The following is a 72,089-nucleotide window of genomic DNA, read 5'->3' as shown; positions in this document are numbered from 1 at the left end:
ATTATATACATAACAAAAAAGTGTGAAACAACTGAAAATATGTCATATTCTAGGTTCTTCAAAGTAGCCACCTTTTGCTTTGATTACTGCTTTGTAACTCTTGGCGTTCTCTTGATGAGCTTCAAGAGGTAGTCACCTGAAATGGTCTTCCAACAATCTTGAAGGAGTTCCCCGAGAGATGCTTAGCACTTGTTGGCCCTTTTGCCTTCTGTCTGCGGTCCAGCTCACCCCTAAACCATCTCGATTGGGTTCAGGTCCGGTGACTGTGGAGGCCAGGTCATCTGGCGCAGCACCCCATCACTCTCCTTCTTGGTCAAATAGCCCTTGATGCCTTCAGGGTGACTCTACAATTTTCATAGTCATGAAAATAAAGAAAACTCCAACACCATTTTGTAACACCATGTTGTCCCAACCATACATGACACGACAAGATAAAAAGTATATTTTCCATGTAGTTTTTGTCCTAATTATATTTTAGATTTTTTTTTTTTTTTCTGCGACGTCGCAGCAGGAACAGCATACAAAATATGACATAATCTCAGGTAATGATTACCATATTTTTCAAACTATAAATCGCACCTAAGTATAAGTCGCATCAGTCCAAAAATACATCATGACTAGGAAAAAAACATATAGCGCTGGACTATACAATAAGTCGCATTTATTTAGAACCAAGAACCAAGAGAAAACATTACCATCTACAGCCACAAGAGGGCGCTCCATGCTGCTCAGTGCATGCTACAGGAGCATCTTATTGGTTCATGTCAAATAAATTTTGATAAATAAGTCGCACCTGACTATAAGTCGCAGGACCAGCCAAACTATGAAAAAAAGTGTGACTTATAGTCCGGAAAATACGGTATGTGCTTTATTCAGTGTTAAGTGTCTATTTTTTGAGAAATTCGAAGTGTGCTACACACAGGTGAGTGGGCCTGTACAAACCACCTTTAGTAACACACTATCCTCTATGCACAGTAGACACTTTTCACACACACAGCAGTGTGTACATAATCCCAAAAAGACTCATTGTATGCCCAGAAGGCTCGCAAGGAGATCGCAGACTACTTGTCGGCCGGCAAAGCTCATCACTTATTAAGATGAGCATGCAAGGATCAGAGTCGAGTGTAATGTGTGTTTGTTTACATGCTCATGCTCTACAAATCATCTTGTACTGTTCCCCAGCAAGCTGCTTGACTTAGGATGTTTTTCTTTGCACATGTACAGTACTATGTGAAGCATTCGTATATTATTTCTTTGTATTATTATTATTTATTTATTTTTAGTTTATGTATAGGCAAGGTAATAGACTATATTTATAGTCAAAATCTGTCAGTAGGTTAGTTGTGTTGGTGCAGTATTTATGAGAAGCATTCAATAGTTTGTATTTTTTGTTTATCTATAGATAAACATTTATTTATAGTATATTAGTCAAAATCTGTTAGCAGGTTAGTTGTGCATAGGTTTATAATGTTTTACGTAATTGTTGTATGTCTGTATTTGTGTAGCAGCATGGCCCTGGGACGCACAACATTTCGTTCCACTGTATGTCCACACAAGTAGAGGAACAACAATAAAGCTCAACTGGACTTGAACTAATGTGAGTTTGAATATCATTTTGCGTGATCTTTATAGCCATAGTGAAAGCAACAATAGATATTTTACCTCAGATCTTGAAAATAAATTAGGCTAAGGCAAACTTACGTTAAAACTGTAAACTCAATGCGAACCAATATCTATGACAAAGATGGTTTCACTCACTCAACTCACTCAAAACTGATCAGTCCATTCACATTTGAATCATCTGTTTTCAGTGTCCTCTTTTCTTTACTTAACACTCGCAATGTTTTTGCTGTCACATCGTATCTAAACTGGACGCAACAAGGCATTGCAAATTATTTCAACTATATGTCAGAACTTCATAAATATAACATGTCAGCAGTTTTCTGTCGTGGATTTGCCGCGCTGTGCTGCACCGCATCCAGTGTAGACAGCATCACTTATTATAATAAGTTGTACTGTATTTTGTTGCATCGCTTGCATCCAGTGCAGACACAATGTAAGTTAATGTCACTTTCTGATGCTGTGTTTGAATTTTCATGCCACATTATTTGAATGTGGCATGATAATTGAGAAGCCCTGGTATACAGTTTTTACCAGTATAGTATAGGGCTGCCCTCAAAGGATTTGGTCAATAAGTAGTTGTACATTTGAAACATTAATCGACTAATCGCACTTTTGTTAATAAATGATGCCATTATAATGAGCCATTAACATTTTAATAATTTGATAAATTAGTGCTTTCTTTGTTCTTGGTTTAAGAAATGAACTTGGCGACACTTACTTTTCATCTCCGCAGTAGTGATTCACCTTGTAAAGATATACACTGATTTTTGCTCTCAGGTTCACAGACTAAGACGGTAGAAGGCACATCCTGTTTGCTTTCATTATTTTACAAAAGCGTGTGTTGTTGTATTTGTGAGTGCACACAAATAAACGTTGAGTCTTTACTACTCTTAACTGAATGCCCAAAAATGATGGTGTAGCCTATTTTAAGAGCAAGTAAGCACACCAACGCCTCCTTCTGTCCTGCAGTAATCACATAAAAGCGCACATGTCTCTAGAATAAAATTTGATTGAGCAGCCATGTAAAGTTGCTACAAAAAAACTTGTCCAAAACATAGTTCACACCATTGGTAGTTTGCTATTCATACACCATAGTTATGGATAATACAATTAATATTCCATTGTATTCATTGCCAAGTTACTTCAAAAGAATACCATATTTATACAATCATGGGACTGTCCAAAAGCTATTTTATTTCACTTCAAGAGAATATGCTTTTATCCAAAGTTACTTGCAAATAAGGAGTTATGAGGGTATATATATATATATATATATATATATATATATATATATATATATATATAGCAAAAAGTGTTAATTTCCACCCGCAGTCCCTTGATAGATGTTACATTTACAAAAGTTCATAAAATATATACAGTATTATACATGTAAACATTACTTCATAAAATAAAATAAAATAAAAATAAATAAATAAAAAAAGTGCTACAAACCAGTGGTTTCTTTCTCTCTTCACCATGTAAAGAGTTTCATTATATGTTTGAGTAAACTGTGTGGAGTAGAATCGGGAGTGGCTTTTGACAGATGGCATATGGAGTGTTTGTATGTATATAGGAGGAGGAGACAGGCTTGTTTTAAAATAGACCATAGCCCTGAGCGGGATTACATTAACCAGATCAGATCAGTACTTCCATGTGAAAGCAGCGGATGTCACTGTGCCAGGACCCCACTGCCCTCTGCAGCTTATAAACACACATGTGTGCACACACAAACACACTCTTTACAGAATTACAGTAAAGATTCTGCAGAGTATTGTTTTCAAACATCAAGTTACATACAACAAGCCATGAGCTAAGGAGGAAGAACCGAACATACTACTATACTAATTGCTATAAACTATATCTATACTGTGCACAACAATAATAGATATTTTTCTAGTTAACTTTTTTTTTTAATATTCATTATATATTTAATAGATTGGCAGAAAGGTGAAGCATACAACCAGAGCAAAATGCATGGGCTAATTTCCTACAATACAATGCACATGTACAGTACATTTCCATTAATTTTGGCAAAAGAAAAGATAAGTTCACCCAAAAATAAAAATTCTGTCATTATTACTTACCATTATGTCATTCCAAGCCTGCATGATATCCAAAACTGCATTATATCCATACAATGGTAACCAGAACTGTTTATTTACCAACATTCTTCAAAATATCTTTGTGTGTGTGTGTGTGTGCGTGTGTGTGTGTGTGTGTGTGTGTGTGTGTCTGTGTGTGTGTGTGCGTGTGTGTGTGTGTGCGTGCGTGTGTGTGCGTGTGTGTGTGTGTGTGTGTGTGTGTGTGTGTGTGTGTGTTTTCTGCATAAGAAAGAAAGTTAATTTGGAAGAAAATCAGGCTGAGTAAATGATGACATGAATCAAAGGATAAAAAAATTTTGAACTAAAAACGTAATGTTCCGCCTACTGTTGACTATTTGTCTAAGTACCTGTTTGTTGTTTAAATATCTGAACTCATCCCTGTTTTTCTCTATTTTTCTTTCGCACTCGCTCTTCTGAATACATTCTGTCTAAAACAGCGTGACCTCCATTTCCCCGTCTGGCTTGCGGGGTTTGCACAGCCCTCTGCCATATTGCTTTTAAACGAGTTCTGATAAACAAACAATTACAAGAGAGGATGACTTATCTGCCTCAATGGCTTCACTATGGGGAAGCATTTAATTTAAGATTTCACAGTCCCCTAGAAGAGAGGACAGGGGCCAAACAAAACATTCATTCACTTTCCCAAACCCTCTAGGAACACACAGACTCGACAAGATGTATATACAAACAGAAACGTCATGCACATTCAAACTGAGGGGCAATGTGCAGTTTGTTCAGTTTTTAAGTTACACAATAATAATAATAATAATAAAACACTATAGGCTACAGGCTAGAAAAATCCATGAATACTTGACAAGCAGCAGAAGAAAATTATTCTACAAAGCAAACAGAAGAAAATGATAATACAAAATATTCTGCACTCCCTCCGAACCTCAGTCTTTTGTATTTATGACATTTAATAGTTCTTCTAAGTTGTAACTGCAGTGAGCATTAATCTTTGTCACACGATTTATAGGTTATGGTAGCTTGACCACATAGTAAATTAAAATATAGGTCAATTTGTGGCCTCCTTTATCCATTAAGTTTTAATGGCCATAACAATAATACTACATTAATGGATGAGCATGCAGACGGGAATACGAGGCCTGACAAGTGGACCCGATCAATAGATTTCAGGGTGAGTGGTGAGGCATGGTCAAGCCGAAATTGAGTCTGAATGCTCAGGGGCTGCTGTGCAGTAATCACACTGCTGGGGGCCCGATACTCCAATGGACTCCACTGGAATGGGCTTCGTAAAGACAGGATGGGTAGGTGGAAGGAATCTGTTTAACTGCAGCTGGACCTCCAGAAATGCGTCATGAAGAGTAGGGTTAGCAAAAATATGTTCACAGATTCCATCACATTTTGAATGAATGCTCAAAAACTCATCATCAGACTGATCAGTAATTTAATCTACAGACAAAAATATAACCCTTTACAATAAGTTTTAATTTGTTAATGTTTGCATTAGGTAACTAAAATGTTTGTTTTTTTCTAATCTACGTTTATACACACACACACACGCACTCACCGGCCACTTTATTAGGTACACCTGTTCAATTGTTTGGTAACACAAATTGCTAATCAGCCAATCACATGGCAGCAGTTCAAAAAGAGCATCAGAGATCACAGGAGAATGGACAGATTGGTTAGAGATGATAGAAAGGCAACAGTAACTCAAATAACCACTCGTTACAACCAAGGTATGCAGAATACCATCTCTGAATGCCAGAGATGTATAGTAACTAAGTAGAACTACTTCACTACTGTACTTAAGTACTAAAAGGCGGTATCTGTACTTTACTAGAGTATTATTTTTTTCTCCTACTTCCACTTTTACTTCGGTACATATTTTCGCTGAGCTTAATACTTTTACTCCGATATTTTTTTTATGTGCTGCATCGTTACTCGTTACAATTATAATAATGTTACGAACCATTCCATTACAAACCACTGCCAGAACTGTAGATGGTATGGCAGGTTTGATGAAGCTGGCACATCATTGAGCGAATCAAGCGATTAAGAAGACTGCGCGTGCTGACTGAACTGCTGTGAAGAGAGAAATGGTCGGTTTGCTTCACGCTAAATCACACATGCGCAGTATCATCAGCTCCTCGGTTCACGAATCGCACGCGTCTGACAGAAACGGTTCTTGACTCGTGAACGAGTCATTATCTGGCTCGGCTCGGTGTTCATCTTCAGTTCTCTCTTCACAGCAGTTCAGTCAGTGTACTGTTTGAGTCAATGAATTACTCCGGGATATTGGTTTGTTTTAACTCAGAGGGAGTGTCAGACACATTAAACAAGTTAACAGCTTAATTCATCTGTGGATTAATGCGTATTGGAGACGCGAACTGTTTAAAACGATTCAGTTTGATTTGGTGGACTGTTTCAAAAAGATCTGGTTACATCGAATGATTCGTTCGCGAACCAGATATCACAAACTGCTTTGTTTTTAACTGTTTTACAACATACACGGAAGAGAAGACAATGCTGAATAAAGTCGTAGTTTTTGCTATTTTTGGACCAAAATGTATTTTCGATGCTTCAAAAAATTCAAAATGACCCTCTGATGTCTTACCGGTTTGAAACAACATGAGGGTAAGTTATTAATGACATCATTTTGCAAATTGGGCTAACTAACCCTAGTAAACGTTTTTTGTTTACAAGAAGTTACAGTCAAAGGAATTGTGATTGTCCTTTAGGTTAATCATTTGAAATAGTAAAAACAATATGTTCAAACTTTTGACTACTATCTTTAATAGCTACATAACACAATGCTTCTACTTTTACTTTCAGTACTTGAGTAGTAAATTTTAAAATAGACTACTTGCAATACTTAAGTACAAAAAATGTTGAATACTTTAGTACTTCTACTTAAGTGTGGTGCTTAAAGAGCACTTCAACTTCTACTCAAGTCACTTTTTTGATAGAGCACTTGTACTTTTACTCAAGTATGGGTCTCTAGTACTTTATACATCTCTGCTGAATGCACAATAAGTCGAACCCTTAAGAAGATTGTCTACAGCAGCAGAAAACCACACTGGGTGCCACTCCTGTCAGCTAAGAACAGGAAACAGAGGCTACAATTCGTACAGGCTCACCAAAATTGGACAATAGAAGATTGGAAAAATATTGCCTGGTCTGATGAGTCTCAATTTCATTCAGATGGTAGGGTCAGAATTTGGTGTAAAGAACATGAAAGCATGGATCCATCTTGCCTCAGTCGTTCAAAGCATGGATCCATCTTGCCTCAGTCATTCAGCCTGGTGGTGGTGGTGTAATGGTGTGGGGGATATTTTCTTGGCACACTTTGGGCCCCTTTGTACCAATTGAGCATTGTTTAAACACCACAGCCTACCTGAGTACTATTGCTGACCATGTCCATCCCTTTATGACTACATTGTACCCATCTTCACCATGTCACAAAGCTCAAATCATATCATGTTTCTTGAACACAACAATGAGTTCACTTTACTCAAATGGCCTCCACAGTCACCATATCTCAGTGCAACAGAGTGTGATGCTATCATGTCAGTATGGACCAGAAAATTTCTGAGGAATGTTTCCAACACCTTGTTGAATCTATGTCACAAAGAATTAAGGCAGCTCTGAAGGCAAAAGGGGGTCCAACCCAGCACCAGCGAGGTCTATAAAAAGGGTCTATCAAAGTCTAATAAAGTGGCCAGTGAGTGTATATATAAAGTATATGTATACCTGGGTACACTTTTTAGCGAGACACAATATACAGTACGTACCAATAAGTACATATCACTGCAGTTTCCGAAATAAATGAACACTAGAGACACTTGTTATTCCTTTTCACACAAATTTACAATGCTTTGATTAATAAAGCATAATTTCCACACAGTTACTTGAAGAATATCATGTTATGACTTCAAAACAATTTAAGTATGCTGAGAGATTTGAAAACTGATGCTTTTGAATGTTAGCTTTGCACATGTCCATCTTCATATCTATGGGTTTTCATAGGCAGTAGACTTAGTCCGTTACCTTCGGTTGGGTTTGGTGTAGGGTACATTTTCAACACGATAGAGTATTAACTCTTAGCGACAGATCCAACAATGCAACATACATGCTTTTAGAGGTTGACAAAAAAAGGTGTGATGGGGGGTTATAATCCATCAGTGTCTTGAGTTGAGTTCTCAGAGAATACATAAACCAATACAAAAACTTGTAACATGAAGTTGAAAAACAAATTAATAAAAAAGGGTCAAATGCATACATGTAAGTATTACAACTATGCAGCATTCAGTAATTGCTTGTGTTTTACTATATATTATTTCATGCAGTATTTTAATTGTACATATTTACAGTATAAAACATTATCCAAATATTTTGTACTGAACAAAGACAAGAGAAGAAAATGCAAGGGATGCAGAGGTCAGAAATGGTTGCATTAAGCAATGAAGAGAAAGTGCTTAAAACCTCCATCTCTGTTGTCAGCTACTACTACTAGTTCATACAAGTTAATGTAAGCTATTGTATTAAATAAAAAAAAAATAGCAGACGCTTTTATCCAAAGTGATTACAGTGCATTCAGGCTAACATTTTTACCTAACCTGTGTTTCCTGGGAATCAAAGTCACTACCTTTTGTGGTGCTAACACAATGCTCTACCACTGAGCCACAGGAACACTAATTAATTAATATTACATTACTATCAATATTACATTAATATTAGTTATTACATCGACTTTTGTGACATACTTTATTGTAATGTGTTTGTAAACAATCGTGCTGAGTGAAAAACTTTTTTCAAATTACATTTTATTAAAATGTATTCAATTCATATAAAACATTTGCAAATTATTTTATTATGACTAATATGACTACTTTTCAGCGTAACCTACACTCACTCTCAACCTCCCTAGCTATCTGTTATGGTTTCATATTCACTGCCTTCCTTTGAACAGTTATCATCTCTTGATGTCAACAGTGCTATTGACACTTTCTGCTCCACTCTAATGTATTGTTTAGACCCCTTCTCCGCTTGATTCTACTGGTTTTTTTCCCTCAACATTTAAACAGTCTCATGTAACCCTACTTCTTAAGAAACCCACTCTAATCCAACTCTTATACAGAACTACAGACCATTTTCCCTTCTACCTTTTATTGCAAAAACACTTGAACGAGTTATGTTTAACCAAGCCTCTGTCTTTCTCACCCAGAATAACCTCCTGGACAGCAACCAATATGGTTTCAGAAGTCCACATTTAACTGAGACTGCCTTGCTCTCTGTTGTTGAAGCCCTAATACTGGCAAGAGCGGCTTCCAAATTTTCTATAAGTATTTTGCTGGACCTGTCCGCTGCTTTTAATATGGTGAACCACCAGATTCCTATTGGAAAATGGCATCTCAGGATCCGCTCATCAGTGGCTGAGTCTTACCTATTAGATAGGTCCTTTAAGGTATCTTGCAGAGGTAAGGTGTCCGAGTCACAACATCTAGCTACTGGGTACTACAAATTAAGATATTTTTGATGAAATCGGAGAGCTACCTGACCTTCCATAGACTGAAATGTTCCCAGGGCCAGAAACGTAGTAAATATATATATTGGTAAAACAGTCCATGTGACATCAATGGCTCAATTTCAGTTTTGCAATGCTATGAGAATATTTTTTTTTTTTTTGGACAAAGAAAACAAAAATAAAATAATTTACTCAACCATTCTTCTCCTCCGAGTTATGTCTTCCTCCATTTTAGAATGTATAACAATGCATATGCATGATTTCCCCTAGGCATAAACAATGATTATTACACAATTTATGTTCATGCACGCTTTTCCCCCGGAACATTTTAGTCTGTGGAGGGTCAGGTAGCTCTCCGATTTCATCAAAAATATCTTAATTTGTGTTCCAAAGATGAACTAAGGTCTTATGGGTTTAGAACGACATGAGAGTGAGTAATTAAAGGCATAATTTTCATTTTGGGGTGAACTAAGCCTTTAAATTCAGAGTCAAGGAAGCCACAACCCCTCTGTGCTCTTCTTAAAATCTTCTTTAATCTTATACTATAGTTTTTTTTTTTTTTTTTTTCAGGAGTATTACTGTCACAGTAACGCCAGGCTCCTCAACCACTCAGCACACTCAATCACCAGAATACTGCAACAATCTGCAAGTTCACAGCACTATAAGAGCACAAACTTCCCTCTGCCACATTGATGTCTGGTCTCTCTTGAGGATTAACGACTCAACTCTGTGAACTCTTATATTCTGTGATCTCTATTCCAAGCTCCACGATCTTCCTCATCTCCACTTTTATCTACAACATCAGCAAACAATCTCCTTACCTGCTTCACTTAACTGAAATCAGCTCCTGGAAACATCATCTCCATTTGATATCTCTGTGTGTGTGTTCGCATCTACCTGGTTAAACGAGACTACAATGGTAATTTTTGTTGTCTCCACCATTAAAGACTTTATATTTGCCATAACTCACCTGCTATAATTCATTTTATCATCTCTGTCAATAATTATGCATGTTTGGTTCTAAACTGTCAGTCTCTTGAGTATGGTATTCCATTACAATAACACTGAGAACAACCACATAAAATAAAATGAAGTATATATATATATATATATATATATATATATATATATATATATATATATATATATATATATATGTTATAATGTTAAGTTATAATTATTATTATTTATTTATTTTTTATTTTTTTTTTTGCTTTTCCAATCAGATGGCTTCTTGGCTTCTATAGCTCCAGTGACCTCACAAGATAATAACGTGTCAGGCACAGAATTTAGGTCATATCTAGATGGTAAACTTTGTTACAAGCTGGACGTATGTTCAATAATTGTGTTAAGCATCTTGGACTTGCTTGATAAAACCCAAAATTATCATATGCATATAAACAACAAAACAATTTTACATGAGACAAATGGCACAGCAGGATGACATCTTGCATCAATGGAAATGTCATTTTTATGTCACAACACTAAACACAAAGGATTCATATTGCTCAGATGGTTCGGAAAAATCTTCATGCTTATGCACACACATGCCCTTATATAGAGTAACATCTCTGCCCCCGGCCTGTCCTTTTGTCCTGCTATTTTATTGTCCCGGATCCCCCTTGCGTCTGGTTACCCCGAAGCATCTGCTGAGGCTGAGCCTATTATCCCATGCTGTGTCACACGAACAGAGCTCAATTAGGAACCGTACTCTCTACAGCAACACCAGCACCTGCCACACACGTCCATCACTTTGAAGGCTCTGTAGCCAAAGCCCTCTTCAAATACACTGCACTAAAAATAGCATTGGTGGGTTTTACTGTGCCTGTAATGGTAGAAAGCTTGTAGCATTAATTGTTAAACACTGTATTTGTGAATGTGTACACCTCCAGAAGGCCGAAAGCCACTTAAGACAGAGTTTTGATACTCGATATGATGAATGAATACGCCAGTAGTTACTGACGAAAAAAGTATGTGTAAGTTTGACATGCGGTGGATATTTTCTTGGGACGCCTATACACTATACACCATGTTTTATATGTATATATATATATATATATATATATATATATATATATGAAATATATGAAAAGAGACTATTCCTCAAGACTATAAATTGGGACAAAAATCTGGGAAAATTCATGTAGTGTATTTCAACTTTTAGTGAAAACTGCTCCTCTGTTGAGTTCACATGGAATGGTGGATGCATACATTTAAACTAAAAATCTAATGCAAATAGTCAAACAGACCCTAAAAAGTGGGCCCACTAATGTCCTCCACGGAACAGCCTACTTATAAGCCATAAAGAGGACCCACTTATAAAATATTTGTTAAGGTGTTTTTAGTGATGGTCCTTGTTTACAACATATCCTAACTAGACATGCTGCTGCAACACATGATAAAAGGTATATTTTCCATACTAACCAGCCATGACAGCAATACTCAACAATAATCAGTGGATTCTGTTTTAGAAAAAAATATACATATTATTATTAAGAACATACAACTTGACAATGATAATTTCAGGTACCAATAATATGATTTATTAAATGTAAAAATTGTCTAAAGTTTGAATTAAGACTTAAAAGTTTGAATATCCATGTACATGACCATAGTTGAAGCCACAATGAAAAATGTATCTCAGATCTTAAAAATAAACTGTGAACTGTAAACAAACAAGCATATTTCATGACAGATTGTTTTATTTACTTAGTATGTATTTCTAAAAATGTTAAAATGTAATATTTATGAATGTTTATGAATTAGACTATGTAGCTCATCCATTTCATTGCGAGTGCAGTGTGCTTACAGAAAGACTCTACTCACACACTCTTCTGATGTGGACAGACAAATTACTTGTCACTGGAACCATATAGCATAGCATCTGGTTAGGACACAGTTTCAGAGTAGCACTTACTATGCTAAAAGAAGATGGAAAATTGGAAATCTTTTTTTTTTTTTTTTTTTTTTTTGCTTATGCCAATCATGACATCTCACCATGGAGTTGACTCCATGAAGCAATACAAATCTAGAAACCACATTTATATTGGGTTTGTAAGTAAACTGATTTGCTACTTCAAAGTATCTCCAGATCCGATTTTCACAAAAAAAAAAAAAAAAAAAAAAAAAAAAAAAAAATAGACATATAAGCATATTATTTATCACATTAAAATGTGGATGCCACTTATGAATGCAAAATAAAATATGAACACTGTCATAAACCTGTCATAAACACAGACACCTTCAGGTACAAAACCTTTTATAAAGAAAGAGAAAAAGAAATGTTCCCGCATGCATTGCACTACCATTCATTCATCTTGTAATAAATCATCATCTTCATCTTGTCTTGTCAAAGTGCATTTACTTGCGAGGTCAAAATTTTTGCAGTAAGATGCAGTACATATAGGCCCTCAATGTTGACCTCTGACCTTCAGCTACTTCCACATGTCAGGGTGCTATGAATAGTGCCATTAAAGTGTAAACGGGCTGCCCTGGGCTTCAGTGAAACCACTGACCTCATTAACTGGCACCATCAAATATCTATTTAAGCTTGTTTCACTGGGCCTTTTCAGATGCAACATTAACAATGAAATACAAGGACATACTCAACAGATTTTGAGTATGTCAAAATTTTACGGTTATTTCAGTGGTTGAGTGGTCAGGTTGTAAAAGGCATGAAAAAGGTAAAGTGACATCAAAGAGCTTCAAGCATCCACATCAAAGAGTAAAAGACTTTAAAGCATCAAGGATTGTGTCATGTCTTTATAACACTATTTAACATAACAGTTTACAAAGAGTACATGAATACAAAACACAATATTGTGGTGAATTGTAGTAAATTAAATTAAATAAAACTTGGATTTTAGAATCTAGTTTTTAAATGTATTAGAATAGTTATAGAAAAACTAAACTATTTATTTAAACATTTTAGTTGTGATTGTAAAGACAGGCATCCTTACTGCTATTGCCCAAATGCCCATACTTATTGGGTTGATGGGTGGGCGGGTTGGTATGTTGGTGGGTGGGTTTGTTGGTTGATTGGTGGGTTTGTTGGTTGGTTGGTTGGTTGTTTACATCATATATTTAGCATATATTTAAAATTGGCCACAAATTTTCGTTTGAACCTCAGATGTAACTTTTGACACTGTGCATCCAATATGCATTCTTAATATATAGTATGTGAAAAACAGTATGTAAACAGAGTAGTAAATCTGAATTCACACTTTTTCCTAAAAGAACAGATTACTTGATACTTCCGGCAAGACTCTTAATGTGCATTCATTGGACACCTTGGCTGAGTTTTCAACGTTGTTACGGGAAAGGATGAAGCTGATTGGTTAGTTCTTGTCACATGACCCGCGGTGCGCTTGCAGCATTCTGAAAAGTTGAGATGTTTTTAACTCAATGCGGTGCGGACCCCCTGGAAAAAACCATAGACAGTAAAAGAAATGGACACAGCGACCCCATTGGAACTCAATTGAGACAAATGAAGCCCGGTTTTAGCGTTTTTTAGCACTTCCGTTTCTGACGCGCAGACTCAAACGAAGCTTGACGTTTAAAGTTATTCGCTGTCAAAGTGACGCCAAAATGAATGGGAGTCAATGGGAATGCTAACGCAAGTGAAGTTCTGCTAAAAGATGGCAGCCCCCACCCGACTTCAACTTCCGGTCGAGTTCCTTGCCCCTTGGAGAAAACGGGCGCGTCTCACCGTGTGCGCGTCGCTTCCATTATGAGCGCACATGCCGCACGCCTACATTGGAAATAACAAAAGACGCGACATGTGAACCGCCCCTTAATATTCCATGAGGCCAAGGGGGAGGATTTGTGAATTGCAGTGAAGTGACAACTGATGCTGGTAGGTCACAAGACAAAAATAAATGATGAATGTATTATGTCTGGATTACATTCATCCCACATGCAGTTTTGCTAATATGCAGAAAGGAAAAGTTCTATGTAATTATTTGTTTACTGGTCAATGATAAAGTGACTATTAGCTAAATATGTAAAGGATATGCAGATGAGAAATTGAAATCTTCTATAACCCTGATCATTAATTTTTCAAAAAATGCTGCTGCTACCAAAGTCAGCAGAAGTTAAATAAAGAAAATGATAAAACAAATAAATAAAGGTACAATTTTTGAGTTCATGGTGAGCCTGTGCCTCTGGAAGGATTAAAGGCCAAAACACCCATGCCAAGCATTACTCATATCCTACTATACATTTAAAAAAATAATAATAATAAATAAAATAAAATAATAATTATATTTTCAATTTACTTCTATTTTTATTAGAAATTTCACAACATCATGTTGGCCACATCAGCATGACTAAAAGAGTTCTGTAGACTGTATTACTTAATATTGTAACATTATTAGAGTCATGAATCCATGTAATAGCTGAATCCACTATCTGGTGCTGACCATCAGATTGTGTTTTTAACCATCATAAGCATAGACCCTTATGAAATAGCAATTTTCTCATCACTGGCAACACTACCCTTAATCTGCTCACAAACTTCTTGGCTTAAGAACTGCAGCTTATTAACCTCACACAAAACAGGAATGCATTTAAATATTGATTGTCACACACACATTCTGCTCAACCACAACGCACAAGTATTATGTGTGTGTGCGTGTGTATTATTATGAATATTTTAGGAGCACATTTAATACGGTGAAGCCACACAGCCTCAGAGAGGGATTTGAGCCCACTCATCAGCTAATGACCCTGGGCACTTCCAGCAAACCTCTTCATATTTTAAAGAAAGTCGATAACGCAAGCAGCCCAGTCAGCAGCATTAAGATTCATACAGACGCCGCGGGACCTGAAAAAAATTAATAACACGCGTGCCTAACAATCCATCCTGTGATTTAGAGCAGGACTGAACCCCTCTGCTCAAGATGCAACGTGGTAATGAAAACACATCCAATATGAATTCTGAACACGCACACTTTCGCACTTTACTTTCACACATGGAGAAAAACAAACAACATAGTCTCTTTTCTAAACTATGCTAGTCAGTTGAAAAAAGGTTTTGAATTAGTCTGTCTGTGATTTGTTTAAAGTTAAATAAATTACCTTTTTATTTAAAAAAGGTATGTTGAGGGATTCCTGGCTTGCTCACCATTTTGTTGTGCAAATATTTGCACTGATTTAATTGCTTATCCTGCAACGTCAGTTGATAAAAACAAGCAAATAATTTAAAATTTGACACATTGGAAGAGATACTCAACCCATATCTACCACATTTCATATTAATGAGGACATCACTAAATCCATTTAACAAGAAAATTTTTCTTTCTTCCTAACTTATCTCCTATTCAAAGTTTGCCCTCAGCCACATGCAGTCACAGCATCATCTATACACCAAAGCTGGGCCGCCCTCCCAGAGAGGCTAGATAACATATGGTGCTATCTCTCAACACAGAGTAGTGTGACAGTCTCACACAAAGAGAGAGAGAGACAGAAGTGTCTGGCTGTGAGAGGTAAGGGAAGGGGAAATAAGAAACTGCTGTAAAAGGAAGTGTGGCTTTGGTGATTTATTCATTCAACTCATGGCCACATCCCAGCACTCGACTTCATCCTGATAGAAGTTAATGCATCTTTAGTCTCACAGAGCAAGACTTTTGACCATTGACATAAAGTCTGTTCCATACTTCAAATTGTTCAAAAAAACAAAAAACACAGCCATTTACACCAAGGATGGTAACTATTTTGATAATGATAACTATAAAGTTTTAATAACAGCTCTAATTAAATGAGACCAGGGAAGTCCATACTACAACTACAGTGATAACAACAAAGAGGAACAACATAATTGGAAGCATCTTCAGAATTTTTTTTATTTTTATATTTTTTATCTGAAATCAAATCTCTCGCAATGATTTTCCAAAGATTTGATTCCATGAACTTTACTTTGTAAAATCCATTGGATATTGTAGATCATTATTAAAAGTACTTACTATAGCATTCTTGGAACTTGTAAACATGACTTTAATTCCAGGCAGACTAATTAAACCTGTGATTTGCAGAATCTGGATAAAGCTAGCCAAACAAACTGAGCTTTTTTTTTTGAGAATTTTTTTTTTTTGTCCGTAGTATACATTAATCTTTCTTACAAGTTCCTGCTCTTGTTGTGAACATTGCATTATATCATAATAAAAAGGCATTCATTTACCCATATAATTTGTCAAGAACTCAGGAAACGCTTGTTTTTTGACCACATGTTATTTGACTAGATGAGAATTAAATCACCATTTATCATGTCGATGACACATGAAGAGATATTAGCCAAATCTACAAACCAGTGATTGTGCATGACAAATTGTCATCTATTTTCATGCACAAGCTTGGCATGTGGTCCCAGGATCAGAACCGCCTGTGCTTTACCATTCTCCAAAAGCTAATGAAGTACGGACATCTGATTATCTGATGTGATGTGTAAAAACAGCCCCCAAAACACTATCCGTACAATATATTAAAACAAACCTCCAGCAGCTTTTTGATGTGACCTGCAGAACAAGTGCAGTTCTAAAGAGGACATGCTGCTGGGAAGTTGGATTGGGAAAGCCCTGATTGTCTCTCCTGTGTTGTCATTTACGTTGCCTTGAAAGAAAGCAAAGAGAAAACAGAGTGGATCAATAACTCATTAGAAGGAGACTATCAGTAAACTGGAGTGCCATGAGGACAGTAATGGCCAGCAGAGACTGACTGTGAAATACCACTGCAGGGCAGAGCAAACAGCCCATTCTGTATTTCAAGTACTGGTCCTAAGCAAAAATAGACATTTGCAATGAATATGATTAGTGGTTCCGTATGAGGTTCCTTATACATAGGTCAAATCCTTAACCAGGCATATTAAACTTCAGCACAAAATATGATTTCTCTCACACAATTTTGTCATATAGACATTAGTCCTCAAATCATGTGTTCATCTATAATGCTATAATGCTTCTAAGCAGTCGGACCATTACCACCACCGGGTCAAACCTTTTATAGTAATATAGTATTATTCTAATAATTGCATTGAATCAAATTGCTTTTGCATTTCTTGCAATAAATCTGTGGCAACAAACACAATCACAAGCCACAGTCACAAAAACATGAATAAAACAGTAAATTTGACATCTTATCCTAAGGCATTAACTTGTTACAGTGGTAAACAGCTGCTGCTAGAACTTACAGTAGTACTAACATGGACGATATAAACATACCAGGACTTAGACCCAGAAGTACTCTAGGCAAAGAAACAAAGGGGACTGGGCAAGGAGGGTGAAATCAAACCTGTATTTGGACAAATTGTGGAAAACAGCACTAGAACACAATATTTTGAGGGTGGGCAAAGAAAATCATTGCAAATTTATCAAGATTCTAGCAGTAGTTTTTCACAGGCTAGCACCACTCATATTTTGGTCAGAAAATGTGTTTCAAGTTCTTAAATTTCTGTTTTTAAACTGTATTGAAATCGAGTGATGATTTGAGCCACAGCCTGATTGAGAAATTTTCTGTAATTCTGTCTTGCTGCATCAGTTGAACACCAGCATAGGGCCACATATGTGCATCTCACACTCTCCTCCCAGTGGGCAAAGGCTTTGGGCACCGATACTGTCCACACATCTGCTTAGCTGGCAATAGTGCCAGGTTCCACTTTCATTGCCATGGCTATTGGGGAAGCCCTGCCCCTTCCTCTCCATTTTGGCTGGCTAATGCAGATATTGTTAGAGGTCTGCTTCACCGTAAAGTTAAGGTTCAAGATTTTAGACTAATAACATTTCATTGAGGGACTACTCCATAGAATGCTATTAAAATTAATCTTCCTTGTTGATTTTTTGTGTTATGTATGGTTAACGTTACTTTCTCTTTTTCAAATTAACATTCAGTTGTAATCCACAAATAACACATTTACCATCCATGCTAGGACATCACAAACACCAAAATGTCAAACCATGCCAGCACAGTTTCACTGTTTTCAAAGCAAAATAACGCCAGTCTATGGGTCCTGAAGGTCAGCCCTGTTCCTGACATATGCTCTGGGAAGAGGGTAGACTAGAGTCGGGTCCAGTGTCATGTCTGCAGTGTGCTTTTCCCTGTCCCGTTTGGTGAGGATCACTTATCCTCCTACAGCTGCACATATGCTCAGGACATGGAACAGTTGGACGTGGCCGTGGGCTAAACTGGGTCAGGCTGGCACAGATGGAGCCAAACTCCCAGTGGGTCACCAGAAGCTGAACAAAAAAAGAGAACCGTTGTCTTTGAATCTTGACATATATATAATCTGTCTCCATTGAAAAGTACCTAAAATACAAAACCTGTAAAGAAAATTCTATCCAATCTGGGTTACATGGCTCTGTAGATGTCAGGGCTTAGAACATAACAGATGTCTAGTTCACTTAAAAAAAATAAAGCCTTACATGTTTTTTGTCAAAAGTGCTGCTAGTTGTTACCTTAGCTGCTCCACTCTGATGTAAGTACAGCCTCCCTGCCCCTCTTTAAAAAAAAAGCTTGTTGTTTGTTGTTTTATTAAAAGGCTGCAATGTCTGAGATCCTATGGAGGTTTTGACAATTTTTAAAGAACATGACAGTTACCCCTAGAGATACCAAATGAGGAAATTAGGAAAGCTTGTAACTGCCTTAGAGTGCTGATATGTGGTGAACTGCAGTCATGGGGAAAATCCTAGCAAATCAAACATGGGAAGACCTCATGGTACGTTTTAAGTATCTGTCCAGTCAAAACCACACATTTTGGCACCAATAGAGAGCAGCATTAGGGAAGCAGTGAATTTGGTTTTTCCTATTCAATGCAACCAATGTTACAGAATAAATGTGGAACATAATAGGGCCCAGTAGAGAACCATGGGGAACTCATATGGCATAATCCAGTAAAGAGGACTTTTCTTTTATAAATTATAGTCAACAAATTATTTAAAGCTTTTAAAATAATACAAGAAATCTTCTCATTTTTTAATGGCATGTTGAAAAAGAATAGACAAAAAAAAAAGTTTCCTGGAGATTCTTGTATAACAGAGTACTAAGATTTCCATGTGATAATGGTGTGAATTTCCTTCAGAGACCAGATGCCCAGCTTTGAAAAAGTAAGCCCAGATGCAGTTTTCATCCTGTATACAAATTGTCCAAGTATTCGAAACATTTGTTTGTGTGCCATGAGTCTAGCATGTGTTTACACAACTGTATCTCTTGGAAAGAAGTCAAGTTTGCAGCTGCAGTACCAAATAATTAATTGCCTGCTCCGCGTCCAGGAGAAGCCACAGGTAGTTGATGAAGTGTCAGTGCCAAGAATCCCAACTGGCATAGACAAAGCGCAGCTGCTGAAAGTCAACGCAGCCAGATGCCACCGTCAACGTGCCATGTGTTCTAAGAGGGGCAAGAGGGGGAGAGTGAGGCACTTGCCAAGGCATTCTCATCTGGTGCCAACCTGACACATGTTTTTGGAACACCCCTTGGTTTCTGTTCCCCACGTAATCTCTGAATCTTTTAGAAAATAATGGGTGTCTCTCTTCTCCCACAGTTTTCAGCAATCCTGGGCCAACCAAATGGGGAGCTGGCGCCCACTGCCGGATGTGATACCTGCTAACAACATGACTGAGAAGGTACCGAGCTGGCAGACAGCCATTGTAGCTACTTGTCAATTATATGCTCACCGGGTTGCCCTCTGCTCAACTGTCAACCTTCGGTCTTCTTTCCAAACCAATCGGATATGTTTGAAGAGCAGGTGGAATTTCAAAATTCATACCAAGAGCACGCTGGGATCCAAGCCTGATTCTGGCAAAAATAAAATTATTGAATTCCTCATGAAACAAGAAGGACGTCCATCAAAACATCTAGATCACATTCAATACAAAGCATCAAGAATCAATTATCTGTTTAAGGCATTTAAAGTCTTAAGGAGAGTGGTCTCGCTTCCAGCTCTTTCTGTGGTGGTGAATGGATTGTTCGTTGACGATACTACTTCTCAGACTGGAGGGGAGATTCTCAGACAAAGCTTTCAGTTTGCAGGAACATGCCATCCCTATTTAACACAGAGGGGTTTTGGGAAGCAAGAATTTTTGAATGAGTGCCATGTTTAAACAATTTTTATTTGAGGCCCACGACTGCCAGCTGGTGGATAAGTGTGCCCGTGCTGTGAGCTAATGCCAAGTTGGCATGATAAAGCTTGGTTGAGAACAGTGTGATGGCAAAATACAGACTTAGATGCCAATACTCACCAACTTTAGTCCATCTGTCTGTCTGCCTCATCCTGTTTTCATTTTTCATTTATTATTTTCATTTATGTCTGTTTATTGACGTTTTTACATTTTTAGACTGTATTGTTGTTATTGCATTGCATATATTTATATATTGTTATCATTCCTAATATAGCTAAATGTTACATGAAAGCTAAGGCCAACAATTCTATTTGATGTCATATATAACATTAAAACAAGATATTCTGTGCTTCATCTTTAATGTTGAGTCTTGTGTTGTAAGTTATGCCTTTTTATTGGCTTATTGAAAACTAGGTATTTTTATCCTTATTTTCATTTATATGCACTGTGTATTCATATTAATCTTTACTTTTGTTTCATTTTTAATTTCCAAGTTTAGACAGATGACAAAGGGTGTGGTCAAGCTCCTGTGCAATTCTACACGATGCTGTCCTTACACATGGTGTCCGTCTGGAATTGCTCTTCAAGTTGGTCTCACTGTAGGGGCAGCAGAAGAGCCCTGAAGTGGCTTCTGGGAAATGTAGAGCAGAGAACATTCACATCATCCAACCTCAAAATCTCTGCAGCTGTAGGGAGAGTGGTACCTGTTTTCTCCAGAGCTTCTGCATATGGAGGGAATGTGGCCATTACGGATCACAGCGGGAGCCACACATACTGCTTCCTCTACAAAATCAGCAAAAGCCTGGCAGGACTCATTACTAAAGCACTCACCTGTCAATCAGGAGACCTGCAGGGCAAGTGTATCTCATTCCTGTGTGCCAATGAAGCATTCTACACTGTGGCGCAGTGGGCGGCCTGGATGTGTGGCGGCACAGCTGTGCCCCTCTACAGGATGCATCCTCCAAGTGAGCTGGAATATGTCATCTCAGACTCCCAGAGCTCACTGCTGGTAGCCGGACAACCTTTCATGGATACCCTTGAGCCCTTGGCCCAGAAACTAGGACTGCCCTGCCTGCAGCTTCCCACCATGTCTAGCCTAGATACTCTACAGTCTGAGGACACACAGATGCTGCCAGAGGAGAACATCTCAGACTTGGAAGAGAGGCTAGCCATTGTAATTTACACCAGCGGCACCACAGGCAGGCCAAAAGGAGTGCCTCATACCCACAGCTAGGGGTGCTCCGATCACGATCGGCCGATCGTTATGCGCATCTCGTCAGTAAAGCCGGTTCTCTAATTAGCCGTTAATTCCATCAGGTGCGTGATTTCACATAGAGCAGCTGTTACTACACAGAGCCATTGATAATAGAGAAGATACGCAAATCCACGTCATTTTCAGCGTTTTTTGGCGCATCTTCTCAGTTAACAACGGCTCTGTGTAGTAACAGCTGCTATATGTGAAATCAGTGGAAATATGTGTCCTAGAACTCTTAACTCTGAACAAGCATGCAAAGTTTCATGAATATCGGACCATAGTTGGTGCTATAACAGTAAAAAAGTACCCTAATACACAATATTTCAATTATAACAGAATTAAATTGTTCAAAATAAGTTAATATATTCACACAACTTTGCCTCTGGGAACAATGTTGTCAATAAAACTGTAAATTAAAAATGTATGATTATTTAAAAACAATACTTTCGCGAAGTAGTCCAAGGTTTTTTGCCCAATCAGAACCAAACCAGTGAAGAAATATTCCATGGACACGGTTTCCCAATAATTATTAAAAAATTTTTTTACTTTTGTCTCATGGTCGCAAAAGGGCACCAAAACGTTTGAAAGTAGTGGGGCCAATTTTACTACAATAGCTATAACTCTTGAACGGAAAGAGAAATCTTTATCAAACTTGGTAGAAATGTGTATGAGATAAATCTGTGTTGTAATAAAAAATATTTGTGCTGCTTTGCAACTTGGTGGCGCTATAAGATTAAAAAACTGTAACTGGGTAACTGTTTGGTTTGCCAAAAATTTGGTATGCAGTGTCTTTGTCTGAAGGGGCACAAGTGTCTATGAGGACATTTACATATCTCAAAAAACATGGCCGCTATTGGCCAAATAAATTTAAGCACCCATTATACAAGGTTAACGGAAGTTGATCGTAACGAAAGTCGGTGGGCATGTTCAACTCATGGACCTAAAGGTCTGTAAGAATTTTGAAAGAAAAATTGCCACTAATGAGTATTTTGGCTCAGTAATCACGTGGTGTTTCACAGATTCGCACAATATGCATATCATTTGATAGATATCCTCATAGTGCAAAACTTTGCCTCAAGAACCATAGCTGTCAATCAAACCATTCATTAGTCATTCACAAATATGTTAAAAACCCACTTTTGCGAACTAGTACTAGGTTTTTCGCCCAATCAGAACCAAACCACTTCAGTAATATTCTCTGGACACTCTAGATCAATAATTATCAAAAAAAAAAAAAATGTTGAATTTTGTCCTTTTTTAGCTATAACCGGCATATGAGATTGGGCATATGAGAAAATTAAACAAAAGTATGAGATCGGGCATATGAGATCGGGCATATGAGAAATTGCCATTTATAACCATTAGATGGCAGCGGAAAACCACTAATGGGCTCATTCAGCTAACTTAAACAGTACTGTTGAAAGGTTTTATGAATAAATGCCTAAACAATAAAAAAAAACACTGTTACAACATTTTAAATCTCATTGAGTCAAAGTTTTCCATTTTGTTCAAACAGATATATCAGTTTTTTTTGTTTGTTTTTTTTTACAATTTTGCCAGATTATGATTACAGTGAAACCTGAAAATGACATCTAAACTCTAAAAACTAGTAATCATTTAATTTCACTGTGACTGTCTGTCAGCCTATTCTCCATTTTGGATGTGTTTAACTGTCATCCATACATCCAGGTTGGCCGAGACCACCTCAGATGCCTTAAATGCTTTAACCCTTTAATTATTATTATTATTATTATATAAATATTTATAAAGGTAATTATTATTATTTATTTTTTTCAAATTCAATTCAGAATTAAAGTAATATAATAATTAGGTCTTTAAATCCCCGTCATAAACTATGTGTACATCCAAATGAGTTTTTCCACAACTGTAGTGCATTGCATTTTGTTTGTGTGCATTTAAGGAATGACTGTGTGATGTATGTTTACCAATTGTGAGGTCATTTTTCATTTTAAAATAAAAATTGTATTGATAATGAATGAAAGTAATTGTTTAATGAAGGCAGTGCTTACCACAAATATCACAAAAGTTTTGGAAAGAAAAGTAATCAATAATGATTTTATATATATAGACATCCATGTTCAAAGTGATGGTATACTTGCAAAATATACATAATACATGACTGTTAAAATATAGAATGGCAGCTAAAATAATTCTCTTCTGATGTACCACAATCATGCAAAAAAAAAAAAAAAAGATGGCAGACAGGCATTAAATGTAATGCCTGTAAGGAAAGACAGTATACATGTAATTGTCAGGGTTTGCAAGGGAGGAACTCAAGTGCAGGCAGGAATCGGGTTACACAAAGGGTTTATTAAATACAAAAGGGGAAAACAAAACCCACGAGGGGGAAAACAAGGACTAGGGCAGACACAAAAATAACTAAACAGGACTGATTAGACAAGATAAACAAAGACTCAAAACTAGAGAACACTAACTACAAGTAAACACTCACGGTTATACAGGACACAATATCTCAAAGGGGTTACCAGGGTATAATCACAGGTGAGGAACACATATGAGGAACACAGGGAATTAAGGGTAATGAGTGGGAGGGGGAAGAAACACTGACAGCAGAACACATGAGCTGTCAAAACAAAACCCATGTGTTCTGAGACTAGACACACAGACAACAAGACAAAAATATAGCAACACAGACCTAAGTCATGACAGTAATAGATAGGTTAATTTTAATCAAACCCAAATCAACGCACACAGTAATGTATTATTGTGATTGAGTGTACATATTTCGACTTTATTCAGGACTGCGTGATTCTGCATGCATGCACCAGCCCAGCTGCAAGTGGTAAATAATCATGTTCATGTCACGGCACAATGAGAACTGAAGAGTTGTTTGTGAGCATCATTCAGTCCATTTTAACTTAAACAGTTAATATTAATTTACTTTGCCGATTTAAAGGTTTTTAGCACAATGGCTTTGGCCTGTTTCTGTGTACCCAATGTGACTTTCCAGTGCTTCATAATTAACGGACCATTAAAACACTCACAAGTACCTGTAGAACAATCTGCTAACATTAAATACCTCGAATTCTCTTTTTCTTGCCTTTTAGGTTCATGGTTTGGTCTCAGAGTGGGCATGGAACAGAGATGATATCATCCTGCACATGCAGCCCCTTCATTTAAAAGTTATTGAAAATAATTTAATGAGAAATCTAAGTGCATTTCAGCAACCCTACACTTACTCCTAAACCTAACCATACCTCAAACTCTTAAGCAGTAAATGTGGGGATTATTCAGAAGAACATGCAATTACACAGTGAATCCATAGACTTGTAGGTATTTAATGTTAGCAGATTGTTCAAAATGAAGACTAAAAGTATTGTGACACCAGTTGTCAAACATTAGTGGATCATTAAATGTGATGAACTACATCTGCTCTGTTAGAACATCTGTGTGAACTGACTGAACTTCATATGTCTGTTCAAAATTGACTGGCTAAAAGTGGCTCAGACAAGTCCTTAGGCCTTGGAAGATAGTTCTGAGAAAGGACATGCATCATTTGTTTACAGATGCCATTTGGTTTGATATTTGTTTATTTAATACTATGACATTCATACATTTTTATTCACAAATACTCTTGAAGCTGCTGCATGCACAACATCTTAACAGGGAACTAAGCTAGAAAAAGTAAATGGAAACATGAGGGCTATATATACAGTATTGTTCAAAATAATAGCAGTACAATGTGACTAACCAGAATAATCAAGGTTTTTCGTATATTTTTTTATTGCTACGTGGCAAACAAGTTACCAGTAGGTTCAGTAGATTCTCAGAAAACAAATGAGACCCAGCATTCATGATATGCACGCTCTTAAGGCTGTGCAATTGGGCAATTAGTTGAATTAGTTGAAAGGGGTGTGTTCAAAAAAATAGCAGTGTGGCATTCAATCACTGAGGTCATCAATTTTGTGAAGAAACAGGTGTGAATCAGGTGGCCCCTATTTAAGGATGAAGCCAACACTTGTTGAACATGCATTTGAAAGCTGAGGAAAATGGGTCGTTCAAGACATTGTTCAGAAGAACAGCGTACTTTGATTAAAAAGTTGATTAGAGAGGGGAAAACCTATAAAGAGGTGCAAAAAATGATAGGCTGTTCAGCTAAAATGATCTCCAATGCCTTAAAATGGAGAGCAAAACCAGAGAGACGTGGAAGAAAACGGAAGACAACCATCAAAATGGATAGAAGAATAACCAGAATGGCAAAGGCTCAGCCAATGATCACCTCCAGGATGATCAAAGACAGTCTTGAGTTACCTGTAAGTACTGTGACAGTTAGAAGACGTCTGTGTGAAGCTAATCTATTTTCAAGAATCCCCCGCAAAGTCCCTCTGTTAAAAAAAAGGCATGTGCAGAAGAGGTTACAATTTGCCAAAGAACACATGAACTGGCCTAAAGAGAAATGGAGGAACATTTTGTGGACTGATGAGAGTAAAATTGTTCTTTTTGGGTCCAAGGGCCACAGGCAGTTTGTGAGACGACCCCCAAACTCTGAATTCAAGCCACAGTACACAGTGAAGACAGTGAAGCATGGAGGTGCAAGCATCATGATATGGGCATGTTTCTCCTACTATGGTGTTGGGCCTATTTATCGCATACCAGGGATCATGGATCAGTTTGCATATGTTAAAATACTTGAAGAGGTCATGTTGCCCTATGCTGAAGAGGACATGCCCTTGAAATGGTTGTTTCAACAAGACAATGACCCAAAACACACTAGTAAACGGGCAAAGTCTTGGTTCCAAACCAACAAAATTAATGTTATGGAGTGGCCAGCCCAATCTCCAGACCTTAATCCAATTGAGAACTTGTGGGGTGATATCAAAAATGCTGTTTCTGAAGCAAAACCAAGAAATGTGAATGAATTGTGGAATGTTGTTAAAGAATCATGGAGTGGAATAACAGCTGAGAGGTGCCACAAGTTGGTTGACTCCATGCCACACAGATGTCAAGCAGTTTTAAAAAACTGTGGTCATACAACTAAATATTAGTTTAGTGATTCACAGGATTGCTAAATCCCAGAAAAAAAAATGTTTGTACAAAATAGTTTTGAGTTTGTACAGTCAAAGGTAGACACTGCTATTTTTTTTGAACACACCCCTTTCAACTAATTGCCCAATTGCACAGCCTTAAGAGCGTGCATATCATGAATGCTGGGTCTTGTTTGTTTTCTGACAATCTACTGAACCTACTGGTAACTTGTTTGCCACGTAGCAATAAAAAATATACTAAAAACCTTGATTATTCTGGTTAGTCACATTGTACTGCTATTATTTTGAACAATACTGTATATATATATATATATATATATATATATATATATATATATATATGTATATATAATATATATATATACACAGTACAAAGAGACTAATGTCCAACAAGGTACACCTGTGAATAATAAAAACAATGAACCAATGAGAGAATGGGGCACGTGACCAAAACTTTTGTAACTAAGTGTTCGTTGTTTTTCACTCTTCAACCCACATCTTTTCCTACGGAGCTGTCCAGAGTGCCGTTGAGGATCACGCTGCTTTCAGGACGTGCTGCGCTCTGGGGAACAGTGGTGTGGGAGAGTCAATCACCATGCTCCACCTCGTTCCAGTCCTTCACTGAGGAGTCAAGAAGAGTGTTTGATCGATCCGTTTTGGGATGTGAAGCAGCTCGGAAACTGACAGATCTGCAACAGGGTAATCGTTCAGTTACTGACTATTCCATTGATTTCCGCACCCTAGCAGCAGAGACAAAATGGAATGAGGAGGCACAGTAGGACAACTTCCTGCATGGGTTGGCTGACCGTGTCCAACGGGAGATCGTCAGGTTGGATTTGCCCACAACTCTGAATGCAGTGATCAAGTTGGCGATTAGAGTGGACAGCCGTATGCAACGTTGTGATCAACAAAGACGTGCATGTGCTTACCCAGAGGTGGAGTTCGCTGGTGACACGGTCAGTCCCATTTCAGATCTTGAACCCATGCAGGTGGTCAGAACCCGGCTGACCAGAAAGGAGAGGGATCGTCGACAGACCAATGGCTTATGTTTATACTGTGGAGCGACTGGGCATTTTGTTACAAGCTGTTTGGTAAAAGCCAGAGCCTGTCAGTAGACATAAGGTTATTGACAGGTGGAGTTTCCTTCGAGAAATCCTCTACAGCTACTCTCCTTCTGGTCAGACTACAGTGGGCCAACGCTTTCCATACCTGTCAGGCTTTAGTGTACTCAGGAGCAGAGGGCAGTTTCATTGACGCTTCACTGGCAGCTCAGTTACTCATTCCGGTGGTCTCATTACCTCAGCCTATCTCCGTCCAAGCACTCAGCAGGCAGGTTATGTCGTCAGTCACCCAGAGCACCGTACTCATCAAACCCACACCTCCGGTAACCTTACAGAGGAGATAAGACTACTGTTAATAAATTCCCCTCTGGCTCCTGTGGTGTTGGGTCATCCCTGGTTGTCACTTCACAATCCCCACATAGACTGGCAACAGAACACTGTTTGTGCTTGGAGGAGTTTTTGTCATGCATCTTGTTTGGTGACTGCCTGTTCTTCTGTGTTGTGTTCTGTGTTTCAGGAGGAATCCATGGACCTGTCTAACGTGCCCAAGGATTACCTGAACCTGAAAGAAGTGTTCAGTAAGTCTCGTGCTGCCTCTCTTCCTCCGCATCGTCCCTATGACTGTGCCATAGACTTATTGCCAGGTATGTCTACACCTAAGGGCAGATTATAGGCCATGGAAAAATATATTTCTGATTCTTTGGCAGCCAAGATCATCTACCCTTTGAATATTTGTTAATGCCATTCAGGCTGTTCAATGCTCCCGTGGTCTTCCAAGCACTCATCAATGACGTGCTGAGAGACATGGTTGATCAGTTCATATATGTTTAGCTGGATGACATATTGATTTTTTCTCTGTCTTTCCAGGAACATATTCAGCACATCAGACGAGTGCTTCAGAGGCTGCTAGAGAATGGGCTTTTTGTCAAGGCAGAGAAAAGCTTGTTTCATGCACCATCAGTTCCGTTCTTGGGGTTCATTGTGTCACCCGAGGGAGTGCGCATAGATCCCAACAAGATTCAGGCTGTGGTGGATTGGCCAACCCCAGACTCCCTTAAGGCCCTACAGAAGTTTCTGGGCTTTGGCAATTTTTACCTGCATTTTATTCGCAATTACAGCCAGCTGGCCACTCCTCTGACTGCCTTGACCTCCACCAGGGTGACGTTCAGGTGGTCTAGTGCAGTCGAAGCTGTATTTTCCAACAGAAAAAGCCGCTTTGTTTCGGCTCCCATTCTGGTGACCCCTGATTCCTGACGTGGAGGTCGATGCTTCAGAGGTGGGGGCTGGAGCAGTTCTCTCCCAGCATTCTTCCGTGGACGGTAAGGTGCACCCTTGCATTCATTTTTCCCATCATTTGACTCCCACCAAATGCAATTACGATATTGATAACAGAGAACTGTTGGCAGTTAAGTTGGCCTTGGAACAGTGGCATCATTGGTTAGATGGGTCGGGGGTACCTTTTATCGTCTGGACTGATCACAAGAACCTAGAGTACATTAGATCCGCTTGAACTCTAGGCAGGCTCGGTGGTCCCTTTTTCCAGCCGTTTAGATTTTTCCATCTCGTACCACCTGGGCTCCAAAAGGTGGTCTCGTATTTTTGATCGTTCTGAGCATCCGTCTTCTCCCGGGTTCCATCATACCGAAGAGACTGGTCATCTCTGCGGACATCTGGGAGATGGAGTCAAAGGTCCTTAGTGCCTTACAAGGAAAAACGCCTCCGCCCAGTTGTCGACCAAGTCGCTTATTTGTGTCTGAGAACTTGTGGCTCATTTTATTTCCCTGCCCAAATTACCTTCTGCTAGGGAGACAGTGGTTACTGTCATTGATCATGTCATTCTCCGAAGGACGTGGTTTCTGAGAGGGGACCCCAATTTTTTTCCAAATTATGGAAGGAGTTTTGTCAGTTACTGGGGGTGAATGTCATTCTTTCTTCTGGTTATACCTTATACCTTATACCTTACCTTATTACAGAGGCAGTCGAGGACTAGAGGTCACCCGATAGTGGAGTTTGCCGATACTGATAGCTAGGTTGGACTGATATCAATTAATTAACCAATAATTTTTAAGATGGATACCGAACAAAAACTAAAATAGTGCTTTACTTAAAAAAAAAACTGTACTGAACCATATTACTACTACAAGTAGTATTAATAATAATAATAATAGTAAATGTTGAAATTAACACACTCTAACAAGCAACAACACTTACACAGCTTTCATTTATCTTAATGTTACAAATGGACTCTTATTTAAAAGTGTTACCATTTAATTTCAACAGTCATGCTAAAAGATGCACATTTTTAAATATATAGACAAAGGCCATAGCATTAAAATGATATACATATTTTGTATGTATACTCTCACACTTTAACTGCTTCTATTAATGAACATTCTAAAACCTTTTTTTATCACCAAACGGACACAACAGCTTACTTCAACAATGAACAATGAGGCAGGCTTACTTCAAGAATGAACAATGAGGCATAGACAAGTTCGAAGTTTAAAAAATGGAGCAAATGGAAAGAGAAAGCGATATATATATTAAAGCTTTATAGATGATGCATACAGATTTTATTAGAGCCACAGAATGACAAACTTTTGCTGAAAATGCACAATACACAATTCATTATGTAGATTATCAATGATTAACATCATCAACAATTAACAACAATAAATATAATGTAATTTAATGGAAAACTATGTGAATGGAGGTAAAATATATATTATTTAACCTTTATTTAACCAGGAGTCTCACTAATGAATGCAGTCCCTTCCCAGAGTTCCAGCAATGGACACAACCCAGAAAACTGTCGGTGTGGATTTTTGCCAATAACGATAATTATAGCAATCAACTATCGGTGCTGATTAATCAGCAAAACCAATACATAGATCGACCTCTACTGAGGATGCATTGTGATCGGATCTCAGTGTAATGTAAATGCAATCCAGCCATCATGTCTGCATTTGCAGGTCGACATAAGTGGTCGACCGGTATGTGTTTTTTGAGTGCCGATGCGGATATGATTTTTTACAATTATTATTATTAATATTTAATTATAATAATAATGTGTAATGTGTTAATAATGCAAGGTTGGGGGTTCGAATCCCCGGGAACACATGATTGAAAATTGATAGCATGAATGCACTGTAAGTCGCTTTGGATAAAAGCGTCTACTAAATGCATGAATTTAATTTTTAAAAATTTTTTTTTTCATTTTATTTAATTTTAATTTAATATTTAAGAAATTTTACATCATTTCACAATGGATTCAAAAATAAATGTGTAAAATAAACATAATTATAATTTAGATGACAAATTATTTTTCACAAATAAATAGATATTTAATAAAAAATAATAAAAAGGAAGTAAACACTGTAATCAATGGGCCACTCAGTATTCTGGCAAGTTTGTGTGCACTGGGAATAATATTTTTCAAATAAAGCCAGGGTAACCCTAATTTTACATACAGCAAACAGTGAAAATTACATGAATATGAGAGTGGGCAAATGCATAAAGCGCAACATAATTTGAAATCACAAGTTTACAGTTTAAAGCATTCAATTCACATGCACCAACCATCACACAGAGAACATACACACTTCACAAGATCTCACAGCTGGATTCAACTAAGTTTCCAAGGTTTGTTAAATTAAATGTTCATTAGTCATTCAAAGATTTGTTTAAATTATATAAATGTGTATTTGCTTAATGCTGACGGCAAACGAAAAAGTATTATAATGTTTGCCTTTCTATTACTAATAGGCCTAATATAAAATAAATTGTTATAATTCTTCCTGTATAAATTAATTCCTTTGTTTAACTGTACTATCTGATTATTATTAGACAGACTTCTTTCCATATTAGAAAGAACTGTTAACGACAACGACGAACAAGAGAGAGAGTGTGATCACTGTATCCATCAATATAAAATTCTGGCGCACCATCGAAATAAAAGTCCCGCCTCGAACACATCAGCCAAGAAGATAAACTCTATTGGCCGATAACAGTTTTGAAAAGTACCAAATACCAATAGTTGACATCATGCAAAACATCACCCCCTCTCTGCAAACTTTCAGAAAAAAAAGGAGAGAACAACCGTGTGGACACTATAGTGAGACTCCTACACTTAAGTTTGATTTGTAAAATGTCCCGCGATTGAAAATGCTTTTCAAAAGAAAATCTGATTGGTTATCCTGCTAAAGAAGTCAGCTGATGTTGACAAGTGTAAATACACATTGTTCTGATTGACTGGTGATCCGATCTGCTTGATCAGATCATGGTGATTGCTTGTTAATGCCAAGTGTAAATGCAGCCTTTGTCTCAAGTTTTCCAGAATGACCAAAACTCTATTTCAGATGCTGTGCACCGAGATCTGCTTAGTTCAGTTATGCTGTCCCATTTTGCAAAGTCACATGACTTTGTTTTTCTATTTTATATGCATATTTCCTTGTTGGATATTTTTTTATTATTATTATTATTATCCGACTTAACTGAGCAGTGGCTACTTTGCTATCATATCAGAATCAGAATCAGAATCAGAATGAGCTTTATTGCCAGGTATGTACACATACGAGGAATTTGTTTTCGTGACAGAAGCTCCGCAGTACAACAGAATGACAGCGACAGAACATAACACATAATAAAAGAATAAAAAATACAAATATGTAGACAGTGAATGACAATATACAAATGACAATTGTAGGCAAGTATATTACAAAATGAAGTTATGTATGTACATATATATTGTGTGCAAAATTTAAGTGTATACTAAGTATGTGTGTTAGATAAATAAAGTGTGTGTGTATATAAATATAAAGTGTAGTGTGTCCGCCATTATTATAAGCTGTTCATAAGATGGATTGCCTGAGGGAAGAAACTGGTCCTGTGTCTGGTCGTTCTAGTGCTCAGTGCTCTGTAGCGTCGACCAGATGGCAACAGTTCAAAGAGGGAGTGTGCTGGATGTGAGGGGTCCAGAGTGATTTTGACAGCCCTTTTTCTCACTCTGGATAAGTACAGTTCTTGAATAGTTGGGAGGGTTGTACCGATGATTCGCTCAGCAGTCCGGACTACCCTCTGTAGTCTTCTGAGGTCAGATTTAGAAGCTGAGCTGAACCAGACAGTTACTGAAGTGCAGAGGATGGATTCAATGATGGTGGAGTAGAACTGTTTCAGCAGCTCCTGTGGCAGGTTAAACTTCCTCAGCTGGCGGAGGAAGTACAACCTCTGCTGGGCCTTTTTCACAATGGAGTCAATGTGAATGTCCCACTTCAGGTCCTGAGAGATAGTGGTGCCCAGGAACCTGAATGACTCCACTGCAGTCACAGGGCTGTTCATGATGGTGAGTGGGGGGAGTGCAGGGGGGTTTCTCCTGAAGTCCACGATCATCTCCACTGTTTTGAGGGTGTTAAGCTCCAGGTTGTTGAGACTGCACCAGACAGCCAGCTCTTTTACCTCCTGTCTGTAAGCAGACTCGTCACCGTCCTGAATGAGGCCGATGAGTGTGGTGTCGTCTGCAAACTTCAGGAGCTTGACAGAGGGGTCCTTAGATGTGCAATCGTTGGTGTATAGGGAGAAGAGCAGTGGGGAGAGAACGCAGCCCTGGGGAGCTCCGGTGCTGATTGTACGGGTGCTGGATGTGTATTTTCCCAGCCTCACTAGCTGCTGCCTGTCTGTCAGGAAGCTGTTGATCCACTGACAGATGGAGGTGGGCACGGAGAGCTGATTTAGTTTGGGCAGGAGGAGGTTTGGGATGATCGTGTTGAAGGCCGAGCTGAAGTCCACAAACAGGATCCTCACATAAGTCCCCGGTCTGTCTAGGTGTTGCAGAACATAATGCAGTCCAATGTTTACTGCATCGTCCACAGACCTGTTTGCTCTGTAGGCAAACTGAAGAGGATCCAGCAAGGGTCCAGTGATGTCCTTCAGGTGGGCCAGCACCAGTTTTTCAAATGACTTCATGACTACAGACGTTAGAGCCACAGGCCTGTAGTCATTTAGTCCTGTAATTTTGGGTTTCTTAGGGATGGGGATGATGGTGGAACGTTTGAGGCATGAAGGGACTTCGCACAGCTCCAGCGATCTGTTGAAGATCTGTGTGAAGATGGGGGCCAGCTGGTCAGCACAGGATTTCAGACAGGCTGGTGTAACACAATCTGGGCCTGGTGCTTTTTTCCTTTTCTGCTTCCGGAAGACCTGGCGCACCGCATCCTCGCTGATCTGAATTGCAGGTGTGGGGGAGAGGGGGGATGCAGGAGGTGAGAATGGTGAGAGTGCTTGATTGGAGAGGTGTTCAGGATGGGTTGCAGGAGCTGTTAATGGTGTGAACGGTTGTTTGGAGAGGCATTCAGGGCTGGATGCAGGAGTTGTGAAGGGTGTGAATGGTTTTGTGGGGAGGCGTTCAGGGCAGGTGATGGGTGTTCTTTCAAACCTGCAGTAAAACTCGTTCAGATCGTCTGCCAGTCGTTGATTCTCTACGGTGCTGGGGGGTGGTGTCTTGTAATTGGTGATCTTCTTTAGACTTTTCCACACTGATGCGGAGTCGTTGGAAGTGAACTGAGTCCTTATTTTTTCAGAATAATTCCTCTTTGCCACTTTGATCTCCTTTTCCAGTGTGTATTTAGCCTGTTTATACAAGACATTGTCCCCCTTCACGTAAGCATCTTCTTTGGCCTGACGGAGCTGTCTGAGTTTTGCAGTGAACCACGGTTTGTCATTATTGTAAATTAGTTGAGTCTTTGTAGGAATACACATATCCTCACAGAAACTGATATATGATGTTACGGTCTCTGTGAGTTCGTCCAGATCGGTGGTAGCAGCTTCAAAAACACTCCAATCAGTGAGGTCAAAACAAGATTGTAAATCCTGCTCTGCTTCATTAGTCCATCTTTTTACAGTCCTTGATACAGGTTTAGCTGATTTTAGTTTCTGCCTGTAGGACGGTATTAGATGAACCAGAAGGTGATCAGAACGTCCCAAAGCTGCTCGTGGAACAGAATGAAATGCATCCTTTATTGTGGTGTAACAGTGATCCAATATATTACTGTCTCTTGTGGGACAAGTAACATGCTGTCTGTATTTTGGCAGTTCACGGGACAGATTGGCTTTATTAAAGTCCCCGAGAATGATTAAAACAGAGTCCGGGTGTTGTTGTTCTGTCTCTGTGATCTGATCAGCGAGTTTCTGTAAAGCTGAGCTCACATGCGCTTGAGGATGGATGTAAACACTGACCAGAATGAACGAATGAAACTCCCGCGGCGAATAGAACGGCTTACAGTTAATGAAGAGTGTTTCGAGATTTGAGCAGCACGTCTTCTTTAACACAGTTACATCTGTACACCACCGTTCATTGATGTAAAAGCATGTCCCGCCACCACGCGATTTCCCCGTTGATTCTGTGTCACGATCCGCTCTAAACAGCTGAAAGCCCGGCAGATGGAGCGCGCTGTCCGGTATGGTGTCATTCAGCCAGGTTTCCGTGAAACACAGAGCAGCAGAGTGTGTGAAATCCTTATTTGTCCGAGAGAGCAGAAGGAGTTCGTCCGTTTTGTTGGGTAGAGAGCGGAGATTTGCCAGATGGATGCTAGGCAACGGCGTTCGAAATCCGCGCTTCCTGAGTCTGACGAGCGCTCCCGCTCGCTTCCCCCGTCTGCGCGTCCTGAAGCGCTTGATCAGCGCCGCCGCTCCTCCGATAACAACGTTCAGTAAAACGTCTGAATAATTGAAATCCGGTAAAATATCCTGTGGTGTGTTCTGCCGAATGTTCAGCAGTTCTTCCCTGGTGAAACTGATGGCAGGAATATAACTAAAGACAGGACAAACTAACAAAAACACAAAAACATATGCGGAGCTCGTCACGGAGGCAGCCATCCTGTATCGGCGCCAGACGACCGATCATGTATATATATATATATATAGCCTACATGATCAAAATCCCAAGTAAAGCAATCCCAACTTAAAAGAATGACAGACAATTTTGCAAAACAGGTTTTGACTTAATGACTTTAACTTAAAAAGGGTCAATGGTGATTGACAGCATGCCACAGTTGCAACACATAGACATTAAATTGTAAATAATTCCACAAAATTAATTCCACAAAGCCTTTTTCGTGCTGCAAGTGTTATTGAATTGGGGAGTCTGGCCAGCTCCCCTGTGGAGAAACTTATGTGACTTGCACAATGAAGTTGTGTGTAGCAGGGTGGAGGAGGTCGCTAATCACCCTTATCGGGTACTTGTCAGATGGATGCACTAATTGTAGCCATGTTGCAGTGTGCCAGCGCTGCAGACGTCAATACCAGGACTCAAGACCTGAAAGACTTTGGCTCAAACACTCTGTGTGTATGTGTGTAAAAGACAGCATGGATTGTCATAGCCAGCGCAGAGTTTCCGTGATGGATTGCCCAGTGTAGCTTTGTATCTGGTCACGCCAACTCTCAGTAAGGGCTTTAGAAGCAGATCAATGGATGGGTTGACATTGAGGAATGATCCGTGTTTTGTAAAGGGAGGGGGGTTTACAGCAGCAAGCGAGCAAGCAGAAGGGTTTTAAGGTCCAGGAGAATTTAAAAGGAGTCAAGGATCTGATTGACAAGAAAGGTCTGGAGAGGACACAACAGGGAAAAAAAGACATAAAGGGCTAACAAGATAGTTACATTCTCAGTTATCCACAGATTTGACCTTAATGCTAAAAAACAAACGCCTTCTTTGAGGGATCAAATGCCTTCTTCACCACAAGGGTTTTATTATTTACAACATGCGGTTCAGTAATTTGTAATGAAGCAGAAAAATCGATATTTGAGCCACCATTACTTTGGCTTGGAGTTGTTTGAGTGATGAGCGCTCATCTCGATTCTGGTGGGAGCAAAACGTGTGTGTAGATGAATTTATTGGGGTATGAATGCATTAGACAGCCTGCAGTCAGAGACTCCACTATTATTAATGATGGGATGTTAAAGGTTATCCATCATGTGATGGTTCAGGGCGGGTGTCTTCTACATGTATGTTTGCTCATTATTGGATTTCATTGTGTGTTTGTGCGAAATTGGGCATGCAAAGTTTTACAGATACATTTGCTTTGAAAAAAAAACATCTTTATGCTAGTGTACTTTTAAATGTTAACAACAAAAACCTTATAGAAGAGTCATTTAAAAGGTAATCAAAATTTGTAGAAAAATATTGGCTTATCTGAGTCATATGACTCATTGCTCACAGAGCCTTTTTGCGTATTTGCCTCAATATAATACTTTCTTGAATGTTTTTTTATTATTTTAGCTATATCATATTTTTCATTTGTTCCAATTTTCAGGAACTCTGGGTATTTTGTAATATTTTGTTATAGACCAGCAAATTAATTGGCTGAAGTTTGCAATATAATTTGTCAAGTATTAAGTCAACTATTTTGATAGCTTTTTGTCAAGAATGTCTTCAGACAAAATGTGCCAGATTTTTTTTTTTTTTTTTTTTTTTGTGTATGTGTGTTCGAATTTGATGAGCAGCATGTGCACGAACAGTTTACACACATACTGTACATACTGTTCTTTGAAATAAACAATGTGAAAGTACAAACAAATTCATTCTATTCTTTGTTGGGGGACTAATGAAATGAAAAGAGAAATCAGAGAAACTTGGGTACCAGAGTGGAGAGGAGGAGATGTGGTGATGAGAGATCGGTTTTTGATTAAAAGAAGTGTCACTCTGTGAGTGTGTGTGTTGGTGGGGGTGGGGGGGGGGTGTTGATGGAGAGAGTGCGAGACAGCAGGAATGATAAGAGCATGAAGGTACTGAAGCAGGAAATAATGAAACGGAGAGAGAGAGAGAGAGAGAGGGCGGGGGGAGATGTGTGCCTCCCAGGGGGACAGAGCCAAGGAGAATCTGTCGTTCACCTTCAATTAATTCACGTGTTTCTCCCACTGTGTTCTAAAAGTGCAGCCAGGCATGCAATGAAACTGTGTAAAATGAAAAAATAAAGAATTGTTATATTGTAACTTTTATGTGTGAATTATACACATTTATGTTTGATCATCCATACTGACTTTCATTCTAATGTGTATGTCGTACGAATGAAATTATGCGACTGAAAAGAGTTAGATTCTCTGTAATTGATTTGTGTGCCTGCATGAGAAGTGTATTTATATTTGCAGTTATGCTACTTGTTTACATGCATCTGTATCTGTCTGATAGAATGGGATGAGTGTGTGTGTGTGGTGGGGATTGGGTCTTTCGTCCTTCACTATGCTTCACACAACACATTCATCAAAAGCAGAGAAACGCTGTAAAAGCCCAGTGTGTCCTGCACAGTGCAGTCTTCACTCTGACCTCAATAGTAGCTCTACAGGGAATCTGAACTGTTTCTCTTCTGCTGTGAATCACACTGACCTTTACAAATCTATACTCGCTTTTTCCTTTTTTAACAGAATTCCCCCCTTCGACAACCTTTCCCCGCCAAGCTTATACAGTCACCAAGACAAATAACACTAGGGATGCACAATCAGTGACTTAATCAGTATCTGTAGTGTTTTTTATTTTATTGTAATTAATGTTAATGGTCTGATTAGGCTGATACTGGAAGCAAACAATATGAGAATTGTTGTTGTTGTGGTTGTTGTTGTTGTTGTTTTATCTAGATCAAACATTATTATTTTTTTGCCTGTTATAGAAGGTTTTCGTTTTATTTTATTTTTTTATTTATTTTTCAAATCTTATTTGAAAATTTAGATTAACACCTTAGTATATGATGACAAATAACAACTATAGTAAACAAAAAACTATATTAATAAGCAAATTGTTGTAGCTTATTGATTTAGCTATTATTGTAACATATCAGCTATCGAACAATTGACTGATATAAAACATTTAAATGTCTTTTAAGAGCCTTCCAAAAAAAGAGTTAAAACTGCTGATGCTAACAGGCAAAACTTTACAATGGCAAAACATGCAGTGGTAAAATAAAATTCATTATTTGTTAATGAATTGTCCCTCATTTAGATATCAGTACATACTTACAGTATTAGAAAAAAATTATTTTTTGTATGGACCTGACATAAAAAAAGGTTTAAATCTTTAATTTGGGGACATGCAAAATAATTAAAAGTTCTCTCCTGAACTGCACCTTCACTTCCATTTTTCTCTTCAGTCTCTTTATTTTGTTTTGTTATCCATCTCTCTCATGACTTAAATAATCAAGATTGAACATAAATTATACTTTACAATACAATACTCTACAATACTACAATATCTTTATGAAAAATCCTAATACTGTACAAGAGTCATGTTTTTCTCTTACAAAAATTAACCATGCTTTTATTAGCCTGAAGTATATAAAAATAAAATAACGTAAAGTATTTTTTTTTTTTGCAAATGGATTTGTATTTTTACAAATATTGGTATATTTGGATAAGTATTGGATATTTTTAAATAAATACATTTGTAAAATAATGTTACATTTTTGGTTACCACAGTTAAACAATAGTAACCATTTTCTATGGATTTATAGTTAAATATTAAAATGTAAATTATCGTAAGGGTTGTGTTGTTGTCTGTCATAGCTCCCCCTAAACCTATAAAAAAAATCAGATTTTTTTTCAGCTAAATTACTACTGTAACATGACAACAGATAATAATGATGTCCTTTATATAGTATTTTGAGTGACGACTGCGTGCTGCGTGCTTGATTAAATAAATATAAAAAAAGACAAAAAAGAATCTTTACAGGTGAAACTGACCTGAAACCCTGAACAGTAGTTCTGCTTCTCTGCTCCAGCTGTGCGCTTCCACAGTCCACTCTATTCTCTCTCTCTCGCATTGATTACTCTGAGTCTGATCCAAAACGTTTGGCGGAGACGCGGAGAGCGCGCGAGTCATGACTAACAATTCATGAATTATTAGAGATTTAATTATCAAATGGCGGATTCTCAAATGATCGCTTTAGCAGGCCTACATTTGGCAGGCAATTATACAATAATGATATTAAATAGCGGGCCAAATCGGCTGCCAGGCTACCAGGGACAGGGAATTGTCCCGGTTTCCCTGTGTCCAGTCCACGCCTGATTTCCAACACGCACAATGTCCAAGTCATATATTGCAATTTTGGGGCTTAATATTCACAGACCCTAGTCCATGTCATTTTTTGATTCAAGTGTAATGACCTACTTTTGATTTAGTCAACCAAAATGTTGCATATTCCGTTCGCGTTAGGCATTCAGTTTTTTGACTGGATTCTATGAACCAGACTGTATTTCCTTCTTTATTTAATTTACTACCGGAAATTATTAGGGCGGTATGTCTCAGAATAGTCAGTGCAATTTGGGAAAGAAATCAGTTAAATCTGTATGTTGATGTGTGTAAATATTCAAATGTAATCCCCTTTTTAATCGTAAAAAATTTCATAAGTAACTGTAATGTAATTACTATTTTTTTCGTAGTAACTGTAACTAATTACAGTTACAATAATTTTGTAATTAAATTACGTAACACCGTTAGATGTAACTAGTTACTCCCCAACACTGGTTATAAGCTAGTTCTCAATAAATTAGTTTGTTCCTTATACTTAAAGCATGATTTAAACAGATACAACACATTCACACTCATTCACCTTCCCAATAATGCATTTAAACAAATGCAATCTTACAGCGCTACTTCATCTGTATCTGATTTTGAATGAGCAGAAAACTTTAAGAAGTGCATCGATCTGTACATAAAATAACTGATGAAAATCCATCCATCCATCCATCATCTTCCGCTTATCCGGGGCCGGGTCGCGGGGGCAACAGTCTAAGCAGAGACACCCAGACTTCCCTCTCCCTAGCCACTTCTTCCAGCTCTTCCGGGGGGACCCCGAGGCGTTCCCAGGCCAGCCGGGAGACATAGTCCCTCCAGCGTGTCCTAGGTCTTCCCCGGGGCCTCCTCCCGGTGAGACATGCCTGGAACACCTCCCTGGGAAGGCGTCCAGGAGGCATCCGAAATAGATGCCCGAGCCACCTCAGCTGGCTCCTCTCGATGTGGAGGAGCAACGGCTCTACTCTGAGCTCCTCCCGAGTGACCGAGCTTCTCACCCTATCTCTAAGGGAGCGCCCAGCCACCCGACGGAGAAAGCTCATTTCGGCCGCCTGTATCCGGGATCTTGTCCTTTCGGTCATGACCCACAGCTCATGACCATAGGTGAGAGTAGGAACGTAGATTGACCGGTAAATCGAGAGCTTTGCCTTACAGCTCAGCTCCTTCTTCACCATGACAGACCGGTACAGCGACCGCATTACTGCAGAAGCTGCACCGATCCGTCTGTCAATCTCACGTTCCATCCTTCCCTCACTCGTGAACAAGACTCCAAGATACCTGAACTCCTCCACTTGAGGCAGGAACTCTCCACCAACCTGAAGTGGGCAATCCACCCTTTTCCGACTGAGAACCATGGCCTCGGACTTGGAGGTGCTGATTCTCATCCCAGCCGATTCACACTCGGCTGCAAACCGTCCCAATGCACACTGAAGGTCCTGGTCTGAGGATGCCAACACGACAACATCATCCGCAAAAAGCAGCAACGAAATCGTATGGTCCCCAAACCGGACACTCTCCGGCCCTTGGCTGCGCCTAGAAATTCTGTCCATAAAAATTATGAACAGAACCGGTGACAAAGGGTAGCCCTGCCGGAGTCCAACATGCACCGGGAACAGGTCTGACTTACTGCCGGCAATGCGAACCAAGCTCTTGCTCCGGTCGTACAGGGACCGAACAGCCCTAAGTAGGGAGCCGCCGACCCCATACTCCTGGAGCACCCTCCACAGGATGTCGCGAGGAACACGGTCGAATGCCTTCTCCAAGTCCACAAAACACATGTGGACTGGTTGGGCAAACTCCCATGAACCCTCCAGCACCCTGGAAAGGGTATAGAGCTGGTCCAGTGTTCCACGACCGGGACGAAAACCACACTGTTCCTCCTGGATCCGAGGTTCCACTATATAGTTGGAACACACTCTCCGGTCCCCCTTCTTGAAAAGAGGGACCACCACCCCGGTCTGCCAGTCCAGAGGTACTGTCCCCAACCGCCATGCGATGTTGCAGAGGCGTGCCAGCCAAGACAGCCCCACAACATCCAGAGACTTGAGGTACTCGGGGCGGATCTCGTCCACCCCCGGTGCCTTGCCACCGAGGAGCTTTTTAACTACCTCGATGACTTCAGCCCGGGTGATGGACGAGTGCCCCCCCGAGCCCCCAGCCACTGCTTCCTCAACGGAACACAAGTCGGTGGGATTGAGAAGATCCTCGAAGTATTCCTTCCACCGCCCGACGATATCCCCAGTTGAGGTCAACAGGTGCCCATCTCTACTGTAAACAGTGTTGGTAGGGCACTGCTTCCCCCTCCTGAGGCGTCGAACAGTTTGCCAGAATCTCTTCGAGGCCAACCGATAGTCCTTCTCCATGGCCTCACCGAACTCCTCCCAGGCCCGAGTTTTTGCCTCCACGACTACCCGGGCTGCAGTCCGCTTGGCCTGATGAAAATGTACTGTTATTTTCTTCACAAAAAAAATTTGCACAGAAAGCAACAATCATAATGCTGACAACCTGCTAGGCTATTTTATTTATTTCATTATATATATATATATATATATATATATATATATATATATATATATCTGCTGGAGCAGAGTGATTATTAAATGCACGGAGGGGAAATTGTTGCCACTCCACTCCTCTCCCCTCACAAACTCTGTTACACAACAAAACAGCGTCTCCGCAACATGGCGCTGGTGGCAACAGCTTGAATAAAAAGTTAAACCCTTCTTTCTTTGCATGAACATTTAAGCAGCGTTATGCAAATCTTCCCACATTGTGACGTAGACATGTGGGGGCGTGTTTAAAGAAGGCATTTTAGGAGGGCATAAACAAGTCTTAACTTTTATAAAGAATATCTCTTTGGATCTGAGACTTTAGTATTTGCAACTTTACAGTTTTTCTTTATGCACTAAGAGCTTGTAACACTCGAAAAAGAAAGGAAAACTTGAAATTGCATTATATGATCCCTTTAACTTTTTTCAGATGTGGGTAGAGTTTCTTGCTTTGATTTGATCAACATGATTTTTATTTGATCAGCCTAATTTTGTGCAACAATAACAGCTACACTTTTTATTTTTTTCCCCTTCATTTTATGATGGATGGATAGAAATATAATATTAAAGTTTAATACTGCTACCTACTTTGTTAAAGTGTCAACCAGGCGCTGAATTATTTATAATATTATCATATGTGAAGTATTAATATGATATCAGTATTTTATATTTTAAATATCATGGTTATCTTCAGTACACCTCAAGTGAGAACCATAGTATTCTGATTGTTAACTATGGTTTCCACGTTAAATTTTTGCTGTGTACAATGATTGAATTAAAATCTGACTGATCAACTGCCATTTAGATTAATGTGAATTTGAACGACTGATACATATATATATATATATATATATATATATATATATTTTTTTTTTTTTTTTTTTTTTTTTTTTTTGGTATTATATACCACTTTCTCCTGCCAGGCTTTGAAATGAGGAGACTTTACAAATATCTTTGCATTTTTACTTTTTCTTCTACTGATGTTTAGCCCTAATGCTTTAAATCTATAACTGCATTCTTTTTCTCAGACAGTTTATGATGGCAAGTTGTCACAGATCAACCTCTGTTCTGAAGTTCTGAAGTAGTTTATTTGTCTTTCTTACTTTCGTCTGCATTTTGTTGTTTACATTATCTTCTGAGAAACCCTCTATGGGTCTTTCTGAGTGATGTAGCATTGATCAAACTGCTCCAGTCAACTTCTGCATCTTCTTTAGTGTCAATATCAAAGCAGCGTATTTTAGTACTCTTCTTGCAGTTTCTCGCATTGTTCTGGGTGTCTGAGGATTGTCATGCATTTGTGAGTGAAGGTGCTAACGTGGCTGTCAGAGGCAGTCATGCCTCCTGTGCCATGTAGTTTTATTAGTGAAGAGTTCTGAGGAAAAAAATGGCTGAAGTTAATGCTCAGTGGTAATGATTAAGAGGAGTTTGGCACTAATAACATCTCCTGCTCAGTCCCATGAGACACCAGCACGAGGCTGTCTAATTCAGAAGTAGGTTGAAGTCGATCAGTATCAGTCTCAAGGTTGACTGTGATCACCAGAGGAGACGCCCATGAATTATGATGAGTCTGATCTAATGTGTGTGGCAGTGTAATCCAAATCGAATCTTTGTTGTAACAGAACATTGATGCTTTAAAGCTCCAAACTGAGTTTTAATAAAAAGTATGTCCAAGAAATTGTCAGAATTTTCCCCAGTCAGTTCATGGAATAATGCTATTCTTGGTTTTATCAATTTTGAAAATAGTCCAGAGACTCATACTAGGTTAGGCATTGCTCTAGTTGAATTAAATTGCTAATGTTAATCATAAAAATTAATAGTTGTTCCACCTAATCTAAAATGCACAACAGACTATCAGCTGAGATACAAAACATTTATCTAGCCACTGTGTATATCACTGTGTAACCCATGAGCCAGCTATTCAACTTCTTTATCTTATCAGGAGTGCCACATCCTAATTAAATGTACTTAATGATTAATTAAATTTATTATTTAATGTACTAAATGATTCATTAAATTTCTACTTAATATCTTTGTGGTATTTTTTCATAAAGGCACTAAATAATTATATGGTATAGTGTACAAATAGACAAAATGTTGTTGTTTTTTTTCTTTTGTTTTTTTTGATTGTTTCTCATCAAATACAATCAAGATAACTTGTTTTGTGAAAAGATATTATTCATAAATAAATTTGTATATGTATTGAATTGTTTCACCTCTATTTTCTAACCATGACTCACTTACTGCACTATATTTCGATCCATTTTCAATGTAATTGTAGTGTGCTTGACAAAAACTGCATTTGTATGAACAAAGCCATTGCAGTTTAGCTGGATACAATTAGAAAGATTGCAAAATAAATCAAATGAAGAAATGGTGGAACTGGAGTAAACTAATAATTATATATATATATATATATATATATATATATATATATATATATATATATATATATATGTACATGCAACAACAATTATGGGATGGACTACTGACTTGACATTTGTCCAAAAGACAATCATCAACACCCTCCACAAGGAGGGTAAGCCACAGAAGGTTATTGGTGAAAGGGCTGGCTGTTCACAGAGTGCTGTATCAAAATACATTCATAGAAAGTTGGCTGGAAGGAAAAAGTGTGGTAGGAAAAGGTGCACAAACAACAGGCATGACCACAGCCTTGGGAAGATTGTCAGGAAAATCTGATTCAAGAACTTGGGAGAGCTTCACAAGGAGTGGACTGAAGCCGGAGTCAGCACATCAAGAGTCACCACACTCAGACGTCTTCAGGAAAAGGACTAAAGCTGTCTCATTCCTAGTACCAAGCGACTTCCAAGTGGTTTGCTGAACAAATTACTGTGTTTGATTGGCCAGCAAACTCACCTGACCTGAGTCTCACAGAGAATCTATGAGGTTTTGTGAAGAGGAAGATAAGAAACATTTTACAAACAATACAGAGGAGCATTAAAGCAGTAATTAATGCAAAAGGAGCCCCAACCAAGTATTAAGTGCATAATTATCCCTGTTTTGGAGATCTTATACATTCCTGTTTTGTAAATCGTTTTTGATTGATCTTTGAGAAAATATTATAATTTTTTGAGATACTGACTTTTTTTTCTCCTATGGTGTAAGTCATAACCATCAGAATAAAAAATAATGTAGCCTATGTATACTAACCTAAAGGATTATTAGGGACACCATACTAATACTGTGTTTGACCCCCTTATGCCTTCAGAACTGCCTTAATTCTACATGGTATTGATTCAACAAGGTGCTGAAAGCATTCTTTAGAAGTGTTGGCCCATATTGATAGGATATCATCTTGCAGTTGATGGAGATTTGTGGGATGCACATCCAGGGCATGAAGCTCCCGTTCCACCACATCCCAAAGATGCTTTATTGGGTTTAGATCTGGTGACTGTGGGGCCATTTAGAGTGAACTCGCTGTCATGTTCAAGAAACCGATTTGAAATTGATTCGAGCTTTGTGACATGGTGCATTATCCTGCTGGAAGTAGCCATCAGAGGATGGGAACATGGTGGTCATAAAGGGATGGACATGGTCAGAAACAATGCTCAGGTAGGCCATGGCATTTAAACGATGCCCAACTGGCACTAAGGGGCCTAAAGTGTGCCAAGAAAACATCCCCTACACCATTACACCACCACCAGCAGCCTGCACAGTGGTAACAAGGCATGATGGATCCATGTTCTCGTTCTGTTTATGGCAAATTCTGACTCTACCATCTGAATGTCTCAACAGAAATCGAGACTCATCAGACCAGGCAACATGTTTTCCAGTCTTCAACTGTCCAATTTTGTTGAGCTCGTGCAAACTGTAGCCTCTTTTCCTATTTGTAGTGGAGATGAGTGGTAGCCAGTGGGGTCTTCTACTGTTGTAGCCCATCCACCTCAAGGTTGTGCGTGTTGTGGCTTCACAAATGCTTTGCTGCATACCTCGGTTGTAACGAGTGGTTATTTCAGTCAAAGTTGCTCTTCTATCAGCTTGAATCAGTCGGCCCATTCTCCTCTGACCTCTATCATGAACAAGGCATTTTCGCCCACAGGAATGCCGTATACTGGATGTTTTTCCCTTTTCACACCATTCGCCGAGCACCGAACACCCAAACCACCTCACAGCAGAACACAGAACTTTAAGAAAAAAGTTAATAGAATTACATACAACATTATTAATGCTTACGAAAACTGTTTAGAATATCGCAAAAATGTTTCTGTGCATTAAAGTTCAGTGCAGTGTATCATACGGTTGGGCTACGGAGTTGAGAGAATGAGCTACTTCTGCAAGAGTCGGCCATTTCAAAAGCTAGGAAGTTGCCTACAGTAGATAGGCAGCATTTTTGAGCATCACTGAAAAAAGAAAATGCCAGTATTTGATTGGGACTTGAGATTAAATAAACTGCTTAAGTATTGTAGATGTTGTAGTATTAATTTTCACATGCGGTTACACATTGGTTAAAAACAAGAAAGTGGCTGGTAACAACATTGAATGGCTGGTAGATTTTGAAATCCACCAGCCACAGTGGCCGGTGGACAAAAAAGTGAATTTCCATCCCTGATATGTGTGTTCATTTGTTATAAATTTAACAAGTAATGTAATATTTTGTGTTTTCCCAGCCATCCGGTGACATTAAGGATGTTGAGAAAGAAATTGAAGAGGGCATTCTGATTGTAACTGAGGAGCAGCAATGTGATGTGCTTCCCAAGGAATAACCAACTTGGACATCCTGTCATCACTGACATCTCCCATGTCCCCAAGGCATTTGGACTCCTAATGGGTCTGTATGCAGTGAACATCCACTACCTCAAGTGCATAAAATACACTATTGAGGCTCTGCAAAATCTTGTGAAGAACAGCTGGTCCCACCATGTGCTCGCTACAATGGCAGGAATTGTAGTTGGGGAGAGTGAATGTATATCACCCTTCAGCAAGGCACCGTACCCCAACTGCTCCCTGGACACCGCGGCATTAATGGCTGCCCACTGCTCTGTGTGTGTTAACGGTGTGTGTGTGCACTTTGGATGGGTTAAATGAAGAGCACAAATGTATGTCATGTCACTTTCACTTTTCAGTGTTCATGATGTGTCCATCGGTTCCACAGCACTCTTTCATAAAAAGTAGTGTTTTTTTTTTTTTTTTTTTTTTTTTTTTTTTATAAGGAAATTTAAGTTATTTTGTGCCTTTCACTACATTTTAGAATGTACATTAAAGTTTATCATGTCATGATTTGGAACATGCATGTTTTCATGTAAACAAATGTTGTTTCACCTCTCATTTTCTTATACAGTATGTACACATTTTCCTTCAAATTGACAAGCGCATTATACTTTACTTTTTCTGTTTCTTGTTTTATGACCACTAAATAGCATTATGATGTGGGAGAGTTTTGGAAACTTTCAAGATCCTTCTGTATGGTCATGTTGCGCTATGAAATTTTGAATCTGCCGGTTTCAAAATCCTTGTGCTTCCATGTGCATTCATATCTTATTATACAGTACATTCATTTTTTTTGTAACTAAATGTGATATTATATACATAAAATATCTTGGTTTTTCATTTTGACCATGACTTGCATTATGGTGGGGGGAGTGCATGTGAACTTTTGCAGGGTTAATATGCAGAGTTTAACCTTCTGATCTTCAGTAATGAAATTAAAAACAATCCCTGTGGTTTTGATCTGATGAATTGAAATGCAACTATTTGTTTCTCAAACCCATGCCAGTGTTATTTATTATACAGCACACTTTCAAGTGTTGGTTCAGATTTTCAGAAGGTGTGTGTTAATTTGCAATTTTTTTAATCAGTTATTAGATTATTGATTTGTTGACAGCAAATTGCTTGTTCAATTTAAATGTGAATGAAAGTGTTGTCTCTATCATTAAATAAATTACAATAAAAAATATATTGTCATCTTTATTGAAAAATGTAAGGCAGTGGGGTAACATTTGTTTACGATTATTGATCGAAGTAAAAAAAAAAAAACGTTGACACATGATTTAGGTTGACTGGACTAGAAAATAATAGTCAAGTCAACTTAAAGAAATTTGTTATCACAATATATGTACATGACCTCAATAATTTTATGGTGACGCAATATATTGGCCATTATATTTACTTAAAAATGTATGTCGCCATATTTTGTATTCCATTTGCGCCTGTGTCTTTTGCAGCTTCTGGTACATAATGTGGTGTAGTCATGAGGTGCTTATCCAAATTTAAAATATGCTTAAAAAAAGTTTCATCTGCAGATTTGGTCTTGTTTAGGGATCTGAGCCTTTGTGCATACAGACATCTGACTGCTAAGTAGTGATTGTGTTTTTCAACATTACTGTGCCCCCTTTATTTACACAGAAAAGAAGGACCGGGAACACTATGTAGATGGAAAAAAGTTTGTTGTGCATTTTTTTTCCCACTCGTTACTTTGCACTTTTCGTAAAAAACAAACAAAAAAAAATGTTTATTTACTACTTATTAAAGGTACAGTTTGTAGGACGTGCCATGAGAGGCCACACTACCAAAACAATAACAATTGCATGGTTTGATGACTCTATGAAGGAGCGTGGAATGATGGGATTTGTTGTCTTCTACCCAACCGCTGACGCCCATCAATCAGACGGAAAGATAAATCAAGGATTTAATGGATGAGGTAAAGTTTTGTAAATGTTGTTTTTGATGTCATAATTTTCAAATGCGAGATTTGCGCAAGTAGATTACTTACAAAGTCAATGCAAAGACGCGATCAGACTATGGATCAGACGCTCCCTGCGTGGGTCTAGAGCATACCTGTCAAGTTTTGGATTTGAAAATAAGGGAAATTTTCCAGCGCCCATTGCGAGCAGTCCCACCACCCCAACAAAGCTCCAGTATCCCTTACATTTTAAGACAGGTGTTATAGCCCAAATTAAAACACAAAAGGGTATATATGAAGAGCATTTATTTAAAGGCTTATTTGCATATTTTCTGTTAATTTAACATTGATGTCTTTACATTTACATTTTATTTTAATTCCACACATTCTTTTCATTTCATATTGCTTTTCTTTAACAGTTTTTCTTTTCATTTCACATAACTTTTCTTTTACTCTTTTAGTGAGTTGTTGTACCAATTTGTTGCAGACTTTGCATTCTTTAAAAAAAGTAAATTCGCTGTCCCATTTATCACGGTATTTACACATGGGTTTTGTTTTTTTGGCAGGTGTGCCTTCACTCTCTATTGTAGCATCCATCATCCGTCTCTGTTTTTTCTTTTGTTGTTGTTGTTTTTCCCACGTTATAACTCATGTCATCTGACCTCACACACCCCTCGCGACAGGCTGCTACAGGTGGGAGTTATCGCGAGACTAGTGACAGAGCTCAGATTGGGAATGTTTTTATTATTATTATTTTATTAATAACGCAGGTAAAAAAATTAATAATTAAAAATACGGGAGATTTACGGGAAAATACTAAAACGGGAGGACGGCGGGAAAGAAGGGTAAAATACGTGACTTTCCCGGCCAAAACGGGATACTTGACAGGTATGGTCTAGAGACGCGATGCCCCGCGTTTGCCATGTATGCCACATAATACTAATCTTGTTGATCGTTATAGCATATGTTTTCTGTAAAGATACGAATCGAAACAACACACCTGTCGATAAAAATACAAGCGAGATCGGCATCTCTTTCTATGTTTACGGGAGCTGTCCTTGTCGACTGAACCAGCGGCAGATGGTAAACAGTAATTATGTTATATTTTATATTATAATTATTATTACCATAAATAAGTAACAGAATCCACCATAAAACATGCAAGAAGAAGTAAATAAGGAACTGCTTGAAGCAAGCTACTGGTTTGCTGGACACTAGACATTACTTCCATGACACTGTTGTCATGTGGTTTCTACGTCAGTAAAGGCATTAATAAAGGGTAACTGACGTCATTGACAGGCGACTGCACTGTCCCGTGTCACTGTTTACAATGGGAATTTTCTCATGATTTACAAGTAGTTGAAAAAAATTGAGATATTGTTAGTAATGATCTGGACAAAATATATAACACTAGCCCAGTGGTTTTTGGATATTTTACTGCAAATATCTTACAAATTGTACCTTTAAGGTTTTTAAGGCATCTAATATTTGGATACTTAATTTCCATGAACTAAATATTCTCAAAAATTAAAAGGCCTTTTATATATATAATCAGTCAATAATAACTTACAAACCAAAACAAAATATGATTACAAAGTTGGCTTAAACATCATAAAGGATGTAATAGATTGAATATCTGCAAGTGAATTATTTCATTATTGTTGGGGCTTTAAACATAAAAGCTCTTTTACCAAGTGCTGCTGTAGCATAGAAATAAGTTTGTTTATTACAGAAATCTATCATTTTGTATCAGAAAAGTATAAATGACATATTTATGGCGCAAGCTTTTATTGTAATAGGAAAACTGTTGAAAATATACTAGTGTTCTATGAAAGTTGAGAGCACATAACACCATGACCATAAATGATGAAAATGTATAGATGACAGAACTATTCTTTTAATAAAAATTTAAAAAGGTAAGGTGTGGCCAAAGGTGTGTGTGTGTGTGTGCGTGTGTGTGTGTGTGTTTTCATTATAGTTGTATGTATTCATGGACAAAAACCTTTTCTGAAACAGACTATCTGCTTATGATTTATTAATATTTAGACTCCCACTATTAAAACCAATACTAACTTAGTAGTATCAGTACTAATAATATACGGTTACCAAATTTTGTTTGTTAACAAATCAATTGATTTTTGAGGGCAGGTGAATCTGAAATCAGTGATACCACAATAATAAGCCGTCTAAGGTTTCTGATTATTGTTTTTATTTCACTTAATTCAAGCAATAACAAATATATAGTCATCAGTTACTCATCTTCAATATTCACAAATATATACACAAGCGGCAGATACAGCAGTGCAGTAAATACATCAATACAATACAGTCAGTACAAAAACAAGACAACACAGTCATTCACCCACACACACATACAAAGAACTCTCAGAACACTGTCTAACCCCACAACAGTATGCATGTAACAATGGCATTCCACTGAAATAAAATATACAAGCATATGTAAACGTAAATAAAAAACAAATGCAAATATTCTGTAGGTGATGTACAAAAGCATTTTTAAACATATGGAGGAAGGTTAAATAGAGACAAGCAAATTATTACGGTCAAAAGGTGCTTTATATTTAAATGAATATTTGCCACTTTTCTTTATTGATTCTAGGAACAACAAAAGATATTTGATCTGCATGGCGTAAACTATACAAGGAACTGAATGGGATTAAATATTGTTTCAAGTAATCAGGATAACTGAAGTGAATGCATTTAAAAATAAACAATAACCAATGAAAATGACGTCTGGAGGATGGAGTAAACCAGGACAATTGGTGATACGTAAGGCAATGAGTTCTACAGGGACAATGAAGAATAAACCTGCAAAGGCTGTTATATAAAACATTAAGGGGTTGAAGATTGGTAACTGTGGTGTTTTGGTATATAATATCACCATAACCAAGAATTGGAAGAAATAATTGATAGATAATTCTTTTGCGAACAAATAATTAAACCAACTAATCGATTTATAAAGTATTTTTAAACGATAAGTAATTTTATTTGTAACTGAGTATATAAATGGGTATTGAATGAGAGTCTAGCCAGAGACCAAGAGATTTAAATTGCCCAACAGCCACAAATGCCAATGAGTCCATGAATTTTAGATTAAAGTCAGTGGGAACCTAAAATATACTCAATTTGTAAAATAACATAGAGTAGGATTTAGTCTTATTAAGAGCTAGTTTGTTGGATAACAACCAACACTGAACTTAAATCAAAATCATGCTGGAGAGAATTATGAAATACAAATTCCAGATAAACTTTGTTCATCTTCAAAACACAAATTAAGATATTTTATTGACACATGAGGTATTTCTGTCCACCTGAAGATCGATTCAGCCAAAACTTTCTAGCTCCAAAAAGATTTTAAAGGTGTCATAAAAGTAATCCACATGAGTCTATTTTTGCACTTTTGAATAGCTCTCTGATGCACATTCACAAAAGAACCATGACACTTGTGCATGAGACCTCAATCCTATAAAAGCGCTGATGAGAGTGGAAAGTTTTGCAGATGATCTACTGACAATGATCAAATGAAAGGACACGTACACACACAAAAAATTCACGTGCATGAAAAAAATATATATTCACAAAAAGCAATTCACATGCGCAAAATACAATTATATATTGATAAAATACATTTCACAAATGCAAAACACAATTCGTAGATATACAACTGTGCACAAAAACCTTTGAACGTTTAAAATGTACGAGTGTCTGAATGTACAAATCATCATTTACTACGAATCCACAAGTAACATTTTGAGAGTTGTGAAAATATAATTCTAAATAATCTTGTTTTATAAATTGATGTCTGTTAGGTCAGTGTGTACTTTCTTGTCAGTGTGAAATAAACTAAACTCTTACCCGTGCTCCTTGAATGCACCCTCAGTGGCTTATGATATGATTGGTTGAATGGTAAGCTCGCATCTGATTGGCGTACGACAGACCCACGTGGGAAGAGAGCTCTGCCAGGAAAGTCTCAAAAACACACACACACATCCGAGTGGATTCGTAGTAAATGACGATTTGTACATTCAGACACTCGTACATTTTAAACATTCAAAGGTTTTTGTGCACAGTTGTATATCTACGAATTGTGTTTTGCATTTTTGAAATGTATTTATGAATATATAATTTTATTTTGCACATGTGAACAGTTTTTTGTGAAATTATTATTTTTTTTTTTCACGCACGTGAATTTTTTTTTGTATGTACGTGAATTAGGTTTCATGCATGTGAAATTGTCTACGCATGTGTGAATCGTGTTTTTTGCGTGAATTATATTTGAGGCTAATCTGCTTCCATAGTTTTTGAAAGTTGTCACTTAAACACTTTCACCATTGAGGTAAATACGTTTAACTGTAGCGTAACACCCAGTACCCCCCGCCCCTGCCCATCGGCCTCACTAATCATTTAGTCAGTTGATGAACAATGAATGAACTATTATGCCCATCACAAATAAAAAAAATCTTCCTTCTCATTTCCTTTTCACCTGCAACTTGAAAAAAAAATACTGCTCTTCTCATTTTTCAGGAGTTTGCTGGATGTTCACACCCTCACATTTCATCATCACACTCTCAGAGAGAGAAAGAGAGATAGAGAAGATCAATGCAACCCGTGTCTGCCCGGCTGTGTCTCTAATAGTGTAAGTGTGGCTGCAGGCTGTGACTGGCACCCTTTATAGATCATCTGTCACCCTTTCTACAGCACTCACTTTCTGCCAATCCTCATGCTCCATTCTTCCCATTGATTTTCATGTGTGCCTTTATGTTCAACTCCTTCTTCGACTTTCTCCTCCTTCTCTCTTGTTCCATATCTCTCGTGTTCTTCTGCTGGTGCTCTGAATCTTAGACTGTTGGATACTCCATCAGCAATCCACACGCGTGCACTCACTCACACACACTCTCATCAACTCTGGTTGAAGGTCATTAGGATTTCGTGATAAATATCTTGAATCTTATCTAGCTCTGACTTTTGCTTTACTCTTTCTGTAAGTGAAATATTAACTTAGTAACCTGTTATTAATTTTTTTGTCAACTGACTCACTAGTCTTGACAGATGATTTACTATCAGCTTAAAGTCTGGTCCACATGCATCTTATTCTGCCCAACCTAGGCAGGGAGAGAGTGCAATTGATAATACCTAGAATATCAAAATCAACTGCGGGCGGCAGATCCTTTTCCTATTTGGCGCCTAAACTCTGGAATAACCTACCTAACATTGTTCGGGAGGCAGACACACTCTTGCAGTTTAAATCTAGATTAAAGACCCATCTCTTTAACCTGGCATACACATAACATACTAATATGCTTTTAATATCCAAATCCGTTAAATTATTTTTAGGCTGAATTAATTAGGTAAACCGGAACCGGAAACACTTCACATAACACCCTATGTACTTGCTACATCATTAGAAGAATGGCATCTACGCTAATATTTGTCTGTTTCTCTCTTGTTCCGAGGTCACCGTGGCCACCAGATCCAGTCTGTATCCAGATCAGAGGGTCACTGCAGTCGCCCGGATCCAGTACGTATCCAGACCAGATGGTGGATCAGCACCTAGAAAGGACCTCTACTGCCCGGAAAGACAGCGGAGACCAGGACAACTAGAGCCCCAGATACAGATGCCCTGTAAAGACCTTGTCTCAGAGGACCACCAGGACAAGACCACAGGAAACAGATGATTCTTCTGCACAATCTGACTTTGCTGCAGCCTGGAATTAAACTACTGGTATCGTCTGGTCAGAGGAGAACTGGCCCCCCAACTGAGCCTGGTTTCTCCCAAGGTTTTTTTCTCCATTCTGTCACCGATGGAGTTTCGGTTCCTTGCCGCTGTCGCCTCTGGCTTGCTTAGTTGGGATCACTTCATCTACAGCGATATCATTGACTTGATTGCAAATAAATGCACAGACACTATTTAACTGAACAGAGATGACATAACTGAATTATGATGAACTGCCTTTAACTATCATTTTGCATTATTGAGACACTGTTTTCCAAATGAATGTTGTTCAGTGCTTTGACGCAATGTAGTTTGTTTAAAGCACTATATAAATAAAGTTGATTGATTGATTGATTAGCATTACTAGCCCCGGCCCGACAGGTGTCGTCATACCAGTTTCGGCCATGGGAGGCGATATGCGGGCAACATAACCACCAGCCAACCTGCAATACACGAATAACTCGCACGGCTTGTCGGCGTGCCTGAACCTGATGTCAATCATGTGGAAAGTACAGCCCACTACTTCATTTCAGTTCAGGGAAGAGAGAGAAAGGATGACTGAAGCCCTTGGCAAGAGACCACCACCGCGCTCGGAATCACAAATCAAATCCGATAAGAAAAGGAGCCGAACCAGAGTAAACATCGGCACTGCTTTTAATCGCTGGAGACAACTGATGGACTTGAAAGAAATGAGGTTCGACTCCGAACTTGCAACATTTCTTTTGCATTGGTAAGTTAGATGCTGTTAGTATTTCGCTAGAAGTTTGTTTTATATGTTTGTGTATTTGTTTTCGGGAAGTTATAACATAGAAATGTATCGAAGGCTGTTCGATAAACGTGCTAATGTTAGCGATGGCTAACCGTAGCTGCGTTTGATAATTAGCTAGCTTTAATTTAACGTTACCCATTTTATTATATCATAACTAACCTGCTCTGTCTAGTCTGTTGGTCTCCGTGTCCTCTTTGCTTCGTGGTTTTTCTGTGCATGAAAAAATTGATGTGTGGCGTGAAAGCATGTGAAAAGAGTCAATTGCGTGTGTCTCACGGTGAATGCTTTAGAGTTGGCACATTACTTTCTAAGCAGAATAAAGGACAGGTTGATTATTGCTGTTTAGCGTTTGTATTAATCTATGATGTGTGCCTGTTTGCGTACAGGGACATAAAAAATAAATTTCTCGTTTGTTTCTCTAGAGTAGACCAATTCACTTTATTGAGGCATACTGCCCCCATCTGGTATGGAATGTGGAGTATGACTTGATGTTTTTTTGCCAAACATTACAGATGGCACCTTTAACATTCGCTTCAGCATTGCAGCGTGCTTTCAGAGTTTCTCTGAAACTCAACAACTAGATAAGTTAACAGTCTTTTCTTCTCATTGCAGTGCATTTCTGTGTTCATCAGCATTACATTTCTAAAATTGCAAACATGTAAGTCGTAAAACTATGCGCAGGTATTCGAGAAAGGAGTAATTACTAAGCATTTCGTATAACAGCAGCAGCAACAGTTATGTATGTGAGAATACAATGTCAAAGTGTCATTGATTTTAGAAGAGCAGCGTGATATTATTATTAATATTTTCAATATCATATTAATATTTTCAATATCATAGAAACATTTAACAGTGATGGAATGATGGCGATGTGACGATAATTTGCTTGATATAAGGGCGGTAGTGGTATAACTTATATATTAAATGATTAAAATAAATAAATGAATAAATAAATGGATAAATGAAATGATGATAATAATAATAATGATATAGGTATATAAAATATAAAAATATAACCAAATGGGGGGGGGGGGCATGCACACTGACACAAAAACTAGGAGAGGTGTGGTATGTGGTGGGTGTATGTCACACGTGTGTGTATTGTTATTATTGTTATTATTATTATTATTATTATTATTATTATTATCATTATTACTACAATAATTATTATTGATCTCACTGTCGCCGTCAACGCAAAGTGTTATCATAATCGCCATCTTTATCATTACTATTAGTACACTTTTTTTATTACTATTGTTGTTATTATTATTATTATTATTACTATTGTTGTTGTTATTATATTATTATTGATATAACTATTGCAATTGTACTTTCAATACAAAATATTATCATCATTGCCATATTTAGTATTACTCTTATTACTGTTATTATTGTTGCTATTATTATTTATATAAATGTTATTGTTATTATTGATATCACTATTGCCGTCAACAAAACTTATCACCATCTGTAGTATCATTATTGTATCATTACTGTTATTGTTATGACTGATATTACTGTTACCGTCACCATTAAATATTATTATTATTATACATGCTATTACTATTTAAATACTATTTAATACTTCTACATATTACAATTATTATTTGTCGTTGCTGTTTTTTTATACTCTTGTTTTATTGTTGTTTTTGTGTTCTGTTGTTGTGTTATGTGTTTACCTTATGTATAATAAAAAAAAAAAAAAAAAAAAAGAAGAGTAAAGTGAGTTGGGGAGTACCTATTGCTCTTAACCTCCAATGCTTTCAGTGTTTTCTGTTGGCATTCATATATACATTGTATGCGAACAGGCAGATTTTACACTGTACCAGGAAATACCAAGTTCTGTCATGAAACTCTAGATGGTGCAGGCTATGGGTCCTTAATGTAACTGATGATATTCTTAGCATTAAACAAGTTGTCCCAAGCAGATTGGTTCCCATTGCATACACAGCCAATGAGCTTGCTGCCTTACAATTAATTTGCTATTAAAATGCTATTTGTGCAGCAGCAGCAGTATGTCTTAAATACTCACAGCACCATATCAGCTTATGTATTAGCAGTATCAAATTCCTGTACTTGCTTGCAGCAGCAATAATCTTCCAATACAGCAATAACCAACAGCAGCGTAGGAGATCTATTCCCGCCGAGACCAAATACATTAACATTGTCATATCCATTACCATGCTAAAATACTGTGTATAGTACAGACCAAAAGTTTGGACACATCTTCTCATTCAAAGAGTTTACTTTATTTTCAAGAAAATTGTAGATTCACACTGAAGGCATCAGACCTATGAATTAACACGTGGAATTATATACATAACAAAAAATGTGAAAAAACTGAAAATATGTCATATTCTAGGTTCTTCAATGTAGCCACCTTTTGCTTTGATTACTGCTTTGCACACTCTTGGCATTCTCTTGATTTGCTTCAAGAGGTAGTCACCTGAAATGGTCTTCCAACAGTCTTGAAGGAGTTCCCTGAGAAATGCTTAGCACTTGTTGGCCCTTTTGCCTTCTGTCTGCGGTCCAGCTCACCCATCTCGATTGGGTTCAGGTCCGGTGACTGTGGAGGCCAGGTCATCTGGCACAGCACCCCATCACTCTCCTTCTTGGTCAAATAGCCCTTGATGCCTTCAGTGTGACTCTACAATTTTCATTCGCTCACAACACACCAGCTACAGGTGGAGAGAAGAAAGAGAGATAGAGCCAATCAAGTGGATGGGGATTATAAGGAGACCATAATTGACTAGGGCCAGTGGATTGATTTTGGCCAGGACACTATAACGGTGGTAGCCAACCTTACTTAACTATTTTAAAGAAAAAATCTTCGGGCGCCAGACAGGAATTAAACCTGTCAAAAATGAATTGAACCCAGGATAGCAGAAAAAATAACCACCTGTTACACAACAAATTATAATAATAATCCCAGACTAAAGGTCATCAGGATATTTATTTTTCCATATGTTCAAAATCATAATAACACAGAAAAACCAACATGGACAAAAAAATTTAATAAAACAAAATATAAGAAATGACCACACGTTCCCACCAGGGGTCTCTGGTCTTCGGAATCCGTGCCCGTGCCAGAAACCAACCGTGTCACGCTAATCCACGTTCGCAGATTCGTGTCCTCATTCATTCACAAAAATGTCCATAAAAAACTAAAGTAAAAGAGAGAAGAAAGAAAACATTGGATGAACATCTCATTAAGTTTGTGCTAAATCACCCACATAAAATCAACAGCATCAATAATTTTAACGGGCAACAACAATTATAAACAAAACACTAAGCACACAGAATGTGCAAATATGAAAGCCATGTGAGTGGGTGCGTGCGTGTGTTGCAGTGTGTGTAATGGCGGCGCAACTGTACTGACCACGTTTGCAGGTATTGAAGGCACCAATGAGTACCAGACACCAAGATAGGTGGATAAGCGTTTTTTTGCTTTGTCTTCCGAACCAGACATCATACCCATGAAACAGCTGATTGACACACAGCCGTCTTTCCACCGTACACCATCACACATACGGGCTACCCTCATGTGGAAACAAACGGATGAAGCCTTTTATTCAGGTATGACATGCTCCCTTTAAATACAACTCCCTTCTGCCGTTAATTGACACACTCCACCCAAAATCATGCTAAAATGAAAGTGAAAGTAACCAATGTTGTAGAACAGATTATTTTGTTTGCCACACTCTCCCCCCCTAGAAGAAAACAACCTATGATTGTTCAGGAGAGAGAAAACGCAGACTAAAATCCTAGAAAATCTTCGTCATCAGAGGATTCTTGAAATATATCCAGGAGTTTTTTCTTTTCTTGTATCTCCAGTTCTGCCGCCGTTGGATAACACATTTTTATGTTGCAACATGTGCTGTACATACGTCTTCTCCATTGTCTTCAAGGGCTATTTGATAGTTCAACGGACCCAGCTGCTTGATAATGCGGTAAGGACCTCTCCATTTTTGGGCTAGTTTTGCGCTAAATTTACACTGTGCATTAGACTGTGGAAAGTTACGCAACCATACTCAATCCTTTCTTTTGAATGTTACATCTCTCCTATTTTTGTCATAGTTCCTCAATTGTCTCATTTTGGCTCTCTTGCTGTTTTCTTTCACTTGAGCTTGCAGATGATGTAGATGGTGAACTACATCATACGAGGCAGCATCTGGGGTTAGATTAGGCCTAGAGAGTATTTTGTCCATTGGACTTTGGAGTTTCCTACGCAGCTGGAGTTCGGCTGGGATTAATCCAGTGGTCTCTTGAACAGCTGAATTAAGGGCGAATCTGAATTCTGGTAAGAACTGGTCCCACCTCTGATGGTTGTCGTCCACATAGGCTGCCATCATGCTCTTGAGATTTCGATTAACTCTTTCGGTCATGTTGGTTTGGGGATGATAGGCCTCCTCCAGAGCAAATTGCTTGAGGGGAGACAAACGGTATGGCCGTTGTTTAATGGGGACTTGGCTGGTGGCATAGATGCTGTGTTGGAGAACCTCAGTATGTCCAGCACGGAGAGTACACACCTGAGGGCTTTCGGTCAGGATTTGGAGTAACTGTAGCTTTTCATCAAAGGGTAAATGAGCAGCGTCCACAGCATTTTTTATCAATGTCTTTTCATCAATACCGTCCGGGTGTTGAATTTGCAATGGTGATGATGGAGGGGCACCGAAGTTAATAAGGAAAGGTTTTGTGTGGCTTCCTTAATTTGATACCTCTCTTTTTGGCGACTTACATTTGGCACAATTGGATTTCCTGGTTGAAAGGGGTACTCTTTTGAAGGATCCTGCTTGAAGGAGTATTTTTGATCAATGACATTATTGAGTTGCAGCCCACTGAAGAAAATAAAGTCCAACCCCAAGACTACAGCATAGGCTAGAGTTTGTGATGAAAGTACAGCAGTAGGTAAGGTAAATGCTTGGTCATGTAAATTAATGGTGGTATTCAGCCATCCTAACGGAATCTCTGCTTTTCCATTCGCAGATAAAGAGGACCATGGCACCACGGTTGCAGCTGGTCGGGGGATGTAAGCTGCCTCATGAGATTCTCATGGATGAGTGTGTAGCTTGCACCAGTGTCCACAATGGCTTTACCTGACCAGGTATCGATACAAAGGGGAACAACTAGTTGTTGAGGTACCGCTACACGTTCATTGGAGCTTGTAAATGAGGAGGAGGTTTTCTTGGTTGCTGATTGTGATTTATGCCTTCTTGTTGCAGCAACAGAGTTGTTGGATGGATGACCACCTGACTTGGGGGTGATAAGGTTGTTTGCTGCTGGTGGAATACTGTGGACCAGACATCTGAGGTGATTGGGGAGAGGTATAGTGTGGACATTTTCCTGGTGGATGCTGTCCTCTACATCTCCAGCACTGAACTGGGTTTTTTAGTAGGTTGGTTTGAGTAGGGTCTTTGTGATGTGGCTTGATGCTTAGGGCCCATTCGACCACAATCATAATGAAGCTGTTGCTCATAATCTCTTTCCAGTTGATGTCCTAATTTTACCAGCTCTTCCACAGTATTTACTCGGCTACGCAATTGGCTGGCAAGGTATGGCTTGATATTCTTAAGTATCATTCACAATATCACCCTTTGTAAAATCTGCCTTGCATCTTTTACAGAGAGCTCTGTAAGAAAACGCGAAGTCTCTAATGGATTCTGTGTCTCTTTGAATCCTAGTACGGACACGTTCAGCCAGTTCGTCCTCATAATCCTCAGAAAGGAAAGCAGTAAAAAAAAGTCTCAAACTCATTCCAAGTGGTTATGGTGGACCATCTGATTTCCCACCAGTCTCGTGCTGTTCCGTACAAGACAGCACGGAAGGTAGCCAGGATGTCTGCATCTGTCAGGGGATGTACAGCCAAAAAATCCTGACATTTGGTTAGGTACAATAGGGGGTCTGCATCGTCTGAAGGCCTTCCAAATGTTGGGAAGGTTAATTTAATATGGTCACTTTTAACCACAGATGTTAACGGAGGGGTTGAAGAAGTTGAAGGAGTCACTAGAGCAGAAGAAGATGGCTGGGATGAAATACTGGTAGTGCTGGGACCTGGTGGCGTCAATACACGTAACTTTTGTTGATCTGCACTTTTTTTAACACTTTGAAATCCTTTCTGCAATTCACTTTTCAACTCTTTGGAACCGGTGAGATATTGATCAGTTTGAGTAACACATTGTTGAAGTTGTGAAGTTATCTTATTATGGCTGGTCGGAAAGTGTTTTGAACAGCTTTGATGTCCTGCTGAACCTCTGCTTGGAGTTGATCAACCATGAATCGTAGTTCGGACACCAAGGTAGATTCCACCTTATGGAGTTCTTCCATGATCATTAACTTCATCACTTTAGTCAGGTTATCTGCTTCAGTGTTCTCATGTTGCTTAGTGGTGGTAAACAGGGTTAAAACTTGATTTTTGTTATCCTCCACTTTTGCAGCAAGATCAGCAATCTGGGTCTGGTGCTGAGAAGAGGTATCTTTCACTTCCTGGGTAAGTGCATTCACTCTTCTTTATTTTCTTGCCATTAAGTCAAACAAGGTATCCCAGTTTCCTTGTACCTGTAATTTGTAATTTCCACAAAATTAGTTTGGGAAGGAGGGGTATGCGCCATGATTGCTGTGATTAAGTGTAAGAATGTTGAGTGTGAAAAACAATAAATATCAGTAACTGAGATGTGTGTCAGTTTGTTTGTCCCTGAAACATTTCTACTAAACAACAAAATACAACTGTTCAATTAGTATTATCTCACAAACACTAAGTAAATCAAAAACAATAAGTATTCAAAGTAAGTCACCTTCACTTATTTCAACTATTCAAACAATTATCAATTACTGTGACACCTTAGAGATAACACCTCTAATTGTCAATTTAGAGTTCACAGTTTATACACAAAAAAACAATAAACAATTGACACGATTAATTCAGACAATTTCATTGTTTCACAAATTTTCCATCAAAAAAAAAAATATATATATATATAGATAAAGGTGACAACACCAGGTTACACCCCTACTCTATATGAGAAGTGGGGTTTTTAGTGACCAGAACCTTGGCGTAACTTCTCATCCAAAGGACGGTGCTTTTTACAGTATAGTGTCCCTGTCACTATACTGGGGCATTAGGACCCACACAGACCACAGGATGAGCACCCTTTGCTACTCTCACTAACACCTCTTCCAACAGCAACCGCTTAATCTAGAGAGTATTCCTTCTTGGAAGTATCTCCTAGAAGCATAATTTTTGGCACTTTTCCATGGCATGGTACGACTCAGCATGGTGCGGCTCAGTATGGTACAGCATGGCACGGCTCAGCACGGTTCGTGTTCCACTGCAGTTCAGTATCCCTTTAGAGTGGGAGGGATTATTCACATGTCCTTGTAGTTGCGCCGGCTCTACTGCCTCGACTCCCACAGAAACTTTTTCATTCCACTTTGCCCCATCAAGGTCTCATTGGATCCGCTCCTCTGCTATCAACAAGAGGAACGCCTGTACTTCCGCAACAGACAACTACATTTTTTGGTTGTTAAAAAAAGTATGTCTGTCTCTGGTTACATGATATGTCATTTTTAACTGTGATACTATAGTAACATTCCAAATGCTGTAAACAACCATTTTATTTATTCTAACACATAAACAGTAGGAAAAGAAACAAGGGAAAAGCAAGAAAAACTAGAAAATAAAAGAAGGAAGGCGAGCAGGTTGAGGTGATGCCCTCTTCTCTAGCAGGACAGCTCTTTCCTGGAATTAATTACGCTCTGGGAGACAATATATAAAAATAAATAAATAAGACAAGGCTATGCACAGAGAAACATTAGCAATTTTCCAAATGCTGCACACACATAGTTATGAATAATGGAGGCATGCTAAAAGTCGGGTGTGCTCGGGTAAGCACTGGTTAGGGAATGCACATTAGCCCAGCTGCTCGTAAATAACAGGAGCGAAGTGGTAACGTGTTTGACTCCCGAGCACCAGGGTACTGGGCAGAATGTTAACTAGGTGTTTCACTCTCTCTCTCTCTCTCTCTCCACTATTGCTGTTAGGAGATCAGATTGTAAATGTTTATTAATGATATATGGAAGAGTTTGCATGTTTTATTTGATTTGTTATGTGTCAGTGTTTTCAGTCTGCTGGGTGGCTAATACATCAGCCCAGCCCTGTTTTCAAATGATCTCAGGTATTGCTTGATCTCATGTAGCATTCACTCATCCCCCTCTCCATCTATTCCCCCTGACCCGTCTTTTGCTCATCCTTCTTCCTGCCCTCCACCCTCAGGTTACACGTATCTCCATATCACTGACCTATCCAACACACTTGAAATAAGATTAAACTCACCAGCTCTGAAATACACTACTTATCAAAAGTGTGCATATATTTGGATATATGTGTGTGTGTGTGTGTGTGTGTGTGCTCTTGTTTTTGTGACATATCAGGACACAACTCTGTATAATGATATGGGTATAACACAGGTATTACAAGGAGAGGGTGACTTTTGAGGACATTACCCATGTCCCCATTTTTCAAAAGACTTATAAACCATACAGAATTAGTTTTTTGAGAAAGTAAAAATGCACAAAGTTTCCTGTGAGGGTTAGGGGTAGGGTTCGTGAAGGGCTATAGGATATACAGTTTCTACAGTATAAAAACCATTACACCTATGGGATGTCCCCACTTTTCACAAAAACAAACATATATTTGGATGTGTGTGTGTGTGTGTGTGTGTGTGTGTGTGTGTGTGTGTGTGTGTGTGTGTGTGCGTGTGTGTGTCTGTGTGTGTGTGTGAGTGAAAGAAGTTTCTTACACTCACCAAGGCTTCATTTAATTGAGCAAAAACAATAATATTGTTATATATTATGTATATAATTGTTATTTATTTTATTACAATGTATTCTGTGATTGCAAAGCTGAATTTGTGGCAGCCATTACATCTGTACTTAGTTCCTTTACATGAGAAAATTACAAATTGTCTTTGCCATTCCTGAGCCACGAGTAGACCAGCATGGAACTTGTGCTTGTTGATTTATGCAGAAAGAATTTCATTAGTGATTCTGTTGCATTAGTGGAAGTGGATAAAGTGTTCATTGGATTATTGCTGAATTTCAAGCAAGGAGCACATCAGTTATTGATTGATAAACAGAAATGTACATTGTATAATGTCTTTCTTAGATAGAGATCTCTATAACAAAATTTGTTAGGCTTCTCAAACACTAAAATTCTCAGAATGGTGTTCAATTAAACACTACCCCCCCCCCCTAAAAATAATTTAAAAAATTAAGAAAAGAAAAAACAATCTTTTGGTAAGAACAGATTCAATATAGTATCCATGTACTAATAAGTAACCTGCTAAGAGGATTCTGTGAAGGTGACATGAAGAGCAAAAGAGTGTCTGTCCCCAGTGCCATCACCCTGTTTTTGTGGGAGAGTGCACTTGTTGGCAGGTAGGGCGTTGCTGATTGTACATTGTGAGGGGGAGAAGTGACCTTATTGTTGCTGTCACAGACACTAGATAGCCATGTGCTATTTGAGGACACTTCAGTAGGCTCTGTGTTTTATAAAGCTGCTCTGATAAATTCACTGTTTGTGTATATGAATTTCCCTTGCTGTCAAATTAAGCCTGTTAAGGAAGTGTCTTTACAAAGAAAAATATTTTTGCTCCAAATAATGTGCACTCAACACACCAGAAGAAGTAACAATGGGAATAAAATTCGAAAGAGAGCCCAAGAAACATTGGTTATCCTGTCCCGGGCTGTGTGTAGCACCTACTGCTCTGCATATACAGTATTGTTCAAAATAATAGCAGTACAATGTGACTAACCAGAATAATCAAGGTTTTTCGTATATTTTTTTATTGCTACGTGGCAAACAAGTTACCAGTAGGTTCAGTAGATTCTCAGAAAAAAAATGAGACCCAGCATTCATGATATGCACGCTCTTAAGGCTGTGCAATTGGGCAATTAGTTGAATTAGTTGAAAGGGGTGTGTTCAAAAAAATAGCAGTGTGGCATTCAATCACTGAGGTCATCAATTTTGTGAAGAAACAGGTGTGAATCAGGTGGCCCCTATTTAAGGATGAAGCCAACACTTGTTGAACATGCATTTGAAAGCTGAGGAAAATGGGTCGTTCAAGACATTGTTCAGAAGAACAGCGTACTTTGATTAAAAAGTTGATTAGAGAGGGGAAAACCTATAAAGAGGTGCAAAAAATGATAGGCTGTTCTAGGGGTGGGCGATATCTCGATATTTAAAATATATCGAGATATTTTTTAAACACGATATGGATTTTGACATATCGTACATATCGATATGTTGTTTATATTTAATTCTGATTCCGCCACTTTGCTTCTTTGCCTTCTCTTTGCTGTGCTCGCCCCCGCTCGCTCGTCCCGCCTCCTTGCTTTTGTCCCCACTCCCTTCGCGTGTATAGAACTAGTCTAAAAAACAAAGTGTAAAAACAAAAGGACAACTGGCTGCATTATATGGAGATACTTTGGTTTTAAGGCGTAGGACGAACAGAAGGCAGATGTCTAACGTAGGGCCCAATGATTTCCGCGATGCAGAAAACGCGGACGGAATCCAGTCATAAAAACGGTATTTACAGTTTAACGCGGAATGTCTCGGAATTGGTTAAATTTTGAATGAATTATCAAAAGTAGGTCATGCACTTAAATCAAATCGCGATATAGACTAATATCTGCAAATATTAACCCGGAAAAGTCTATTTAAATATGAATCCTGCATGTTCTGCGTGTCTGTGTTAACGAATGGCGCAGAAGCGCGTCTTCATTCATTAAACACACGGAAGCGCGTGATGCTCGCGCTGATTTCAGCGTCTTTCCTATCACTGATAAAGATGTGAACACATGAGGAACATCTCCAGAACTGCACCGAGAGATTTGATTTGAGTAAAACTAGCTCATATCACATCATAGACTGTAGTATCACATACACAGAACTGTAAAGGTAAACCCGTCAAAATAAAAGTATTTGGCAGAAATATTTTACTATTGTTCAGCAGAATGTACATAGCTCACTAATACTATTATTAAAATGAAATGAACATATATTTTTAAGGAATAATCACACAACATTTCTTCCATGTTTTATTTTTAATAGTAAATCCCCTTTGTTTACCAAAAAATAAAGTTTGCTTAATTTTAAATAATTAAAAGATAAATTAAATAAATGTTTTATGCCTTCATTTGACAACCAGAAAAATGTAAATACACAGAATTTCTGAAGGGAAAAAATTTCACATAAGGCTATTTTAAGATTTTTTTAAACTAATTAAGTTGTTTTTATGCATTTAAATAATTACACATCCTAAAACACAGAATTAGGTAACAATAAATCATATGGTGAAGAAAAAAATAAGACGTTTCATAGGGCCCTAAACATGTAATATTTGGCATATTTGTTTTTGCAGTAGTTTTAGGGGGGTTATTTTTCCTGTAAAGATATCGAGATATATATCGCATATCGATATATAGCAAAATATATCGAGATATATTTTTTGCTCCATATCGCCCAGCCCTAGGCTGTTCAGCTAAAATGATCTCCAATGCCTTAAAATGGAGAGCAAAACCAGAGAGACGTGGAAGAAAACGGAAGACAACCATCAAAATGGATAGAAGAATAACCAGAATGGCAAAGGCTCAGCCAATGATCACCTCCAGGATGATCAAAGACAGTCTGGAGTTACCTGTAAGTACTGTGACAGTTAGAAGACGTCTGTGTGAAGCTAATCTATTTTCAAGAATCCCCCGCAAAGTCCCTCTGTTAAAAAAAAGGCATGTGCAGAAGAGGTTACAATTTGCCAAAGAACACATCAACTGGCCTAAAGAGAAATGGAGGAACATTTTGTGGACTGATGAGAGTAAAATTGTTCTTTTGGGGTCCAAGGGCCACAGGCAGTTTGTGAGACGACCCCCAAACTCTGAATTCAAGCCACAGTACACAGTGAAGACAGTGAAGCATGGAGGTGCAAGCATCATGATATGGGCATGTTTCTCCTACTATGGTGTTGGGCCTATTTATCGCATACCAGGGATCATGGATCAGTTTGCATATGTTAAAATACTTGAAGAGGTCATGTTGCCCTATGCTGAAGAGGACATGCCCTTGAAATGGTTGTTTCAACAAGACAATGACCCAAAACACACTAGTAAACGGGCAAAGTCTTGGTTCCAAACCAACAAAATTAATGTTATGGAGTGGCCAGCCCAATCTCCAGACCTTAATCCAATTGAGAACTTGTGGGGTGATATCAAAAATGCTGTTTCTGAAGCAAAACCAAGAAATGTCAATGAATTGTGGAATGTTGTTAAAGAATCATGGAGTGGAATAACAGCTGAGAGGTGCCACAAGTTGGTTGACTCCATGCCACACAGATGTCAAGCAGTTTTAAAAAACTGTGGTCATACAACTAAATATTAGTTTAGTGATTCACAGGATTGCTAAATCCCAGAAAAAAAAATGTTTGTACAAAATAGTTTTGAGTTTGTACAGTCAAAGGTAGACACTGCTATTTTTTGAACACACCCCTTTCAACTAATTGCCCAATTGCACAGCCTTAAGAGCGTGCATATCATGAATGCTGGGTCTTGTTTGTTTTCTGACAATCTACTGAACCTACTGGTAACTTGTTTGCCACGTAGCAATAAAAAATATACTAAAAACCTTGATTATTCTGGTTAGTCACATTGTACTGCTATTATTTTGAACAATACTGTACTTCCGCAAATCATACAATCCCACACACCTAGGAGCTAAGTACTAAGTCTGCCTTGTGCTTGTAGCAGTGGTCAGTTTGTAATTTACTATTGGTAAATGTGAATCTTGAGCATGAAATTTTGCACTGCTGCTGCTCAACAGCTCTGAGGTCTTCCGGGAGACATGTCCTCCCTGATACATACCCCGTCCCACTGAGGGGCTGCCCTCAACAGCTGCTTGACCTGGTCTAATTTTTACACTTCTCCTTTCCTTTTTAGCTAGAGAGATCTGCTTTCATAGATTTGATACAGGAGATGGACAGCAAAATAAATAAATTTACTTTAGAACCAAAGACATGTTATCGTTAATAAGTGAATTTTTGGTTGCCCATCCATTTTAGATTTGTGCTAAAACCAAGAAAAATACTATTTGCCATTGGGGCAAGAAAATAAACTCTGGAAGCTCTGAAATTAATATTTTCATTGTGTATTAGAATGCTACAGTTTAATATAGTTTAGATCGAAAACCTCCATGATATTCTAAAGTTGAGCTGTTAACAGATGCAAGCTGCACAATCAATGCCATTAACATACAGCAATTCCGCCCCCTCTAATTGAATCAAATTGGACAAATAAGATCATTCACCCAAGTGCATAGCACTTGCTCTTATTAATTACTAAAATAAGGCTATAGCTGTGTCCCAGTTGGCATACTATCTTTTCAAAATAGTATGCAAAATTAGAATCAGTGCATTCAGTGCAGGTCGTAATGTGTTACAAATAGGATGCCAAATATGCTTGGATGATGTACTATTTCTGGTGGATTTTCAAAGTCCATCCTTATTATACTAGTTAAGTGCTAATTTTACCCACAATCATCATTATCAGTATTACATTACAATAATATCCAAGCTGCCTGTGTTCCACAATATACAATGAAAATGAACTAAGGCCCCATCACAGCATGGACCAAAATTAGTCCACTTTCAAGGCCAGTGTGAATGCAAAGAAAATGGGATCCTTTTTCACTTGGTCCACATTTTGGTCGATTTAAAGTGGTATAAGTTTGATTCTTATAAAGAAAGTATATAGTAGAAGTATGCAAGTTGAGATGCAACTTGTGAAAAAAAGAAGAAAAGAAAGCTTAAGGATGATAAATGCATTTGTGTTTTGTCAGTGCCTGTCTGTTATTCATCCTCATTAGCCTTTCTTTGGAGTTGGAAGTGTTTTAATGCTCTTAAATTCATGCATTAATATTCATGTAGTTGTAAGTGTTTACTGTATATCTGGTTACTTAACAGAGATCACTTTCCATCAAGCCCCACTTAATCTACAACTCTGAGTTCTACTTATACTGGAGGAAGATGCCACTTTATATGCTGGCTGTCAACATTATCCTTGATTTGATGTAATCTTTGATAGTTTTTTTTTTTTTTTTTGTTCCTTTCATCTTAAAGAGCACTGCTGCACTCGCATATTTGCATATTCACATATTTGATCACAAACAAATCTTTAATACGCAAAAAATGCTGTGATGCTCAAGCCCAAATTGTTTGTTATGTCTGTTAGCATCTGTGTTGAAACCGAAATAATCTGTAACCGATTCTGAAAAAAAAATAGTGAAGCTCCTTTGAATGGGAGCAAGTGTCACAAAACCAGTCAACATTCATTGTCTAAAGCAGTGTGTTTTTAAGAATACAGAGCCTATGTCCCTAACCTCAGTTTTGCTTTCATGGCTGTCATGGAATACAGAGTCATTCGCACATGTTGAGGAGGATCAGTGGAGCTCACAGCTTGTCAGAGTGCTATGTTTGTTCACTGATGTGTAAGTGTGCTGGACGTGAAACATGGCCTCTGTCACACTGCCCCTTCCAGAGTTGTCAACCCCGCTTCTGCCTCTCATGCAAGTATGTGTGTGTATGATATCTGTGTGCAGTATTGTTTTTGTTTACACCTTGAGCTTCCAGCTTAATAGTCTATTTATGTTTGTTTAAGTGTTGTGTTGGAAACTCAGAAGCGAATACCAGGAGACGTAGGGATATCTTTCAAACAGAAGTTACTCTTTATTGAGGACTCAGTCATCCAAGTCACACCAAAGCAATAATACTTTGGAGATTTTATACATTCAAGTGGGAGGGATACATAGAGTAGAGGTGGAGACAATTTAGACAAAGCATGCATATTGAATACAGGGATCGGCCTGATATTGGCCATTTTCCCATTTTTGATCTTATCAGTATAACAGTGTCATTTAAACACAGAGGTGCCTGACAGTATCGCTGATACCTTCACATTGTCATAGAAACAAAGGCACAGCTGTGCCTTGAGTTTAGAAGGCACCTTTATATCTTGGGACCTTGTCCTGTAGTCAGGAAGTGCATGAAGACAAAAGGTTAATGTCTCAGAAACCTGGGCTGCTTGACTTGATCATGTCAGAATGTCATATCTTAACCTCAAAATGTAGAACCCAATGTACATACTATAATATTGGAAGCTAGATTTAACATAGTACAAATTTGTAATTCCACAGTTGCATGTGACAGAAGCTTTCACAGGTGTGTTTGTTGGCATGTTCAAGTAATTATTTTGTGTGTATGCAAAAACGTATACATTAAAAAAAAAAAAAAAAAACAGTTTACCTATATTAAAGCAGTGGTCTTTCATCACCAAACCTCAGCTTACCTTCTGAGATGACACTATATGTGGAAATATTGTGAAGGATGACTTCGATTTAAATGCATGAGTTGTCTGTGGGATGCTTTCTCCTCATTGCATCATATGTTTGTACTTGTTTAGCATGCAGCATGGCTGTGTTCACTTAAACACCTCAGCCAGACAGTGAGGAAAAAAACAAAAACTAGTGCAATAAAGCTTCTTATCATTTTAATTAGGAAAACCGCTGGGCCATAGCACTTCTGCAGTGACTTCAGTAGACTGATGCCTTTACTGCCACTGTGTTCATGCAGTGGTTCATATTAGCATTTGCACAATTACTCACTTATAATAGTTGTCCAGAAAAGTCCTCATGTAGTTGACGGGTCATTGTTTACCTCATGTAAATTATTCACAACAAGGCATGCAGAATCAGAGATCTTTGCTGTTAAAATTTATATTGATGTTAGGTGTGTTAAAGAGAATGTCTATGTACCCTTGTGTTATCTAAAACAATGCAAAATAAATAATTTAGTTTCATTTGCTTATAGTTTTTGTGAACCTCTGGGAGACTCTTGATTAATTTAAAGGCAGTTTATACAGCTGTTTTCGCTTGTAAGTCAATGGCGTGACAGCATTGATTTATGAATACCTTAAAAATACATTACACATATATACAAATACACTTAAATACACCTCTTATATGATGAATATTGTTGTGGGGAGATCTGCTTTAATAATACAAATAATACTGATTAATAAGCCTACTCCTCACATTCTTCTAAAAATTTATTGAAATCAGCATAGTTAAAATAATTTGAGAAAAATATTATATTAGTATAGATCTACAGGTTGTTTAGATTGCCACTATGGTAACATTCTAAACCGTAAAAAGGCTGTAAAAGACACCATTTGCATTTATTCATTCAGCAGATGCTTTTTTTTTTCAAAGCTACTTACATGAGGACAATATAGGCAATCAAACTCAACAAAAGAGCAATAATATGCAAGTGCTATAACAAGTCTCAGTAAACTTAATAGTGTACACATAGCAAAGTATTTTAAAATCATATAATAAATAAATAAGAAAATGAAAAAAAAGATAAAATAGAAAAAGATTAGAGAAAAGCTAGTGTTTGTTTCTTTGTTTAAAGAAAACTATATATATATATATATATATATATATATATATATATATATATATATATATATATATATATATACATATATATATATATATACATATATATATATATATACATATATATATATATATATACATATATATATATATATACATATATATATATATATATATATATATATATATATATAT

The sequence above is a fragment of the Carassius gibelio genome, chromosome A7 (assembly GCF_023724105.1).
Source record: "Carassius gibelio isolate Cgi1373 ecotype wild population from Czech Republic chromosome A7, carGib1.2-hapl.c, whole genome shotgun sequence".
In the NCBI taxonomy this organism is placed as follows: domain Eukaryota; kingdom Metazoa; phylum Chordata; class Actinopteri; order Cypriniformes; family Cyprinidae; genus Carassius; species Carassius gibelio.
Note: the sequence above shows the minus strand (reverse complement) of the source record.